Source organism: Lynx canadensis, chromosome C2 (genome assembly GCF_007474595.2).
Source record: "Lynx canadensis isolate LIC74 chromosome C2, mLynCan4.pri.v2, whole genome shotgun sequence".
Taxonomy (NCBI): Eukaryota; Metazoa; Chordata; class Mammalia; order Carnivora; family Felidae; genus Lynx; species Lynx canadensis.
Genome location: NC_044311.2, coordinates 43,509,494 through 43,566,713, shown reverse-complemented (window position 1 = coordinate 43,566,713; position 57,220 = coordinate 43,509,494). Strand labels below are relative to the sequence as shown.

General features: G+C 37.6%; 1 protein-coding gene across 2 annotated transcripts; it reads right to left on the bottom strand.

Annotated features, from left to right (window-relative positions):
• Positions 1 to 640: 640 nt before the first annotated feature.
• Positions 641 to 34,142, bottom strand: CPB1 (carboxypeptidase B1). 2 transcript variants are annotated; one of them, XR_003971811.1, is made up of 12 exons: positions 34,044 to 34,142; positions 33,856 to 33,931; positions 27,362 to 27,486; positions 19,382 to 19,481; positions 19,193 to 19,294; positions 18,244 to 18,345; positions 15,292 to 15,402; positions 15,112 to 15,202; positions 14,031 to 14,233; positions 2,844 to 2,928; positions 1,213 to 1,754; positions 979 to 1,018 (listed from the first exon to the last, which is right to left on the bottom strand). XR_003971811.1 is itself a non-coding variant. In XM_030329860.1 (11 exons), the coding sequence occupies exons 1-11, from the start codon at positions 34,112 to 34,114 to the stop codon at positions 831 to 833; spliced, it is 1,254 nt and encodes a 417-aa protein (XP_030185720.1). In that variant the 5' UTR covers positions 34,115 to 34,141; the 3' UTR covers positions 641 to 830. The 2 variants fall into 2 exon arrangements, 1 of the variants encoding a protein (XP_030185720.1); XM_030329860.1 differs by lacking the exon at positions 1,213 to 1,754 and having other exon boundaries at positions 641 to 1,018; positions 34,044 to 34,141.
• Positions 34,143 to 57,220: the final 23,078 nt, after the last annotated feature.

The window sequence follows — 57,220 nt, the reverse complement described above, 5'->3', positions numbered from 1 at the left end:
AATTTGTCTAGCACTTACTTGCTTAGTGTAAATTAAATCATGAACTATTAAATAATTAGTTTAATAGGTAATTATTTCATGTCTGTCTTCCCAAATGTCCATTGAAGGCAGAAATGTCTTCCTTTTTCATTGCTCTGTCCCTGATTGCTTACCAAAGTGTTTGGCATGTAGTAGACAGTTCATAAAATAAATGAGCTGAGGGAAACCTGGGTCGCTCGGTTGGTTAAGCGTCTGACTCTTGGTTTTGACTCAGGTCATGATCTCACGGTTCGTGAGATTGAGCCCCGTGTTGGACTCCATGCTGGCAGTGTGGAACCTGCTTGGGATTCCTCTCTCTCTCTCTCTCTCTCTCTTCCTCTCTTTCTCAAAATAAATAAACTTAGAAAAAAATAAATGAACTGAGATGAAATCTAAACCAAGATGGGGTCTTTCACCAAACTGAGTTTTCTTAAATTTCCCCTTATATTTCTCCTTCCTTAAATGCCCTCATTATAACCTGTGCATGTCTGCAGTCTTCCAGAGTTGGCAAATACCCTGAGGACTTTTAACTCCTATATGGCTGATCCTCATCAACACCCTGTGTGGCTTGCTTAGTCATTTGTTCACATCATTTCTTTTTTCTAAAGAAGTAGGCAATTTGTCAGGTTTTATAATTACAATAGATTCACTTTTATTATTACAAGTATTAAAAGATCCAAGTAGTTTAATAGACCGATAGTGTAAAAGAAAGATTAGGATCTGGAAAATTTACAGGGAAACAAAAATAAGAGCTCAGGATTGAAAATAAATGAAGAGTGAGCACTTGGAAATAAGGCTGTCAGCATTTTCTACTAGTATGGATGTTCCATGACGTATCTGGCAAGATACTTGATGGCTAGCATCGTTTCTTCACAGGTTGGCCGAATCTGGGATTCAGGGAGGACAAAGCCATATCTGCCTTTATCCCGGAGTTCGAAGGTAAAAGAATATTTGATTCCTTGGTCATAAGCCCAGTCATCAGAGCCCCCAGCAGCAGGATCTGCAATGTGCAAACAGCAGAAAAACAGAAAAACAAAAAAACAAAAAACTTAAAATCCAGGAAGAAAATTAAAAAAACAAAAAAACACACACCATCTTTCATTTGTAATTACAACTGTTTTACAGGGCAAAATATTCTAGAAAACTGGATTATAAAGGCTATGGGGGTGTTTTAAAAACTCAGGACAATCTTACCTTTACGCTTGATTATAGTGGGAATGACATGTTTCATACTCCAGGAAGTATGTAATTTATAATATAATATAAACTTCCCACTGTGCTTGTATGCTATAGTAGACTATAACATATGTAATTTGTTGACAAAATATATATAGTTTCTGGAAAAAGAGTATTTGTGTCCTGGGAAAATAAGGTAAGCTTCTTGATGACTGGTGATAGGCGAGAACTCCAAATCCCGAGGAAACAGGGCTGAATGATGAAATTGGAGCATCTTGAGGGCAGTGCTGTGCCTTTATATTGGTTTCCTCAGGGCCTAGCATATGGCCTGGCATAGGTTGGGCATTTATTCAGCTATTCATTCAATAACAGTTATGATGTTACTGCCACGTGGATTTTATCTTTATTCAGTCATTAGCTCATTTGTTCATTCATCCATTGATTAATTCATTAATTCATTCTTTGATCTGTTTATTCCGTCAACAGTTGTACAGCCCTCACTGGGCAGCAGGCCACGGGCTGTACTCTGGAGGTGCCAGGATAGAGGCAAGATGTGACTTCTGCCCTCCGAGGTTTATGGTATAATGGAAAAAGAACCTTCATTGAATTAGTCTGAATAAAACATGCAAGAAATTCACAATATATGACTAAGTGGGCTATTTCTGTTGGAACCCTGTAAGAAAACAGTATGCCCCATATGATTCAGAGCAGTTGAAAAAAGTCCAAGAGTACAGAGAACTGTATTCAACATAAAACCTAAAAGAAAACAACAACCCAGGATTGGAGCTTCTCCAGCTGCACAGGAGGCCCTGTGATGACAGGACTGGCCCTTTTCCCTTGTATTTTTAGTCCTTTCAGATCTGGGGCAAAAAGAAATCATGCACAGGCAAAGGAAAATAGAAGTAGAAGTGGAAAGTGGGGCCTGCAGGATGTACCTTCCCAGTGACACTCAAACTCTGTAGCATCTAAGTGAAATCTGAACTCTGGGGTCCAGCCCCTACCGAACCCTCTTGCTGTGTGTCTCTTGACATTTGCTCTAACACACCGAGTGACTGGTCAGAGGGGCTCACATCTATCCCTGGAAAGTGGCTTGAGCCCGAATTAGCCCTCACACCTGCAGTCTGTTTAGTCAGGGAAACACTCCTTCTTATGCTTGTCATCAGCAGTTGTCTTTCCAGGTAAAGCTTCTCAGTCATTCTCCTGGGCAGTCATCCCTGATACCATGGGATGGGCTATTTGGTCCTAGGTGGTGCTCCTTCTTTGCTCATCCTCTGTCCTAGCACTTAGCATCCCTATATTTAGTTTTCCTGCTTCCCTACTGTGGGTTCTCAGAAGACTGTGCTGGTCCCCCCCCCCCTTCCCTTTCTCCTTCTCTCTTGCCTTCTCTCCATCCTTCCTTTCTTCTCTAGCACCTAGTGTGGGCCTGGCACATAGTAGTGGGAGCTCAATGGATGTTTATAGAGAGCAAATGTTTTTATGGGTTGAAAGGGATATTTTTTCCGAACAGAAAACTGACGACACGTTGTATAAAAAATTCACTGTCAGGCAAAAGCCACATGCTTCAGATGATCTAAGGAAAGTCTCTGGGAACCATTTGTCGCCCTTTTAGGCATGCGGTCTCTTTGCACAGTTCTGAAGCCAAGACTCACAGATTGTTGTAGCTCCTGGGCCATATGTGTACTTGGTGCCATACAGTGTGGCAAGTTCTTTTACGGTAGCTTTAGCCAGGGCATTCTGCAAAAGAACCAGCAGTTAGTCAGTAAATAAGTGAAAGCACACACTGACAAACAAACAAGTATCTGTACATTATTTTTAAGACATTGAAGAGACACAAGACACAGTTTGGGTTCGTTTTCTACTTACTCAGGGACCATTCTGAGTTTTTAGCTGACCTAGTCACGTGATCCAAGTCATTCTTGGGTGAGGATGTCTTACCTCATGCCCTCTCCAGGCACTCACTCTGAGCTTCCCTCTGTTCCACACAGAACGTGTTGTGTTGTGGCAACACCATTTGCTGGCCTCTGAGTTCTCAGTGATTTTTTTCTGTCTTTTATCTCCATGTCTTCAGGGTCCAGGCCAAGGCTTACCACTTAGTGGTTGTCCAGGAACTAATTGTTGGAACTCTGAGGACAATTAGCACTCTTGCCCTCTTATTTAAGAATTAGGTCCTTACATTTATTTCAAATCATTGTTGCAGTAACCGGCAATAAGTTCTATTTTAGTCGGAGGACAATCTTTTACTTTCTTTTCTTTTTCATTTACATAGAACTTAGTGTGTCTTTTCCCCCAGGTATTCTTATTTAGACTTGTTAAACTTTTTTTTTTTAAACCTTAGTTCAGACTAGAGAAATGAAGCTACAGTAATCTGTAACTGTCCCAGATATCACATTCATTGATACAGTAAAATGTCACTGTGTATGAAGAATTAGACTATGTCTGAGGATTAGTGTGGCAAATCTGTATTGTCTCTGGTGCTTGTACAAAGAGAAAAGCTGGAGACAAGGAGGTCTTTGTGGTTGTGCAAAGAGGTTGTCTACCTAATGCAGGCAAACAAACAAATCAAATACGTACAAAGTAACCCCAAACAAAACAAAACAAAACAAAAACTACCTGGAAATGTGGTAGGTTATAAAGTCAAGATAAAATAGTATTATATGAGCTGGGGTATGAGTATTAAAAACTACACATATGAACGATTGGATATTCAATATAGTGTTTGCTGCCAGCATAGAGATTCTTAGGAATTGGCAGTTCCAGGGATGAGGGTGGTTCTGGCTTTGAAGATTTTTAGACTGAAGAATTAGACAACATCTATTTCAAAACGAAGAACATTCGAATTCCAGAATTTAAAAAAGTGGCAAGTATTAACGTGTGTGTGTGTGTGTGTGTGTGTGTGTGTGTGTGTTTTAGAAGCAGCATCGTTCTCTTCAAGGATCCACTGCTTTTCTGTTCCCCTGCACCCAACTACTCAAGGGCAAGGGCTCTATACCCCCAATCCTCCCTAACTCCCTAACATCCACTGACATACTGCATATTTAAATGAATCACTTGAAAAGGAAGGCCTGACTTGGCTGTCTTGGGAATAGATTTGAGAATCTGATTGTTTACTACAGAATTAGCCATAATTCATTCTGGTTATGAAACTAGCCATATTTCATACTTTGGCATCATGATTATGTCTCGTACATATGCTTGGAAAGCTGTGAGGTTGGTGATGAAATCAAAATACTCCGGGTATTGCAAAGTAGGAACTTCCCTTTGTCCTTGTTCTAATATCAAAACCAGTTTAGTGGTATCTTATGTCAAATTGACCAGGGCATGGCTATAAAACTTGAAGGTTCCAGCTCCTAAATTGCTAATGCTTTATCAACCAAGTGGTAAATTGGAAAATTTAAAAAGAATTATAAAATAGAATAATTCTATTTTTTTAGATTTTCTGGTTTGGTCCACTGAAATGGGGTAATCAGTTTCTTGGAACTAATTTATTGTTCTCAGAGTTTGGGGACAGTGACTTGAAACTTGTAGGGTTTCACTTCACTTTTTTTCCCCACCTGGTAAACGAATATATGCTTTCTCTTACTGCATGGAATCTTTCACTGTTGTGGTCTAAATGTGTAGCCCTGTTGTTTGAATCTTATTCTGACCAACATACTAGAGCCAGGTCTCGTCTCTACCCTCTAGTACAGGGCCTACTGCAGACTGAAATGAGAATAATCTATTCACAACTGCATAATGCTCAGAATAGATTTGAAACCATCTTTTACAGATGTGAAACATGGTGAGGTACTAATTATTTTTGGTAAGTAAATTGTATATTTTCTCCTCTTCTGTAATTTCATTAACTTGCATTCATCTGAGGATATCTGTAGTTATTTTTCTATAACGCAGAACCTTGGATCCTAAAGAACTCTTATTCCTTCCCTACTTACCTTTCTTAGGCTTTTCATCTGTTCTGGGTTTTTTTTCCCTGTCTTTAAGCCTTGAATTATTACTTTTAGCTAGAGATACAATTCTAATAAGTTCTGAGGGTCTCAGGTTCAGCATTATGACTATGATTAACAGTACCGTATTGTACTTGAAGGTTGCTATGAGAATAGAGCTTTAATGTTCTCACCATAACAACAAAGCAACAAAATAGCAACAGCAACAAAATGATAATTATGTGAAGTAAAGGATGTATTAGCTAATGTGGTGTCCATTTCCCAATGTATATGTATCAAATCAACACACTGTACCCCTTAAACCAATACAATGTTATATGTCAATTATATCTCAATAAAGCTGGAGAAATAAAGAAGTGTGATTCTTCGGGATTAGTTACAAACATGAACAGTTATGAAGACTAGAGGAGATTTAAGACAAGAAGGTCACTGTCATTATCTATTAAACTCCTGAGTGCCTGTTGACCTTCAAGTCTCTTAATAAGGTTATTGGTATGACATAATATTTGAGTTATCTGACAAAACCGAAGGGGCCTACTTGTGATCTGTTCTCTCTTTTGACTTATCAACTTACCATTGTAGTCATAACTACCATTAGGGCCATACAAAAATGTGCAGTTTGCCTTTCCTCAAAGTGATAATAACCAAGTGCTTTCTAAGACTTCGTTAGCATCTTCTGGAAGCGGTTGTTCTGCCTTTGTTGCAGACCCCAATATCTCAGATTGATGTTAGTTTAAAAAGGATGTTAATTTGTTCCTGCCACTGGTGCACATTGCAGGAACCTTTAGTTTGTGTCAGCCTTTGCTCTCCTTGTCCTCAGTTGCTCTAACCTCTTGATACCTACTCATCACTCATCTTCTGAGTGTCACCTCATCACCACATCTCTCAGTGGCTTTCTCACCTTCTGTTGAAGTCCGGCCTCCTTTTGGGCATAGAGTGCAAGCTAGGCCCTCCCTCCTCTCCCAGTCTGCACCCCTTGCTGTGCATTCCTCTTCCTTCCGAGCTAGGTTTCCCTGAGCTACTTCTTACCCGTGCCTGCCTCTTCTTACCCCCATCACATTGGGTATCCTTCTCCCTTTGTTGAGGTTCTCTTCTCATCTTTGTTGATTTGGAGAATTACTGTTGTCCTTCCAGATTCAGTTTTAGTGTCACCTTCTCTGTCAAGTTGCCCCTGACTCTCTTAGAGAGCATTGGTTCACCCCTCTTTTGTGAAAGCTCATACCACTATCAGAGTTCCTGTCACTCTATTCTATAATGAATTGTTTTTTTGCATCTATTTGCCCCACCCCTCAGGCAAGCCCCCCTGTGGAAAGGGATTCTTGGCTATTTACTTTGTATCTGCAGCAGATTGTATAGCATCTAGCACATGGTTGGTTGATTGAGTCTTATCCTAGGACTTTGGGGTGTTACAGATGGGCCTGATTTGGGTGGGTGTGCAGGATGCTGAGCTCTGTAAAGGCTGGGACATGTGTGAGTGGAGATTGGGGATGTTTGTGGGGAGGGTGGTGTACCATGTAGTGATAGTTGATGGGTTGCCACAATTACACGATACGTCTGCTGTGCATTTTACTTACTTCCAGTAATTAAAAAAAAATGAAGTCTGTGGACCCTTTCTCTCAGCCTCTCCAAAGCTAAGAGACAAAAAAAAAAAACCCAGAACAGACATTAATTGACCAAAATATCATATTTTAAATTCCAATGATCTTAACAAAAATCCCTGGAATCAGTGTGGGTCTTTTCTTTTGAAGAGTTCAAATACTTTCACAAATGTTACTCATTTATCTTTCCAACACTATCTGTCCACATTTCATCAGCATAGAATTTTCTAGCAAAATGGAATGCCACGTGGGGCAGCACGCTCAGTGGGAATGTTCCAACCAAGCTGGGTGACTGACCCCAGCCAGGAATGGTAAAAGAGAGATAATTCCTGCATTCGCTAAAATGTTAGAGTGGTAACTCCTTTCCCTTGTACATTTCTGTAAAAAGGGACTAAGACAGCTGACGAAAGACCCGCAGAAGCAATAGCACATCAGAAAGCATGATCCACATCTTGAAACTCCAATTAAAGACTCTTTCTATACAACCTGTTATTTGAGGGACATCTTACATCCTTGCTCAATGGGTTCAAAATAAGAACTAACATTTACATAAAACCTTAGACTTTACAAAGAGCTCTTGATAAGAGCTAGATATTTTTATCCCCATTTTACAGATAAAAGAACTGAAACTCAGAGAGGATAAAAGAACTTTCCCAAGGGCATGCAGCCCCATAAGTGGCTGACTTGAGCTAGGTTCTTCTTGCTTTAAATCCTGTGCTCTTTTTCACTTCTCCTTGTGGCCTTCGAATACTTCAAAAGAAGTGTTGCTGGAGCTGGTTTTACCAATTGTAAAGAACAGAAGGAAGCTAAATATAAATCAGCCTCAGAGAAAACTTTGCTTTCAGTCAAGGCCAAACATGGCCAGCCTTTATTAATCCTTAGATATGAGTTTCCTACCATGTCTTATGCATGTTCTCTTTTGTCACCTGTTTTCTTAAAAAGAGGCCTTGGTCATAGAGCAAAAGACAGAGAGAATCTAAAGTGTCACATCTAACTCAAAGCCCAAGAGACAAAAGACCAACTAGTGTAATGTTTCTCAGGCTCTGAGCTCCAGGGGGCTGGTAAGATGAATAAGGCGAGGGTGTTCTTTTCCACTGACCTGCGTTCCCAGATAACATGTGATCAGGAAGCCCCTGTCTCATGGCTGTGCCCATGGTCTTCACTGCAAGCCAGAGTCATGGGAGGCGGGGGGCTGCCTCTTCGGGTCTTCCGCTGGTCCATTATTCCAGTACAAGGAAACAAAAGTTCCAAACTGACTATGGGGTATAAGCCAATTCGAAGGAAATTTTCTCCAGAACTTTGTTTCTAACTGGAAGTTCTGAGTTTAATTATTCCTCTGGGTGAATACATGTGATAATGGAAGCATCAAAATGATCTTTAACTGCCGTTTCCTTCCTTCTGTTCTGTGATAATGGGTAACTTACACCAAGGGACCAATGAGGAATTTAACTTTTATAATTTTAATGCAAGAGGAGAAGCCTGCAAGGCCCACAGGCAGGCACTGAGGAGAAGGCCTTTGGGACTTGAAAAGACAAACATGTTTCTGAGAAAAACAGGAGGGTAAACAAGTGCAGGCTCTGGTTGCGAAGCCCGAGATTAGAGAAAGGCAAGGAGTTAGGGGAAAGGCTTGGCTTGGGAGAGCTGGGCCTGCCCGTCTTGGCAGAGCTCACGGGGAGAGTGGGAATGCTTGCACTGATGTAAAGCAGTTTTTTCTTTGGCTGATCTACATACATACTTTTCAGCTCTTTAAAATCAAGGAAAATGTGAAGGGTGAGTCAGCTGAAGTTGCAAAGTCTAGAGTATTTGTGTGTGTGTGTGTGTGTGTGTGTGTGTGTGTGTGTGTAGGTGGTACTTCTTCCAAATAAATATTAAAAAATAAATGCTGTATAATGAGAATGTACTGTATCTTTTGCACTTCAGATTTGCAGAACACTATAAACTATTTGTGAGGAGGGTGAAAGCCAGGGGCCTTGAGCCAGGAATGTGACTTTGTTCTTATCTTAGTTTTAAAGCAGGGTTTCTCAACCTCAGCACTCTTGACATGTGGGCTGGATAATTCTTTGTTGTGGGGGCTGTCCTGTGCATTGTAGAATGTTTATCTGCATCCTCTGGCCTCTACCCACGAGATGCCTATAGCACTCCTACAGTTATGACAACCAAAAAATGCCTCTCCAACATTGCCAAATGTCTCCTAGGGGGTCGGCCACGGGGGGGGGGGGGGGCAAAACTAGTTTACAGGAAAGTCAGATAAAAGACATAATTATGGTAAACACGAGTGTATTTTAGAGACAAAATTGAAAAGGAGGACAACCATTTTGAAGGTTCTCTGAATGCCTATCTTCTTTGCTGATGATAGTATAAGTGTCTCTTAAACACTGCTGCTAGGTCAATGCTGCTGAAATATCACTTTACTAGCCAGGTTGCCAGATTTAGCAAAAAATACAGAATGCCCCATTAAATTTAAATTTCAGATAAAGAGTGAATACTTCTTCAGTATAAGTCTGCAATATTTGGAAGATATGTACACTAAAAATTGTTATTTCTCTGAAATTCAAATCTAACTGGGAGTCCTGTATTTCAGCTGGCAATCATATTTACCAGGTTACAGGCTCTAGGGCCTGCTATGACACAGGACTCATTGTGACATTTAAGTCCCTCCAAAATCTCCTTACTTCACTCCCGCTCTTCCTCCACAAGAACACTTGAAACAGGCTGATCCTTCTCCTTCCCTCTCCATTTTTCAGTGTCCTTCTTGCACATTTGTTGGCTCTTCTGTCTGCCTAAAATGCTCTCTTCAGCCCTCTGTCACCCAAACCCTGCCCATCCTTCAAGGCCCAGAATAAATTGTTTCTCCTTTCTATAACTTTCATTGAATAGCTTTATCACATATTACCATTTTCCTGCCCTGCATTCCTACTACTGTGCTTAGTTTGAAACTCCACATTCTGTACTTCTCTTGTATGGTTTCTGATATCTGAGTCTTAACATTTCAATAAGATCTGACGTTTCTGATAGCAAAAACCATGGTTTACGCTGAGCACTTGATAGGTACTCAGTGAAATTTTTGGTAATTACCTGATGAGCCATGTACTGACCAGGCCTCTGTAGGAGAACTTTAATAGGCCAAGAAGTCACTTAAAGTGTATAGTGATAAAACAACAACCAGTTTCTCTAATTAAATAAATTCTGCGGTTGTCATCTAATTTTTTTTTTTTTTTTTTTGTATTATAAGTGAAATTTAAAAGTTCTGAGAAAATACCTGAAGTGAATATTTTGTGTCTCAGGTCCTGGTCTGCCTTAGCTGCTGGTGGCCTGCCTGACAGTGGGACTATATCCTTGTCATTTTTGTTATTAGGCAGGGACGTGGGGACAGCTGTGATTGGGTATGCACATGGGCCTGCAATTATCCACCTTCTAATCACAGCATTTCTTCCCTCTGATTTTTATGTTTATCTCTAATCATGGTCTTGCTTTGTGCTCACATGCTTGGGTGGAGCAGTGGATTTCTATCTTGGTAGCTCATTAGCTAAAACTTTAATTAAGAGGTAGTGAAGTGCCATTGGACTAGAAGGTGTTAGGCTTTAGGAATGGATTCTTCTCTTTCGGTCAAGTTTAATAATTTTTCAGAAAGACTGTCATCTTTCTCCTGGTTAGAGAGTATATGCCCCTGAAAGTATGGGCTAGAGTCATAAAGACTGGGCCCTGAGGTTAGGCATCTCAGCTGACCAGTGTAAATTCTTAGCAGTATCCAGGCACAGAGGTAATAATGTGTTTGTGGGAAGAAAGGCAATTTGATGAATGTTCTGCAAAATGGCTACATGGGCTACCCAATGTGTGGGTGTCTCTGGAAATTGGGGCAGTCTAGGAAGTCCTTCAGGATCCAATAGCTCTAGGCCCAAGGCTGTCTCTACTACTGGTGTTGGCTTAGCAAAACCTTCATTATTGCAGCTGGTAAATGAGAAAGCAGAACCAGAGAAATTTCAAGATTTCCAGCTGTAAAGTTCCATGCTTCTAATGTAGAAACGTGGTGTGAGAGGTATGTCCTGGCACCTTTGTGTGGTGCATATCAGTTTCCAGTTTGGTCAGTCTAGGGAACAGGTCAAGATACTTAGTTGACCAGTTATTATTCTGGGTTCCTGCTTTTGGACTTAGAAATGGTATTATGATAATAATAATAATTATTATTAATAGTGCCACATAGGCCCTTTTGGGGGGGGGGGGAGATGGACCAAAGATTTGGAGTTTCTTCCCTGCTCAGTAAATGCAAAGATACAGTTTTGAAAACCTTTTCAATTAATTCTCCTAGTTTTTATTTACTCTGACAATAAAGAGGTCATACGATCCAGCATTTCATTACCTTTTAGAATTTTGGAAATGTAATTATATTCTTTTTGTGGGCCTTAAAACTTCCTTTGATGATAGTGATAGCTTCATATTGAATAAGTCAACACCGAGGAACTGGATAGTGTATGAAGCCATTGGAAACTCACAGTGCACTTTGTATTCTTTCTTTAAATAATGTAGTATGTGTAAAAGCAGTTAGCAAACTGGAAAGCATTATACATGTAAGATATTTTTATGATTCTTCATATTTTTTACTGATCTGTAGACATATTTTTTGGTAGCTTTCTTTGTAATTCATGCTATTACTTCTCTTGTTCTTTTACTTCATTGGTCTTGTGCATTCTCTGAAGGTTGTCTCATGATATGAATAATTGTCAGGCAATCACATGTAACATCTTTCAGAAATGAAGCCACATACATTTTTATCATGACTCAGATATCAAAGATTGCCGTGTGTCCTAAATTTGCGCTGAGAATTCTAATATAGGTGCAGGATAATTTCCTTCAGTTTACAGTCTTATTCTCCTTGAAGCATTTTTTTTTTTTTTTGCTACAAATATAATCTTGTAAGTTTTATAAATGTAAAGATAAATAAGAATCATATCCATATCTGTGCACTCAATTCTGTGTAAGACAAAGTCCACTTTAAGAAATTCTAAGTTATTTATAATGTGGTATGCCAAGAATTCATCTTGTTAATCTTTTCCTACCTTTAGTTTTCTATAGCGGGATCACATTTTTTTCTAGCTGAGAATTAATTTAAAAGCACTAGATTTGGATGGAACATTTACTGTACCCAGATCAAGACTTCTACTTTTTGTTCTTAATATCCTCATTACAAATAAAAACTGTGAAAAAGCCAACATTTTTCTTTATGAGAGACTCAGATTCTTTTTTGGCTATGTGTATTTACTCATTAACACTACAGTTATGAGTTGCTCTAGCAGAATGTACTTAAGAAGTTAGTGAATTGGAATTATGCAAAATAAGAAAATGATGGAAAGGATCTCTAGTTATTCAAAAGATTTAAGTTATTTTGGGGTGCTGGATTAAATTCAGATTCCCAATGAATCAAATAATCAAATTAACATTCACTTTAGATTTTACTAGTGACGCTTAAGTATTTCTTTTAAGACGCTAGGCAAAAGCTTAATCATAGAAAAAAATGATTGGAAATTAAAGTAACTTTTAAATCAATTACTGTGATATAAGTACAATTAAATTTGCAGTTCAGCCACCTATCTTGCCATGCTCAGAAAGGGTAAGAAGTAGCATATACTTTTTCTTGAATTTATTGGTTTTGTGAATATAAAAGTAAACATCCAACATAAGATTATTTTATGGTTTGTATTTTTTGTATTATGGTTTGTATTTTTGTATCCAGATTATGAATATTTTACTGGATATAATTCTGTTTATTCCAATTCTTTGTTAATTAGAATTAACTTATTCCCCAATAAGAAAAAGTATTGATGATTTGTGAAGCAGCTCATTTCCAAAGAACACTTTAAAATTTTTCTGTTAGCATTAGTCTTTTAGAATTTGGGTTTAAAACTGGATATATTAAGCAAACTGGATATATTGATTATTGTTACACTTAATATGGCTTTGTCTTTTTCTTTTCTGATGTGGCACAGTTTAAGCATATTCACATGAATAAAGCAAACAACATAGCCCCACCTTCTTTCCTCAGGGACTGAAATCTGGGATTGAAATGAGGATCTGACCACACCCATCTCTGGGATAGCAGGACTGTGAGTGCCCACTGGGAACACTTAACAGATGGAGCATAATTGGAAAATTGAAATAGTTAATGGTTCCAGCTAATGATGTTTTCCTTTGTTTTTTTGGCTGTGGACAGGGAAAATGGGAAGCTTTTTGAAAAATAGATTTTTTTTTTTAATGAAAAGGACCTAGTTTTCTAAGAGCCTGAGTTATTTTCCCGTTTTGCTCTTCACAAAATATTTATAGTATTACATACTTTATTTGGTCTCTGAAAGACTGAAAGTACAAAACAACAGTTTCCAGTTGTTAAAGTCACTGGCTCTTCAAATTTATGCATTTAGGTAAGCCAAATATCTATGTCATTGTCTAAGTGGGAACCCCCCCCCCCTTTATTTTTTGGCATAACTCAAATGCTTTAAATCTTACACTTGTTCTTAAGGTCATTGGTCCCAACTTATGGCAACCAGATGTTTCATAAACTAGAAAATATTGTTTGAAGGATTCAAACCTGCTGACTTTAAAAAATTATGCATTGATATGTGATATTTGTTAATGTGAATGTTATAAAATTCTTATATTATTTGACGTTTCATGTGGTTATATCATGATTTTCTAACAAGATTGCGTTTTTTTGTGTCATAGACACTTAAATATTTTTTTGCATTATTTCCTGTATCTAGGAAGTACCCATTCATACTATTCATTCATTGATTGCTTTACTACTGTGTCTCATGTAATCAAACAGTGGAATAAGCAATTTTAAGATCTTATCACTTAACCCAGTATCAACCAAATATGCCAAATTCCTAATGACATCTGCCATGCTCTGCCTATGTCAGATCCAGTTCAAGGCAACTTGACAGAATTGACTTTCTGTTTGTGTGTGAGATGAAGCAACCTTGTTGATTATCCCAGATGCATCTGAAATCATCATGTAGTTAGTATTGTGGTGAAGCAGGAGTAAGTGTAGCTATTGTCATTTTGACAATTAGTGACTAAACTGGTTTAAATGTTGGGAACTGTTTCCCCCCATTAAAATCATATCTCTTTTAGCCAATTTATCAGCCAATTCCAGATTCCTTATAAATCTGTACTAAGTTTTTTCTTTGCTTCTACTGCCAAAAATTAATGGAACTTTTAGAAATTGTTTTTATAATTTTTTTTCTCAGGAATAGGATTTAAAAATTTTCAACAGTGAAATACCATATTTACTACCACAACTACTTACCAACTCAGCATTGTTCTCTGTGAGTTTATAATCATAGGAGTAAGGATAGAGCATCATTTGGGAGTATGAGTGGATTGTCACATATGCTTTGATGGAAGAGAGGTTGCTGCGGATGAAATTAGCCAGGGCCTTGGTCTCTCTTTCGGACTCTGCAGCGGGTCCACAGTAAGTGTCATCACAGGGCTTTCGAGAGGCTCCGACTTCTACAAAAACATATGTCATTAATGGAATGGCCACCTACTAAAGTTCTTACAAAGCATGTTTCAAACTTCCAATTTAGAGAGTTAAAAATAAGCTGTTTTTGGGGCTCCTGGGTGGCTCAGTTGGTTGAGTGCCTGACTCTCGATTTTGGCCCAGGTCATGATCTCGTTGTTTCAGTTTGTGAGATCAAGCCCCACATTGGGCTCAGCGCTGACAATGTGAAGCCTGCTTGGGATTCTCTCTCCTCTCTCTCTCTGTCCCTCCCCCTGCTCACCCTCTTTCTCAAAATAAATAAATAAACTTGAAAAGAAAAGCTGTTTTTATAGGCGCCCTCGTGATCATGTAGGTATATAAGGCATGCACATACATTTAGTCATGAGATTAGGGTCTTATGTTTTTAAGCTAATGGGGTAAAAAGTTGCATGTGAAATTATCAGTGTGTCTTTGTGTAGTATTATACAATGAAATCTCAATATAGTGCAAGAAAATTAATAAGGGAGAAACTAACATCCATGAGAAATTTTCTTATTACTTGTAATCATTTTCTGAGAGTTGAATCACAAAATTGTAATTATATCACATTTTAATTTAAATAATTATTTAACGACTGTCTCCTCTAGATGATACATTTCAAAGTAGTAGAATTCTGTCTGGATTACTCAGTCTTGTGTTTCCAGCATCTAGCACAGCTGGGAACACTATACAGCACACACTATATTTTTTTGAGTGAATAAATAAACTGTGCTTTCAGAAAGCTAGAATTCTAAAATGTAAACCTTGACATTTTTTCTTATTTTAGACACTGTTTTGTTTTCCTATGTTGTTTGTCCTCCCAGGCTTTTCAACAGATGCATGGCAAAATGGTCAGCTAGATACTTACTGCACCAACCAGCATCAAAATTTCTGTTGGGGTCTGTGCCAATGCAGGTGGTTCCAATCTGGGTGGAGCGAGTCTTTCTCCACATTCGGTTCTGAAAGTGGATTGTGTGGTTAGGTCAAGTATAATAGAAAGTGGGTTGGTTTTAATTTCATCAGCCCCTCTCAGTATTGGTTCATATACCTTGGTCCAGGTGTAGATATAGCCATCAATATTGACCACAGGCAAGACATAAAAGTCTAACATGTTGAGAAGTTCTGTCATGTGGGTCTCATGTCCATAGGTGCGAATAGCCTGTGTATGAATTAGGAAGAGAATTTCATGGAAAAATGGAATGTGTGAAATTTACATAGACTGTATGAATATTGACTTTGGTAATAATATCTACCTATTGAGGTAGCTATTTAATATTTAAAAAGCAGCAAAATTTTACCCATAGTTTTGATTAAAATAGTTTTTAATTCTTCTCTGTTTCCAGGACATTCTATTACATCCATATATATAACTCGAATAATTATTTATTTAACTTTTCACTTTAACGTTTATTTATTTTTGGGACAGAGAGAGACAGAGCATGAACGGGGGAGGGGCAGAGAGAGAGAGGGAGACACAGAATCGGAAACAGGCTCCAGGCTCTGAGCCATCAGCCCAGAGCCTGACGCGGGGCTTGAACTCACGCACCGCGAGATCGTGACCTGGCTGAAGTCAGACGCTTAACCGACTGCGCCACCCAGGCGCCCCTTAACTTTTCACTTTAAAGATGAGCAAAGATTTAATAAAACTAGACTATTAAAAACATATTCATTTTCTAATAGTAACTGCAGTAAATTTTTTTCAAAGTGAGTAGGATATGAAGTTAAGACCTGTTTTTAGTAAGTAAGGAATGTCTATGGGTGGCTATGGGTGTTTCTGCTATCATCTAGAAATTTATTTAAGTTTTGTGAAACCTCCTGTAGATAGTCTCACTAGAGAGAATGTCCAATAAGGAAGAGGAATGAAGAAGCCCCCCTTTATGAAGTGAGCTCACACTGGTAGATTTTGGGTGGCTCTCACCAAAGCCTGCATAAAGATGAAAGTCTCCTTCTTACTCCTCTGTATTGAGAAGGGAACCCTGTTAAGGGACTGGCTACCCCTGCTAAGTAATGTGGACATTCCTCTATGAATGAAGGACCTCATACTCATTTATTATGTTCTTTTAGTCATAGTTCCTCAGCCCCAGTATCATGTTAAACTTCAATTCAACTCTTCCCTAGGCTTTTTTGAGTAGACTTTAAAATAGTTAAGGCTTCTATGTATTAATAGTTTTAATATACTTTTTATGACTCTACACATGTATATTCATTATAAAAACACATGATAAAATATGTGATGTTTAGTTTGGAGGAGCTACAGAACCGTGTTCTTTTTAGTGGTCTAATCTTAGAGATAACCAAAGTAATAATAAAAGTTTTTCCCTTCCAGAGGGCAGATGGCGAGATACCCATTGAAGTTAAATGGTGATAATTGGATACATAACATGTCTAGAAACCAAGACCATGACAAATATATACACAAGTGTTTCACACAAAAGACCGTATATTGTATATAATAATATTCTTAATTTTAAAAGTACTTCAATATTTTAAACTTTTAATTCTGAAATAATTTTAGACTTAGAGAAGAGTTGCTAATGCAAAGGGTTCCCGTATGCCCTTTACTCAGCTTCTCCTAATGTTATCATCTAACTCAATCATGGTACAGCGATCAAAGTGAAGGAATTAACATTGACACAGTAATATAAGTTAAACCATAGGTTTCATTTAGAGTTAGCCAGTTTTTGCACTATTATTTTCTGCTCTAGGATCCAATATACAATCCCACACTATGCTGGTTGTCATGTTTCCTTTGTCTCCTCTTCTCTGTGAGAGTTCCTCAGTCTTTGTTTTTTATGACTTTGACACTGTTGAAGAGTACTAGTCTGGTTACTTTGCAGAAGCCCCCTCAATTTGGATTTGTCTCAATTTTTCTTTATGATTAGAGGAAGGTTATGCATTTTTAGGAAGAATACCATAAAGACATTGTGTCTTTTCCGTACATAATACCCAGTGGTACATGATACTGATTTTGTCTTATGCTGATGATGTTACCAGTGATGTTAACCTTGATCACTATTTGGTTAAATAGTTTCTGCTGTTTCTCTACTGTAAACTTTGTCTTTGTAATTTAATACATATTTTTGGGGAGATACTTTGAAACTGCAAATGTCCTATTTGTCTTTAAACTTTTACTCACTAATTTTTGCATCCATACGTAGATTTTCATGAAATGATTATTACTGTGGTGTTCTAATGGTAATTTTCTCTTTTGTCCATCCTTTGTATATCCATTAGTTATAATTCTTCTTTAAGAAAGATTGTTCCTTCTTTCCCTTTTATATATTTATTGAATAATTTGTTTATATCAATATGGACTCATGGATATTTAAAAAATTTCAGTTAAAGGGATTTCACATATATCTTATTACAATTACAAGGAGTGAAAAACAGTATCATTTAGAGTAGGGACCACTATTCATTGTTGTTGTTGTTTTTTTGTGAAGTATACGACAGTTATTGTCCAAAAGATAATGATGAAGCTAGTGGTTTATCCACATTTACTTTTAAATGACCTCTCCATTATACTACCAGTTAGTCTCTCCACCAAAGGTGGGTGAGAAAGTTCTGATGAGTCCAATTTAAATAAATCAAATTTGATAACTGTTTTAAAATCTTACAGGGGTTCCTGGGTGGCTGAGTCAGTTAAATGTCCGACTTTGGCTTAGATCATGATCTCACGGTTCGTTCGTGATTTGGAGCCCCGCATTGGGCTCTGTGCTGACAGTGCAGAGCCTGCTTGGGATTCTTTCTCTCTCCCTCTCTTCTCTCTGCCCTTCCTCTGTGCACTCTCTCTCAAAATAAATAAAGTTAAAAAAGTTTAAAAAAGCTTAAAATTTTACCTTATAAGTGTTCCCTAAAATTGGGAACTTGTAATTATGATTTTTTTTTTCTGTGTTACTACTCTTATTATAGCCTGGTTATAAGAAATTGAAGTTTTTTGTTAAATAAAAAAAAAAACACTTTCTACTTCCCTCCGCCCAAAATCATTCTATATACTGACCTCTCTCACAAACCATTGGCAGAATGCAGGGGAAATCCACTCTCTGGCATGGAAACCACAGTCCATGAAAATGGCAGGCTTATGTGGTCTAGCTTTGCCAACCTATTGCAAGCAAAGAAAAAGGGAAACGGTGATTCATCACATTCAGGGGTTAACATTCACTACCCGTCTGGGCTTTGGATTCAACAGGTGAAACTTGACAGCAGCAAGAGATATATCCTGTGATTAAATTAAAACACAATACTAGCACAGTATGTTCTTGCCTCTAGACACTCACAGTGTTTGAACTGAAGGCTTACATGGCTGTTTATTATTTTTATTAAGCTTGACAAGCTCATATTTTTCAGAAGATGCTGATTACACTGCTTAATTGTACTCACATGGAGGTTATTTTCAGCTGCTATTATTAGGTGACATGACCAAGACAACTGGATGAGTAATTAGAAGTAATCATGATTGTTGCTAATCTTGTAAGAATTTTCTTTTCTCTCCCACTTACTCCTTGTCTTTTTATTTTCTTCATTAGAATTACATGACAAAAATGGCATTAGAGGACGACAGAAACAAATTGTTGCTACGCTTTGTAATGTTGCCTGATAGACGTGAAGTTTATGAACCTCTTTAGCAAATGGATTTGCAAACAACATCTGGGAGAGAAGAATTTCATCAAGGTAGGTGATCATTTACATTGCTTACAGGAATGTGGTTAAATTTATAGGACTTCTCTTATTTTATTGCATTTTCCTTTCGAATAAATCAAAATAATGATTTAAAAATCCACATATGATAAAAGAAGCTAGGGAATCTGTTTGATTCCCTGGGGCATATAGACAGGGAAAGAGTTATAACAATGCTGGGATGAGCATGTCTGTGTAACAGATGTTAATGTGTTAGAACTCGTTGATTTAAAGCCCTCAGACATGGCAAGGTCATGGTTAAAAATGATTACCTTGAGGAGATACATAGTGCGTCCTTCAAATGTGGTTCCGATGGCTCTGCGAGAGATGAGGCCTGGATTCTCAGTGGCGACTTGTTGAGTCCAAGCCTCTATCTACCAATGCAACCATTTGTGGATTAATGTGCCATTCTTAGTTCAGTTCTCAAAACAATGTCTGTCAAAATCATGTGCACATCATACCGTTTCCCATTTGTTGTACTTCTCATAACTGTGTCCAGTGGCACGGACCTGGCTGTCAAACTGGCCTTCTAACACAGATCTCAGGTTGCTTATCAATACCCTGCAATAAACCAAAGGGGAGGCTCCTGTGAACATACGAGTATTTCCCAGTGAACATGTGCAAAAACTTAGAGTCACTGTGTTAGTAAATGGTGCAGTACATTCTCCACGGAGTCGCATGTGTCCTCTGATCATTCCTGATGCCCTTCAACAGAGCTGCTCATCACAAAGAGTGAACATATCGTTGGAGAGTGCAGGTAAGGCAGGCTCTTTTCTCAGGCCAAACTTGAGATATTTACATTTCCTTGGACTCTAAACTCAGAAAATGGTTTCCCCTGGTACCTGGGGCATTCTGGATCAGGGCCTTGGGCAGCCACACCAAAGTATGCATTTGAGCCCTATCTATGGTCTTTCTTCCCCAGGACTTCCCTGGTTTTAGCACTAAAAGTCACATGTCCCAGGAACCAGTCAGTCCCAGGTGAACTGAGACAGTTGGTCACTTGAGGGCCTTTCTCTAGGTTTTGAGAAAAATGTCTTGATGGGTGGAAATTCAGAAATATTAATAAACTAAAAATTTATTATTAGGCAAAAAAATTCTGGGGTTAAAGAACTAGTTTCTGCTTGCCTATTTTTGGTTGGTTTAAAGTAATCAAAGAATGGCTCTGTAGCAAAGTATTATGAAAATTGGTGACAGACCTTTGAGGCCTGCTTATTTCCATAAATGATTGTTCAGGTGAAAGTTCCTATTATAAAAGGCAGGCTGGAAGGTGTGGATTATGTGTGCCTTCATTTTTCTTTGCTACTTACTGTTGAATGTAAAAAGTATGTTCTGAAAGGACAAAATTTTATGAGCATTAATGTCCTTGATCACAGCACTGTGAATATTATGGACAGAAGCTAGTTTGCAGAAACTTGTATCATCCACAGTGAAGCCTTGAAATGTTTTTATCTGACATGCAGAGAATTGCAGCCACATATCAGAAGTCTACTTCTCCTGTGGCTGCTCCAAGGGCTTTCTGATGAAGTATGTCAGGGACATCCTCTGAACCTCCCTCCTCGTCTCTTCTTCGTTTGGTTAACTTGGGAACAAACTTGTGTCTGTTTATGGAAAATGCAATAAATTAATACTAAATAATATTTGCTCCCTAGCAAGAGGCAAATACTGTCATTTAAAATGTTTTCAAATGTTTATTTGTATATTTATTTTTGAGAGAGAGAGAGTGTGAATGGAGGAGGGACAGAGAGAGAGACACAGAATCCTAAGCAGGCTCCAGGCTCTGAGCTGTCAGCACAGAGCCCAAGCCAGGCTCAAACTCACAAACCTGAACCAAAGTCAGATGCTTAAGGCCTGAGCCACCCAGGTGCCCCCAGGCAAATACTATCTTAAGGTCTTAACTGTCTTAAGGTGGTATTGAAAAGAAAAGGGAAAAGGAGCAGACTTAAAAATTTAGCTTGCAGAAAGAAAGTTTCTCTTTGAGCAGCCCTCAGTACTTTGTTAGTATACTCATTTTTACGGCTGCTGTAAATTACCACAAATGTAGTATGGTATAAAACAACATGAATTTATTATTTTACAGTGCTGTAAGTTAGAAGTCCAACACCGGTCTCAATGGGCTAAAATCAAGGTGTCAACAAATCAAGGTGCTTCTTTCTAGAAGTTGTATGGGAGAATCTGATTCCTTGCCCCTTCCAGCTCCTAGAGGCTGCCCACATTCCTTGGCTCTTTGCCCTTGTCTTTGAACTTTGAAGCCAGCAACAGCAGCTCAAGTCCTCTGCATGTCACATCACTCTGACCTCCTCTTCTGCCTCCCTTTAACACTTGTAAGGACCTTGTGATCATGTTGGGCCTATCTGGACAATCTAGGATAATCTACCTATTTTAAGTTTAGCTGTTTAGCAACTTTAACGGCATCTACAACTCTAACTCCTCTTGCCATGTAATGTGACATATTCAGGTCTTCTGGGGATTAAGATGTAGACATTTTCGGGGTGGGGGGGCCATCATTTTGCCTGCTACAGTTAAGAATAATGTTTATAGTATGTTCTATAATTATATTCAACACCCAAATTGGATTGTTAAGGGATAGGGCAGAAGTAGGAAGAATCCAGAATTAGGAATCAAAAGGTCAGGGGTCATAGTTCTGACTAACTTGTAAGTTGACTTCAGAAAAATTATTTAATATCTGGGCCTAATTTCATAATTTTGAGAAGGGGACATTTGATTAGCCGGTATTAATGTCCTTTTCAGTTGTAAAATGCAGTGACTGGACTCATAGGCCTTGGTCATAGATGTCTTTCAAGGTTTATGAAAAAAAAAAAAAATTAAGCTAAAAGTGCCAGTTACCACCTTCATAACTCCAGGAAAACACTTAAAGTGGATAGTTTAGGAAAGTGATTTTCAAATATAATATTTATAAAAACCAAAAACAAACAAAACCAGAGCAAAGCAAGCAAAACAAAAACTTGAAAACAAAAAATAAAATGGCCAAAACCTTTAAGAAAACATCTATATTCCATTCTAAGATCATCCATTGAAAGGAACACATCCTGTGTAACAAAGATGAACTTCTCTGACTGAATGGCAAAGCTAAAACTCCACGAGGAAACCGTAAACGGCATCTACTTTCACTGTAACAAGGTTTTTCATCGTCAGTGAGTGAGTACAATATCATCTAGGTCACATGGCTTGTTAGTGGGTGCCCAGAGAAAAGAAATCATCACTGAAATGCTCCCAGGCATTCCACAGCCTCAAGACCTTCAAGAGACAATTGTGTCTAAGACCTTAACTGTGGCCAGCTCTGATCTATCAGCAACTAGCTCTGAATAGAGGGACAAGAGACCTTCCCCTGCTTATGGCTATCCTTTCTCTGTACCTAATCCAAAAATTCACATTATTTAGAAGACTTAGTGACTATGTATGGATTAGTGTTTTGTTTGGTAGTTAGATGAGACATTCTGGTAGAGTTATTACTATGTTAACTGTTAAACGTTTTCATCAATATTAAGGACAAAGGAGCATTAAAAAACTGTTAAATTTAAGATGACACCCAAGAGTAAAAGTACCCTCTAGTAAGTTGCAAAAGAGCATCAGAATGAGGTTAATGTGGTGCTGACTTTTGCCTGAAGGCAAGGGATTGACCTGAAATGATCCTATCCAGCCTTGTGATTATTTGATTTTATTAGATTTAGGACAAAGCACTACTTTAGCTGTATTACAAATATTATTACCAAATAATGAGCTTCTATTCTAGGAGATTAAAATAATGCCTCTTAATGTAATAGGGACTACATTACAGCTCCAAAATACAGGGGCATGTACACTATTTTATACTTTTCTATGTTCCTTTTATAGTGCCACCCAACTTCTTCTATACAAACATGCAAGCAAATTAGATTACAGGGACTCCCAACAAAACAAGGAACGGAATGTCTGAGAAGGAGAGACACGACTAACTTTTTTCCCCTTATAGATTCTTGAAAAAGGAGTATTTGGTTAGTTCCCATACTACATGCCCATTGCTCTTGAAGAACACTGTTAAGTACCCATTGCTATCCAAGGACGTTCCTGTCTTAATCTGAAATACGCAGAAAAATAGCAGTATAGGTAGGTAGTAACAATCAGTTTCTTCCTAGGTTGGATAGGGGAAAGACAACCATCCTGCAGTTTGTAGGAAGGTATTCTGTGAAGGGCTGCCCACCAAAAGGTCTGTCAGCCTGGCTTCAGAACAAAAAGTTGGAGATTTGCACCATCTAATTCCTGGTTTTTCTGTACCTAAGTGTACAGCATAGGCATAAAAATAGTGATTTTTCTTGGTGTACACATTGTGAATTTTTTCCCATGGCAACTCAGAAACTGATTAAAGCTGCCAAAGTGATAGGAGTCTTGGTGAAGAGGGTTTGGAACCATGGAAAAAATCTGCAAAGCTTTTTTGTTGGAAGTTGTGCAGTAGCTGGTTCCTGTCGCATGTAAACACAGCTACAAATTCTTGCCGACAGGAAACTGTCTAAACACAAATTAGTTACCATATGAGGTAATAATGGGATGCACAGGGACTGCTTGCAGCCCCAGCAAGGATATTGCTGGTGTGCTTCTCCAGGATTTCTAGGGACTTATTATTATTTAATATTTAGACAATTATATGCTACAAATGTGCTAAGCAGCAAACAGAAACAAAAATTAACAAGAGCTTAGCTCTTGGGAATATCCTGTGTTCTAGATGAGACAACATTTACATCCAGTTCCCAAAAAGTTTACCCACTAAAAAAGGATTGAGCTTTCTGTCTGATAAAAGGAATGCGATTAGAAGCCATTTTACTGCTTTGGGATATAGGTAGAATTAGGACATGATTCAGGTAGCTAGGGTTAGCTTATGGTCTCTGTTTTTCTTAAGGAATTATAAAGAATCTGTCACTTAAAAAATATTACTGAGGACTACTAAAGGTTAGGATTTTTGACGTTCTTCCTAGTGTAATAAGAAGAGCAAAAAGTCACAAACATGAATCTTAATCAAATTTTGTAACTTAACTGTGTTATATCTTTTTTTTTTTTGAAGAGTCAATTCTTAAGGTCACATTTTGACACTTCCCTCAGGCAGAAGCAGATAGCTAAGCTATATGAGCCATGATAATGGGGTTAAGCAAAACAGTTTCTGTTGACCTTTAAACAATGTATCATCTCCCTCTTTGTACAATAGTAAACCATAGCAACCGTCACAGCAATAGTAGTATCAGTTGCAACTTATTTGTGTATTGTTTTGTTCATCTTCACAGATTTTTGAGAGAGGCATAATATCTTCACATTATGGATTAGGAAACTGAAATTCACAAACATGAAGCGCATTATCTAAGGTCACAACCAGGAAGGTACAGACCCAGGATTTGGATCTGGTCTGTGTTTTACTGGAACACTTGCTTGTTGTGTTAGGCCGCACCACTTCTGATGACATACAGACCTCATAGGTAACAATTCTTACGTCTTCACTAGCATAAATACTATTCTATATTTTTAAGATGTCAAAACAAGAGAAGATTTTTTGTGAAATTCTTTAAGGTATATTTACCCAAAATATAATGAGGACTTGAGCTTGTGGTAGGCTGCTCTTGGATAAACATTTGAATGTTCAGGACTGGAGCTTGACAAACTCCCTGTTTGCTTCTCACTGACCCACTCCCTGGAGGAATAACTGTTTGGGATAAAAGTCCTCATTTCTTTCTTCCCTCTAGTGCAAATGCCTTCGGGTCAGAGTCTCTCCCAGTTATAAGGTTACATATAGGTTATATAATCTGTTCTCTGCCTAGAGTATGATTTTTTCTTTTCTTTGGCTAACGCTGGCTCATCTTTAAGTTCTCAGCTGAAGCCTCATTTCCTCCAGTGGCCTTCCCTGACCCTAGAGTTGGTCATTTCCCCCCTATATATCCAGCTCTTTTCTCTTCTTGACAGCTGTTACACAATTTTGCAATTCTTTGTTTAAAGTCTGTTTTCCTCTGAAGGGAGGAGGGCCATATCTGTCCTTTTTTGGACTTGGTATATATAGGCATTTACTATCTATTTGTTGTATTGACAGTGGACAACTGCTTCTACTTAGGAAGACATTCTCATCTGGAGAGGCTTAGATGGACCAGTGTGGTATTTGGAGACAGGAGATAGGGTCATCAGCTTAGCCAACTCTGTATTAGGCCTTTGAGGAATCACTTTTCTTTCTTTTAGTCCTTATCTTCACGACTTCTACCGTTATAGATAGTGGTGGGGCCTTGAGGTTGCACAGAAGAACCATTCAGTCTGACCCTAGTCTGGTCCTTAATCTTAAAGGAGCATGAGGAGGAAAAAAAAAAAAAAACCTGGAGATATCACAATTCCAGATTTTAAGATATATTACAAAACAGTAGTAATTAAAACAGTATGGCACTGGCATAAAAATAGACACATAGCTTAATGGGTTAGAACAGAAAACCTAGAAATAAACCCACAATTACATGGCCAATTAATCTCTGACAAAAGAGGAATGAATATACAATGGGAAAAAGACAGTGTCTTCAACAAATAATGTTTGGGAAACTGGGGAGCTGCATGCAAAAGAATGAAACTGGACCACTTTCTTTGACCATACACAAAAATGAACTCAAAATGGATTAAAGATGTAATGTGAGACCTGAATCCATAAAAATCCTTAAAGTGAGTACGGGCCGTAATCTCTCTGATACCGGCCATAGCAGCATTTTTCTAGATGTCTCCTGAGGCAAGGGAGATAAAAGCAAAAATAAACTATTGGGACTATATCAAAATTCTTTCTGCACAATGAGGGAAATAATCAACAAAAGTAAAATACAACATATGGAGTGGGAGAAGATACCTGAAAATGACATATTCGATAAAGGGTTATTATCCAAAGTATATAAAGGACTGGTACAAATCAATACCCTGAAATGAATAATGCAATTAAAAGATGGGCAGAAGACATGAAGAGACATTTCTCCAAAGAAGACATCCAGATGGACAAAAGACACATGAAAAGATGCTCAATGGCACCCATATCAGGGAAGTGCACATCAAAACTACAATGAGATATCACCTCACACCTGTCAGAATGGCTAAAATAAAAAAAAAAAAAAAACACAAGAAACAAGTGCTCACAGAGCATGTGGAGAAAAAGGAACCCTTTGCATTGTTGGTGGGAATGCAAATTGGTGCAGCCATTGTGGAAAACAGTATAGAGTTTTCTCAAAGAGTTAAAAATAGGACTACCCTATGATCCAGGAATCACACTACTGGCTCTTTACCCTTCAAACACAAAAACACTAATTCAAATGGATACATGCACCTCTTTTTTTTTTTTTTTTCTATTGCAGCATTATTTACAATATCCAAATTATAGAAGCAGCCTAAGTGTCCATACACTTCGATATAATGGATAAAGAAGGTGTGGTGTATGTATACAATGGAATATTGTTCAGTCATAAAAAAGAATGAAATCTTGCCACTTGCAACAACATGGACAGAGCTAGAGAGTATAATGCTAAGTGAAATAAGTCAGTCAGAAAAAGACAAATACTATATGATCTCACTCATATCTGGAATTTAAGAAACAAAACAAACGAGCAAAGAAAAGAGAGAGACAAACCAAGAAACAGATTCTTTTTTAAAAAATTTGTTAATGTTTATTTATTTTTGAGAGACAGAGACAGAGCACGAGCAAGGAAAGGGCAGAGAGACAGGAAGACACAGAACCCAAAGCAGGCTCCAGGCTCTGAGCTGTCAGCGCAGAGCCTGATGTGGGGCTTGAACCCATGGACCATGAGATCATGGCCTGAGCCAAAGTCAGTTGCTTATCCAAATGAGCCACCCAGGTGACCCAAGAAACAGACTCTTAAAGAGAAAAAAAACCGATGGTTACCAGAGGGGATATGGGTGGGGGAATGGGGAAGAAAGAGGATGGGGATTAAGAAGTACACTTTTCATGGTGAAGAAATTTAAAATGATAATAAAATGGGAATAATTGGTTAACTTGAAATAAGTATTTATTGAGTCCAGTGTGCGTACACAAAAAGTCAGGAGCATGAGAGTCCTAATTCATAAGGACTTCTCACTTGGAAAGAAGGCTTGGTGTAATTTAGGTCTAAAACTGTCTAGCTGATTGATAATAGAGTGTTCATGATTTGACCTGTAGTCTGTGTATCATTTGTAAACCAGTAGCAGGTCAGGTATCTTGCTGAATTGGAGTTCAAAAGTGAAAGCCATTTTTATTAGAACAGTAACTAAAAAAAAATCTACTGGGCTTAAAGTCTTAAGATTTGGGATGTAGGGCCAGTTTTGCCATGATCTATTTTTTGGAGCCCTAGGGAAGCCTGTTCTTGGTCTTAGTTTTGCCTTCCCAGGGTTATTCACAGGCTAGGATGAGAACATACATGGGAGAGAATTTTAATAGTTATAAAACATAAACTTACTCATATTGTAGTTCATGTTGCTTCAGAAAATCTTCCACAGTAAAAATATCTTCTGCTTTAACACGGAAGTCAACTGTACTGTGAGGTTTAATCTGTGTGACAGAATCTGGTTTCCAGAAGTCAATCTGAATAAAGAGTAAGATATATTGTATTTGACACCTATAATTCAATGAGTGAATTATCATCAAGCACGCTAGTACTCTTCTCCATTGAGTTATTTTTAAATTCAAATCATCCATGAAATCTCTTAAAAACATTTCCTTTGAGTGAACAAGTTGGAACCAAAAGTTAGATCTTAATAACAATGTTTACACATACATACATGGCCTTAACTGATTATCATCAAGCATGAAGAACATGTAATTGTTTCCCATAATGCTAGTTAGTTGCAATATTTTCTATAATGGTCCTTTTCTATTTATTGATTTTCTGGAGCAGTTGCTTATTGAGATAGTGGTGTTTGTGGTAATGGATACATGTGCTGGAATGAATGATGATGAATTAACTAGAACCACAAAATTTAATAGAACGAGATTGAGCTTTCCTTTTTACTTTTGAATTGATGTATTTTGTTCATTTGTACTTGGAACTCAGCACTGTTCTTGCCACTGTAATGTGCTGCCTGAAACTAGGAATATATTAGTGAGCGAATCAAACATAGCTTCTGTCTTTACCGGGAAGGTTTTAGAGACATTTATGCACAAAAATAACAGGATGACATATTTGAGAATTCTAATGTTTTCCCTTTTGGATGTATGGTTTCAAATCTCCTTTTTTTTTTCCCCATGGAAAAACATTAACTAAGGATGTGTTGCCTCCCTCAGGTGTCTGTTTTCCTGTTTCTTCCTTGAGCTGAGAAAAGACCTTGAAGCTTGAGGTGATCCTGACAGTGGGTCTTTCTCTGCCCCTGAGTCTCACCCAGTCCCTGTTTATATGTTTACGAGCCAGTCTCCAGCCTGAGACAGGTGATATTTAGGATCACTGCTTGGAAACTTAGAAGGGAGTTTGGGCAAGACTTAGAGGTTGTTCAATTGAAACTAATTAGGTAAGATATTAACATGACTCAGTTTCAGGTACACTTGCCTATGGAGAATCCAATAACCTATATCCTGTCCTGGTAATCTTGAGACCATTGTAGATGTCTAGTGGGTGCTGAGTCATGAGTCAGGACCACAGGGAGTGTCAGGGTAGTAGGAGGCAGAGACATTAGGACAATATCAGAAGGGATTCCAGAAGAAAAGTGTGATTGTCAGTAAGGTGTTGAAGGGAGACAGTACTGATGATTTGATAAGGATTAGCTACAGAATGTGATCTAGTGAGTCATAGATGAGAAAATAAAGATGAAAGTTAAAAGATAGTGGGGGAAGGTATAAAGGCATGCCATGATAAGAACAGAGAAAACAAGGGTCTGGTGATGAATTCTAGTTAGCCAACATGGTAAAGAGAAGGGCAATGAAGACAAGCACATTATAGGAAAAATTATATTTTTAAAAGTTAACTCTGAATTTGTGTTCCTAAGAATGCTTGTCATTCCAAGGTGGGATGGGAGAGGGATGTGTATCTTTATTATAGATACAGAGGTTTTGAATTGGTAAAGCACACAAAGTCTTCCAGACATCAGTAGGGAACTTGACAGTGCCCCACCCACACATAACGCTGGGACCTTTTAGTGTACTCAGGGGACCCCTTACCGCCCCGAGCTTCATCTCTGTGAGGGCTCTTTCCCCTGGAACTGGAAAAAGCCAGGCTAACAGGTTGCAGCAGCCAGGAGGTGGCAAAGTAATAACTCTTTACAGAGAAGCACTCAACCAGTGAGCCTGGGAATTGGATGTGTAAATATTCCAATTCTCTCATTTCTTAGGTGGGATAATTCTGAGGTGGGCGATTTTACCCTTTCTTGGAGTTTCTCTGTAGGAGTAAGCTCTAATCATCGTCTATGGTCGTTGTCTTAATAGTATCCCCTTTGTTGTCTGCTTTCCATTCTCTGCATCACTCCTCACTTCTTTACCAGTGTTCCTTGTACTTCCCAAACAAAATCTTGGCCCCCAAATCTTTGTCTAAGATTCTACTTTGAGGAACCTATATTAAGACACTAGCTTTTCACTTAGAGCAGCATGTACCTGTATGATATCTTGGTGATGGTTCTGATACAATCTTCAATACATTCAGTGCCAATTCAGAATAGCCTAATTGCTTTATGAGTGGGTTTTTTTTTTTTGTGATATTAAGTTGAAAGCTGCCTTTCCTAATCTCTTACTTCTTACTCATTGGTCTTGGCTCTCCGAAATATTGGGAGATCTCTCTCTCTCTCTATCTGCCTATCTACACACATATCTGTATTTATGTGTCTATATTTATATCTCTATATCTATCTGTCTGTCTGTCTATCGAGACTGAGAGAGACTGAGAGAGATAGAGACTTTTAAGATTCTGCAGTGACAATGATAGATTCTTTAAAATGGAGGTAGAGAAATCTCATGAATATGTTTTTACAGAAAACTTGAAGACCTAACCTGAGGTACTATAAATTTCAGCCTGACATGGGGAAAATTTGTCAGCAAATATACCAGCATCCAACGCTATGAAGTTCTCCAGCTGTGATGCAGACTTACTATACTGGAGTTAGTTGCTAGTGCTTCTTAGGAGAAATGGAACCAAAAATCAGGAAGAACTCTATAGCCTCATAGATGTTTACCAATGTATCAAGTATGGATAAAATTAATAAACTCAAAATATTATCACAAGGAGATAAATATACATTTCAGTAATCACCAAGACCATGTGAGCGAGATCTATGTCTGAAATATGGAAATAGAGTAAAATATATGATGTGAGATATGGGGAATTGAATTATATGTTAAGAAATTGTAAAACTGAGGTTATAAAATTATAAATCCAGGAAGCTGAGTTAAAAAAAACTGTAAAGAGCATTTGTTGGAGGATAAAGGAATATCTTTAACTGATAGCACAGTGGGAATGTTAACTTAATAAGCCAGCTAGCTAATAACTGAAGAGTCTTTCTTAAAATATCTTATAGAACCAGCACAAAAGCAAGATTAAGTATGTCCACTGTAAATTCTTTTAGGCTTTTAAAAGAATAAATAGTGGTGTTGGAGATCTTTGGTTCTTTACAAATTTACGCAGTTTGTTTCTTCACGTTGCATTTGACTATAAGTTGAACATCTGATAGACTATTTTATCTTGATGGAATTTTCCTTTCCTGTTTGGAGGGTTGACTTCTAATCCAGGCATAGTTCCAGACAGTAGGGAGCAACTTAGTAGTATAGTGGGAGTGATGAGAACACTGGAAGACTGTAACCATGTTACTCTGGGCATATAGACGAACATGGACCTCATCATAGAGAAACAGAGTTCAAGAAAGCACAGAGCAAAGAGGATAGGTTTTATGGTTAGTGCCTGCAGTAAAGGAAAAAGCGCAATTCTGATTACAAGGAGATAAAATAAACCCCTTAGTATATAATTACAGATGAAAAGGGGAGGCTGCTAGAGTCCTATGTCATCACAGATCTCTCTAGTGTATTCAACTTGTGAGAAGATATGTTTAAAAGCTGGGAGGAAGGACACATAGCCAAGGATGAATACAAAGACTAGATGCCCTTGTAATGATCTTATCAGGAAGGCTATAGTACAGAATATGCTGCACTTGCAAGATTGCTAAGGAGAAAAAAATATCTCCTTTTCATTCATGTGGGAAACAAAATGAATAAAGAAGAAATGTGCAGTCCCATTGCTTAGAGATAAAGCATGATGCTTGCAGCAGGAAGAAAAGAAAGTTTTCCCGTTTAACTGTTGTTTGGCTGTTGACTTTTCCGAGGCGGTATACCATTTCTTGTTTCTTCTACTTCCACTGAGAGATGAAATTGCCATAAGTAAAGAATTTTTCACATGTTACAATTTTTAGTAGAAATGCCTTCTTTGGAAAGAGAACATAGAAGCCCAAGATAGATGAGGAGACAGGGGATTATACTGGCCATGTAAATTGCATTTATATTCCAGTTGTAGTGATGATAATAATAACAAATACTTAAATAGTTATCACTATTTCCAAGTGCTTCACTGATATCAAGTCTTTTAAATCTCATAACAATCCTATAAGGTAAATACTGTTATTCATCTCATTTGGCAAATGAGAAAGTTGAGATCCAGAGAGATGTCTAAAGTCCAGCTAGCAAGTGGTAGAACCAGGAATTGAATCTAGGAGTCTGAGTCCAGATTCTCTGCTCTTGACTATTGTAAAATCTGAATTTTAGGTAACTAAAATAATAAAGCACATGTGATTGCAGAACTTCTTCAGCAATCTTGGAGGAATCAGAGCTTGAAGGAATCACTGAGGAGTGGAGGGGGTAAATCTTGGATTTCATAAGGAGGAAAACAGGTGAATTCCAGAAGCAGGAGCGCTTGGGGTTTAGCATGGATTCTGGCAAAGCTGTGGAGTAAACTGGAAACAGATGGATTGTGAATGCTCAGAAAAGGAAGCTGTGATCCGTGGGAGCCAGCATAGTTTAAAGCAAGAGTAAGTCAGGCCTAATTAACTTCATCTTCTTATTGAAAGAGACCACTAGCCTGGTATAATGCTGAATCTAGATCTTAGCAAAGCATTTGTAAAGTCTCTGCATTTATATTCTTCTTCACAAGCTGGAAAGCATAGTGTTAGCTGGAGCTGACACCCCAGTAATGTGGGTAATTGAGCAAACATCTGAGGATAGTTGGTTAATGAATCACTTTCAATACTTAACATATTGGAGGCTCTTGATAAATATGTATTGAATGAATGAACCATGAAGGAGGCCTCTAATTCTGTGCTGACCCCTGATTGACTTAATATTTATCTTTATTAATGACAAAGATAAAAGTTGGGAAGGAGTGCTTGTCAAACTTGCTGGTGATGCAAAGCTAGGGGGAAGAATTATTTCCATGGATGACTGAATTAGTTTTTTAAATGATCTCATCATGCTGCAAATAAACTATAAAGATAAATTTTAACACAGTAAATCTAAAATCCTGCATTTAGGTAAAAAATAAATTAGGCAAGAAGAAATAATACCTTGTCTAAGAATGATTCATGTGAAAAAAGAATAACCTACTGGTTTCTATTGGCCATAGGCTTATTATAAACTAAGAGTACTCTTTAACTGTTGAAGATGTTTAAAAGAATCTCAGGCCCCATTAACAATTGTCTGTTTTACAGATGAAGACAGGCAATTGTCCTGTAGACTGTATTAATCAGAGCATACCTAGAAGTCTAGTGCCAATTCTGAAAGCTACATTTTAAAAAAGAAATACAGACAGATTGAGCTATATCCAAAGGTGACCAGGAATGATCAGTGTAAACCAGTGCTAAGAGAAATGATAGAAGGCCTGGAAAAGGTAAATCTTAGAGGTAAGACAATATTTGGCTCAACTAAGTCCAATGGGCCAAAGTTAGAGAAGGTAGCTTTCAGCTTCATGTAACAATTGACTTGTGAGTCAAATGGGCTACACTGAAAAGCAGCATTCCTTCCATCCTTAAAAGTTCTCAAACAGTTTTTATTAAGGCTAGCACCCAGGGATGGTATTTCTATGGAGGAAATTCCAGTTTGAGTGGAAGGCCGGAATACATGACTACTTATTTTCTTTCAATTCTAAAACTTTTGAATCTATTTCAGATTATGACACTGTACCTTCTTTTTTTTTTTTTTTTTGGTCCATACCTTAAAAGCCAAAAGAAAAAAAAAACCCTATAAAAAGATAGATAGATAGATAGATAGATAGGTAGATAGATATTTAGGGGTCTAGCAAATTATTTTGGTTTATATTTCGTGAAGACACAACTTTGGCCCAAGTGAGCTATTTGTGGTCAACAATAGTTTCCTACTACACTACATATATAATTAAAAATATCAGTTCTCATCCCATATTCAGTGGATTTATTTTAAGTAGCATAGAGATTTTGGTTTCTTGAAAGTAAAAGAGAAGTATGGAAATCATTCATGGCTTTTTACCTTCTTTGCCCCCAACTCCTTCATGTCATATCATTAAGAGGACCTGAAGCAAGGTCATGAAAACTCAAGCTGTTTGATTTGGAATGAAAGAAAATCAAAGGGAACAGATGATACATGGGATGTGGAAATGAATTTCAAGTTGGACAGAAGCCCAGTTTTTCAGTAATATCCAAGTTGATCATTTTTCACTTTTGCCTTAGAAGGGAAGTGACTGTACATTAGATGTTCTGTGACCTTTGCGACTGTTCCAACTCATCCAGTTGTCATGTCCTGTCAGCTCCTTCAAAAGTTACCATGGATTTATAATACTATAGGGCTATGGCAATCTAATTTAGGCAGGGGAAAAAAAAGGTATTGTGGCATTAAATGTTTTTCAGGTTATTTCTTGCTATAGTTAATATTTCAGTCATTCTTCCTTTGATGGAATCACAGTGCAGTCTAAGATTTTAAAGTAATTGTGAAGCAAACCTATAGTATTGGATCATTACTTACCTGGGTGGTGCTGGCCAACTCGTGGAGTAAGCTGATGTGATTTTCATCTTCAACATTGACACGGAAAACCTTCTCACTGAATGGCAAGGTAGCAGAAAAAGAAGACAAAATGTAAAATTTGGTAATGCATTCAAATTTGGGGGATAGCAAGGAAGAGGACTTGCTCATATAAGGAGTTGCTTACTTACCCTTCAAAGTGCTCACCAGAATGGTGAGCAGATGCTAGGGCCACAGTCACAAGAAGTAAGAGCGCCAACATTGTGACTTACTTGGTCCTTTGCGTGTGTTTCACCTGCATTTATAATCCAAAGTGTTGTTTGTTTTCTTCTTCTGACTGCAGATAGGCACTATCAAATCTTGATTAATGGTTTTCCTGGCATTGTTGCCTTGGTAGGTGTGTAAAGTCTGAGAGGATATCTCTCTTAACACCTGTGGATACAGAGCAAATAATCTCAAGTTCAACCTATTTAATTTGGATGTTAGGCCTTGAATAGTTTGGAGGTAAATGAGTTTTAAATAAAATCTATTTTATAATTTAAATTCTTCGTTGCCAATTTGTATGCCTTTTATTTCTTTTGTTGTCTGATTGCTGAGGCTAGGACTTCTAGTACTATGTTGAACGACAGTGGTGAGAGTGGACATCCCTGTCATGTAAGAAGTCAAACTTTCACTCTTCACAGATGACATGAATGTGTGGAAAACCCGAAAAACTCCACCAAAAAACCTGTTAGAACTGATATACATGGATTCAGCAAAGTTGTAGGATATCAATTCAACGTATAGAAATCAGTTGCATTTCTATACACTAATAATGAAGCAGCAGAAAGAGAAATCAAGGAATTTATCCCACTTACAATTGCAGCAAAGCCTATAAGATACCTAGGGACAAACCTAACCAAAGACGTAAAAAATCAATACACTGAAAACTATAGAAAGCTTATGAAAAAAAAATGAAGAAGACACAAAGAAATGGAGAAACAGCCATGATCATGGATTGGTAGAACAAATATTATTTATGTGTCGATACTACCCAAAGCAATCTACGCATTCAGTGCGATCCCTATCAGAATAACAAAAACATTCTTCACAGAGCTAGAACAAACAATCCTAAAATTTGTATGGAACCAGAAAAAAAACCCAAATAGCCAAAGCAATCCTGAAAAAGAAACCAAAGCTGGAGGTATCACGATTCTGTACTTCAAGCTGTATTACAAAGCTGTAATAGCAAGACATAGGTGCTGGCACAAAAACAGACACATGGATCAATGGAACAGAGTAAAGAACCCAGAAATGGACCCAAAGATGTATGTGCAACTAAACTTAGACAAAGTAGGAAAGAGTATCCAATGGGAAAAAGTCTCTTCAGCAAATGGTGTTGGGAAAACTGGACAGGTACATGCAGAAGAATGAAACTGGACCACTTTCATACACCATACACAAAAATGAATTCAAAATGGATGAAAGACCTGAATATGAGACAGGAAGCCATCAAAATCTTAGAGGAGAAACGGGCAGCAACTACTTTGCCCTCGGCCACAGCAACTTCTTACTCAACATCTCTGGAGGCAAGAGAAATACAAACAAAAATGAACTATTGGGACCTCAGCAAGATAAAAAGCTTCTGCACAGCAAAGGAAACAATCAACAAAACTAAAGGACAACTGATGGAATGGGAGAAGATATTTGCAAATGACATATTGGATAAAGGGTTAGTATCCAAAATCTATATAGAACTTTCCAAACCAAACAAACAAAAAATAAATAACCCAATGGATAAGTGGGCAGAAGACATGAATAGACACTTTTCCAAAGAAGACATCCAGATGGCTAATGGACACATGCAAAGATGCTCAACATTACCCATCATCAGAGAAATACAAATCAAAACTACAATGAGGTGCCACCTGCCACCTGTCAGAATGGCTAAAATGAATAACTCAGGAAACAATAGATGTTGGCGAGGATATGGAGAAAGGGGGATCCTTTTGCACTGCTTGTGGGAATGCAAACTGGTGTAGCCACTCTGGAAAACAGTATGGAGATTCCTCAAAAAATTAAAAATAGAACTGCCCTATAACTCAGCAGTTGTACTACTAGTGGGTATTTATCCAAAGGATACAAAAAATGCTTATTTTAAGGGGCAGGGAACATGCACCCTAATGTTTATAGCAGAGCTATCAACAGTAGCCAACTTATGGAAAGAGCCCATATGTCCATCAACTGATGAATGGATAAAAAAGACACACACACACACACACACACACACACACACACACACACACACACACAAGACTATTACTCAGTGATCAAAAAGAATGAAATATTGCTATTTGCAACAATGTGGATGGAGCTGGAGTGTATTGTGATTAGTGAAATAAGTCAGAGAAAGACAGATATCGTAGGATTTCACTTGTGTGGAATTTAAGAAACACAGTAGATAAACATAAGGGAAGGGAAGGAAAAATAAGATAAAAATGGAAAGGAAGGCAAACCATAAGAGGCTCATTTTTTTTAAAGTTTATTTATTTATTTTGAGAGAGGCAGAGAGAGAGCCCAAGTGGGGGAGGGGCAGAGAGAGAGGGGGACAGAGGATCTGAAGCAGGCTCTATGCTGAGAGCAGAGAGAGCCCAATGTGTGGCTCAAACACACGAATTGTGAGATCATAACCTGAGCTGAGGTCAGACACTTAACAGACTGAGTCATTCAGGTGTCCCAAGAGACCCTTAAATACAGAAAGCGAATGGAGGGTTGCTGGAGGGAAAGTGGATGGCGTGGGGGGGAATGGTCTAAATGGTTGATGGGCATTAAGGAGGGCACTTGGGCTGAGCACTCGGTGTTTTATGTAAGTGATGAATCATTGGATTCTACTCCTGAAACAAATGCTACACTGTATGTTAACTAAATTGAATTTAAATTAAAAAATATATTTTATAATTTTTGTAGTATATTCATTTTGAATTGAGAATTATATGTAATAAATTATATAGATATAAGTGTAACATTTGATGAGTTTTGACAAATGTATATATACTCATGTAACAAACATCTCAATCAAAGTTTAGAGCATTTTCATCAGAACTCTCAAAATAACTAAGAAGTTCTTTTGAGAACTTTCTAGTATTTCTGTATTCCCCTCAGGCAACCACTATTTGGATTTTTAGCTTCATACATTGGTTTTGCCTGTACTAAAACTTCATATAAATGCAAACATACCATAAATATTCCTTTGTGTCTGGCTTCTTTCATTGAAGATAATGTTTTTGAGATATATTAGTATTTTTGTTTGCATTATTAGCTTGTTATTCTTTAATAACAAGTAATATTTCATTGTGTGAATATACGACAATTTGTTTATTCATTTTCTTGTTGATGGATACTTGTGTTTCCAATTTTGTGTTATTATGAATAGAGCTGCTGTAAAAATTTTTGTACAGACCTTTTTGTTGACATAGGTTTTCACCTTGGGGGAGGAAATATCTAAGAGTGGAATTGCTAAATAATAATGTAGGTGAAGGTTTAACCTAAGATTCTGCCAAAATTTTTCCCACAGTAGTTGTACCATTTTAAGCTTGTACCAGTATCCAGTTGCTCGAGTGAGTGTGCACTGGTATCTAATTGTGCTCTTAATTTGTATTTATTTCCCTGAAACTTATGATGTTGCATATCTTTTCATATATGTATTGACCATTTATAATTCTTTGTTGTCAAGCATCTATTGAGGTCAGTTGCCTTTTTGAAAAAATTTGGTTATTTGGCTTTTTATTTTTGCTTTGTAGTGGTTCTTTATATATTCTGCATAGAAGTCCTTTGTTAGAAATATGTATGACAAGTATTTCTTCTCAGTAGGTGGCTTTCGTTTTCATTTTCTCAGTTTTATCTTTTTATGAGCAGAAGTTTTAAATTTTGATGAAGCTTCAGTTTATATATGTTTTCCTTTTAAAGTTCATGCCTTTTACATTCTTTCCAAAAAATCTTTGCCTATCCCAAGGTCTCAAACATATTTGCCTATGTTTCTTAAAAGAGCTTTGTCATTTGGGTTTTATGGTGTGAAGTATGGATCAATAAACTTAAAATATGGATTTCCAGTATATCTATTACTGTATGTTAAGAAGACTTCTTCCCCCATTTAATTACTTTGGTTTCTCTGTCAAAATTCATTTGACCATATATGTGGAGTGTAATTTTGGACTTTCTATTATATTCCATTGATCTTGTCTAGTTTTATACCACTATTACAATGTCTTGATTATTATACTTTATAGTAAGTCTTAACATGAAATAAGTCCTCCAACTTTATTCTTTTCTAAGTTTTATTCCAAATACTTCACGTTTCCATTTATATTTTGGTACCAACTTGTCAATTTCTATGAAAAATCTTGCTGGGATTTTGATTGGGATTGCATTGAATCTATAGATCAATTTGGGGAGAACTGATATAATTACAATATTTGGACTTTGAACTTATATGCATGCTATCTCTGTATATTAATCTGGGTCTTTGTCAAAAAATGGAAGGGTCTGAAATTTTATCCTACTTATAAGATGATAAGCTGTCCTTCCACAGTTTCATAGAGGCTGGCAGAAGACATGAAATTCCTGGGTCAGAATCAAAGGGCATTATTATGCGTGACATAGCAGACGGCATAGACTTTATGGTTGTACCGTCTTTTAATTTTCCAGTCCCATAGGGAAATGTGAAGGTGTCCCAGTTGGATGCTGGGTACAGAGGTTTGTGTCACAGTTGAGGAATATTGAGTTTAGGAAACTCTCAACCTCATGAGGGGCCTGCTAGCAAATCTGTTCAACTTTTGCCTTTGACGTTTGCTTTATTATCCTGGAAGGCAAACAGAACTTTCCTTTGCCACAAAGGGAGATGTCACTTCTGTCTTCCAAGCTGTTTGCTATTTAAACATCTTTGAAAAGATAGTCCAGAATAAGAGCTGTCCTGGGATGTATAGAAACAGAGGGATCCATGGAGAATTGTCTCTCAATACCTACCCTTTTCTATACCCTCTTGATTTCTGGTGAATTTCCTCATGAGTATGCTACTCTGTTGGTCACTCTGATCAATCTGACTGACAGGGGCTAGGACCAAATCCATTCAATTTATCTAATGTGGCATTTAATTAAGGTTAATATCCACAGGACTCTAAGCAGCATGATGAAACCAATCTGTAACATTGACCTCAGCCATTCCTCCCCAGGGTATGAGACCCAACCAGCTGAAAAAATTCCATAAGCCATCAATGTCTGCTTTAGAAAGCCAGGTGGCTTTCTTCTTCAATTTCAGTATTGACTGTTTCGCTTCACCTGAGGCAATAATACAGTGACAACAGATAACTACTGAACGAACTCTATCATGGCCTGCAAGGAGGGAGTCTATGGGAATTCTATCATGCATAACAACCCTGGTCTAAACAATAAACTAGCTAAATGCAAGAGAAAACTCATTCATGCAAGTGAAGTGTTTAGCAATAGTGCTGGCTTCACAAGTTCAGTTGATGATTTACACGTCTCTCTTTTTGGTGAATTCTGCCATGTGATAATAGGCCACTGTTAGGTTCAGTTTTACATCCTACTGAATTGGCAGTTCTATTGGAAAGGTAGTTTCTTCTCAAAAATCTAACCCAGATTTTCAGATTGAATCTTAGTGGACTTACTTGGCACATGCATCTGCCTATATTTGAAGCAATTCTGTGGTCAGGATGATGGGATGTGCTGATTGGCCAGGGATAAGTCATTTGACCCCTCCTAGAACCTTGGCATACACCCCATGCAAAATTTCTAATACAGCTATTACTGCTGCTATTGCCACCCTTCCCAGGATGAATCTTGAGCAGTCCTCACTTGTATCTGTCACCAGTTCCCAAGCCAAAGTCAAGATCTTAGGTCAGTGTCCCAGTTTCAAGAGAGGCTGGGAAAGTGGGATTCTGAATTTTAACTTTCATAGTGGGAGCCTTGTATGGCTCTTTAGCTAGAGTATTCTACAAACTTAGAGAAGCAGTTCAGATCTGGACATTAAAAAGAATTACAGATATACACTAAAGGAGGGCATAATCATTTGTGGATGACTTGTGGTGTTGTACTTGGAACTTTAAACATACTAGAGAATTTATTTCAGTTGATGCTTTGTGAATGCAAGTAGAGGGCAATTAGGATTTCCAGTTAGTTAGTAATTAAAAATTTTTTTGTTAGTTGTAATAGTTTGTCCATAGATATTGAGATTTCTGCTTCCTATCTCATGTTTATACATTTAAATTCTTATTTTTTATTCACAGCTTGGTGACTAATAAGTCCCAAAGCACCTTTGTGTCTGTGTTTCATGTAACGGTGTGAGATTTTGGGAGAGTGTGTAAACTGCCCCATGGTGTTACAATTCATCCTATATGAGGTCTCAGTTTCTGGAAAAGCGTTTCTCCAAACATATTCCATGGTGTTAAATAGGAAGGGGTTCTGAGGTCAGATGTGTTTGCTTTACGCTAAAAGAAACAAGCTCCTTTAGTGTAGGGTTCTTAGAGTCTTTAATGTGTATGGTAAATCATCAAAAAGGGGGCTCTGACAGCATTTCCCCGAGTATCTCACAGTAGAGCACTGGGTTGGTTAAGTCTGGTTGAAATTGGAAGACTTAAGACGTTTGCTGCATTCTGGTATGTTTGGTTGTGGTACATTTTCTTCAAAAGCATCACTTAGGACCAGTGATTTTGGGAACACATTTTGGGAAACTTTAGACTGAGATCACAAATGGAATCACATTAACTAAAGAGTTTGGTTTTGTGGATTCTTAGTCTGTTTTGTTCAAGGACAAAGAGTTTATTGTGACTTCAGCATTAAGGTCACTAGGCTAAGTGCTATGGAGCATTCAGAGATGAAAGGGACTTAATTTCTGCTCTTCAAGCCTTGTTGTGCCAGGCATGCAAGTGGTTAGGCACAAATATTAAAGGAGTAGTTTTCTTGACATCTTCCTTCTTTGTTTTAGAGTGTGGATTTAACAATTGGGTAAATGGATGATTCTGGGTAAACTGTTCTCTCAACTTGTGTGCTACATAGAACTAGTGGGTGAGGGCTCTTCTTCACTGTTAAGGACAAAATGATATAAGGGAAGAGAGATAAATTAGGGAATGTGTAATTTCTGTTTAATCAGAGAAAATAGTTCTAATGACTTGGACGGGTTCAAGTATTTTGTACATGTATTTGTGTCTGTTGATATCGAACAAGAGGAATTTAATTTAATTTAATTTAATTTAATTTAATTTAATTTTTTATTTATTAAAAAAATTTTTTAAACATTTATTTATTTTTGAGACAGAGAGAGACAGAGCATGAACAGGGGAGGGTCAGAGAGAGAGGGAGCACAGAATCTGAAACAGGCTCCAGGCTCTGAGCTGTCAGGACAGAGCCCGACGCGGGGCTTGAACTCATGGACCGCGAGATCATGACCTGAGCTGAAGTCGGACGCTCAACTGACTGAGCCACCCAGGCGCCCCCAGAACAAGAGGAATTTTATATAAAAATTATTTGTTCATAAATCTTGTATCATCATCATCATCATTATCATCATATTCTATCATCAATTGCTAGACCATTTACTATGAAAGGAGAACTTTGGTGCTTTGATTCTGATATTAAAAACACAATAGGATTTCAGATGATAGAGGCGAAGCTCCTAAATGGAGAATTGTTTCTGAAAAGTTAGCTTTTTTTTTGTTTCCATCTAGCAAAAGAAATGATTAGTTCAGTCAAAATTCTGCTCAAATCCTTACCTTAACTGAATTGTCCAGTTGTTTGTGAGGCAGCCAGAATTTCCCTATAACTTGATGGGTGTAACTGATTGATGACCCAATCTGTTGGTATTGCTCCAAGGAGGGCAAAAACAACCAGAAGATGTTATCCAGGTGCACCAATGGCCTGTTAGCTTTGTGTAATTATATTTAATATGCAAATAAGCTGGTTTTTTTTTTTTTATGGATGTGAAGAAGGACGCTTGTAAACATTTTCTTGGCTGGTTTTTCTCTCTGGCATTTACTGATGTTGATGTATGTTTATACATATGTTTTTAAACATGATTATCATCATTAATGGATGTGGTCTGCATATCTCTGGGGGAATGTTGTTTACTACTGAATTGTAGACCAGTATTTTTGAAAGCTGGAAGATAAACAGGACAACTTCACCCCATAAATCTTACCACCTGACTCATCAATTTGAGGTTCCTTGTTGAAACAAGGAAAACATCTTTAATCGAGCAAATATTTGGAAACTGCAAACATATCTCTATTTGGAATTTGGGAGATAATTAAAATGGACAAGTTGTGATTGATTAACTCTTGAAGAATGGGTTAGTTTGAAGGCAGTTGGTTCTCCTTCTATCCTTGTATCAACACTCCATCAACCGGAATTAAGAAAACAGCATAACTAGGCTCCAGCTCCTTGCTGAGGGCAATTAATCAGGACAGAAGAGTAGGGAGGTAGATTGGAATGGTGCCAAATAAATCAACCTGTTTTTGTACCTACATTTATCTTTGTTAATTCTTATAGGCCATCTATCTTAATATTTTGATACTTGATTTGTGTGTTAGATTATGGATTTTAGGAAAAAAATCCAAGGTATTTTGAATTATTAATAAATTAAATGTTATATTTCCATATTAACATCTTTACTTTATTGGAAACAAACTTGTAAGAAGACGTACATTTATATCTTTAATTCAAATATGAGAAATGTTTGTTTTTTGCTAGTTTGTAAGGCAGTGGGGAATTATCTTTATTCTTAAAATGCCGTAACAAAACATCAAATTGCTTAAAACCTTTTGAGGAAAGGGCAGGTTTTAATAAATAAATGTTAATTAAAATTCTGTATGGGTAGAGAAGTAAAAGCATAAAATCAATTCCAAAAAACAAAATGCCGGTATTTTCTGACAACCTGTTTAATATTTACCTGATATGAATCTTCAAAAAGGTCTGTGTTCTACTTTGTATGGCTCCAGTTCAATTTCAATTTATTCTTAAAATTAGCTTGGAAGGGCAACCTCCAGGCGCACAGATAATACAGCTGATGCTGTCATTTGGCAGTTTACTTCTAACCACCAGATTGTTTTTTCGGTCCTCAGATTCTGACTCATTGAGACTCTTGTGCTTTTTATTATATTACTATGAGGTCATTTGATTGGCTAACCTATGATGGCCAGTCTGGTTGACATGGTTGAGGGTAACAGGTTGACCACAGATTCTCCTCGAGTCATTTGAAAAAGTTGACATTTAAGTGCTTGAAAGATGATGAGTACAATGGATGTTAGCACTTGGATGTTCACCCTTTGGGAGGGATATATTTTAACACTGGAATGTTTTACAGTCCCTTTGAAGAACTAGATATTTTATCACCATACTTTAAAATAATAAGATCCTTCAAAAGACTTTTGAGAATTAAATAGCTAAATTGACACCTTGATTGAGATTTAAAAGAAGATTCAGAATCTTTGATTGTTCAGTTTCCTTTTACCTTGGAAGTTTTGGTCTCCAAACGCAAGGAGGGTTGAAGTTGCTTCACAATTAATGACCTAATTTTGCAGCACTGCATGCTGTTCCCCAACATTGATCTGACTTGGAGGCAAGTCTGTTAAACATGATGTCAGCAGGAATTATTTTGACAGCTGCCAGAAGCAGTAACATAAGGCTCAAGAAGTTTTCATTTTAGAATGTGGTAGCCCAGAATATTCATCTGTATCTATACTAATGGGCAAAGATGGTAGCAAAGTGTTCAAGAGAAGAAGCCACAAGGAAAGGTAATCCCATTAATCAATCCAAGAAAACATCAGTTTTCTCAGGAAACATTGGGAGGTAAGGCTGAAACACATGACAATATCCTTCCTAATTTCAAATCAGAACAGCAGTATCAAAGGCACATTCTTCCTTCTGATGGTGTCTGGTATTGCTTTATTGCCATGAGTGGTGATTACAAACTGCATGAAATGCCATCCCCGATACATGGAATATTGGCTGTTGACAGGTCCCTCTTCATCTGAGAAGAGTGCCTCTGTGGATGGGCTACAGTTTTCATTTTCAGGATTGATGATCCAGCATCAGATTATATGATAAACTTGCTCAAAGCATGATCTTGTGTTTTCTAACGGTGTTAGAAAACATTCAGTGTCTGCATTTCAGAATGGTAACGCAAGGATAAATCAAATAGCAAATTAAATTTAGGTATGCCATCTGCTGCCTTTGTTTTATGAATTCTAGCCCATAGGACATTGACTGGGCATGAATGTATAAGCCATTGTCTTTTATTGTTGGACATACTACAAATATTGGACGAATGCTCATCCATGCTGTCAGTCTTCTTGGAAAGAGTAAAATTCAGCAAAAGTGAAAAATTCTTTTAGTTGTTGTAGGTTTCTTGTTTTAATAAAAATGAACCACAACAGAAGAAAAAACAGCATGTATTCGTTTCTCCAAGTGCAACATCTCAGCAGGCTTTAGGAACTCATCCACAAGGGGTAAATTGTCTAATGCGTAATTGTAAGCAGAACTGTAAAAAGCCATATTAGGCTTCCATGATTTTATTCTCTTCTTCTGGTAAAAGGTCATTACTTCTCCCTGGGCCCCTAATGGTTAAGCCTTTTACAACTTTTTCATTTCCAAGAAAGTTCTTGATTTCTTCTGATGGTGACTCTTATGCCATGTCTTTACTTCACAGTGTTTTCTGTAAGCCATTATGTTTTTTCCAGAGTTTCTGAGGAAATTTTCTTAATACTCCTTAAAAACTTAAATTTTGAAAAGTCTCCACTTTCTTTGAGCACTTTAATGTAAAGTATGAATTTATAGCCAATGAAATTACCTTTTGGTATTATCATTTACATGCATTTTAAACTTTTGATGTCTATGGCTAGTCTGGCTCTCTAGCAGCATTGGCTGAAATTCAGTGGTTACCAGGACCAGTAAGAGCTGCTTTTCAAGGACTTTCGTAGATTTTTAGCTAACACCATAAAATGAGTTCTCTATTTCTGAGGCTAATAAAAGTCTTAATGATATGTGCATCCAACAGATGGGACAGAGGGCTATTTTGGCAGTGGGCAGTTGAAATCTGCCCTCAGTTTGTATAAGGCTCTCACTAAAGTCAATAAAAGGTAATTTTCACACACAATTTAATTCAGAGTATAAAATGTGGGAAGAGTAGCTGGTTTAAGTCCAATGGGCATAAGGGTAGCATTTGGTAAAAGTTTTGTTTGATGGCAAATTTTAACTGACAGACAAGCTGATCAAAAATATAGGATCAGGTCACAAATTGTGGACAATGGAAGGGCCTCAGAGGCAGAGGAAGGACACAGCTGAAATAATCATCCCCAACATCTCTGGCATAAGCAGTGATGATTGGGGGGGGGGGAAGCTCTTTCTCTCTCTTTTTTATTCCTAGTATTTTTTTTTCCTTTTCGAAACCCTGCATTTGCTCATGTTTCTACTTAGCATGTTAACCAACAAACAAAATGTTCACATAAACCAGTAGCATGGTGTGGGAGCATCATAATGGGCATCAGGGAGATCCAGAATATATACTCCAGCCATGTAGGGTCAGGTCTGTGGCTCAGATCGCCTGATGTAAAAGAGAGACTCCATACATTCTTTCTGGTTATGGTGAGGGGATATCATGTTTAACGCAGGTATCATGTTTAATGCAGATAAATGAAAATTATGCATAGGAACCATTAGTGACTGCTTTTTCATGAATTTATTAAATGACTTATTAATGATTTATTCACATTAATAGCTTACATGTGTTTTGGGAATAATAAAAAAAGTCAGTGTGTTTTTAACATGCATTATTTTATCTGATGGCTGGTGATCTCTGAACGTGGTTAAATGTATGCATGGTAGGTATGAAGAACAGGCATTCTGGCTCATTCATTGTTAAATCTTTGAAGGCAGATACTGTAACTCTATATACCAAGAATACATGTCAAATGAAAAATGACTTTATAGTCATGGAATTGGTAACATTTTGTAGACTACTGTAGGTTTTCTCAATATTACCACTGTTGACATGTTGGGCTGGATAACTGTCTCTTGTGCAGCCTGTCCTGTGCCTTGTAGGATGTTTAGCACTTTCCCCTGACAGTGCTGATTAGATGCCAGTAGTAATCTCCCTTACTGCCTCTGACAACCAAACATGTCTTCAGACATTGGGTAATGTCGCCTCAGGGCTAAGTTTCTCCTGTTTGGTCCACTGATGGGATTAGCTTGCTTTCAAATCTAGCTATGGCTTACTTGAACTTTAGTAAGGCTGTAGATGGAGAGGCAAATCAGGAAAAAAGCATATGTGTAGTAGGTTTAGATTAGACATTGGTTTTGGCTTTTTGATGTCTATGTCGGCATACGTAAGAGCCAATAAAGCATTAAATAACAAGATGGTGTCAGCGACAATAAGGTACTTACATGATGCTAGCATGAAAACGATGCTTCCTCCAGTAGATTATTCTTTGGAACTGTGCAGAACAGAGAGATTGGCAGCTTCGTAGGCGGCTGCAGTTTTGTGAGATGAAGTGGGACAACTTTACCCAGGACAAAAGAAATTTTAAGCATGGCTTGAGGAGTGGAAGCTGAGATGTGACAAGTGGCCTACAAAGAGGGCAGCAGTTATGAAGTGGAGGGGGGAGAGGCTTTTCTTGAACAGAAGTAATTTGATTTCTTTACTGTTCCATGCATTTGTTCCTTGTGAACATATACAAGGGCTTTCAGGCCCTTAGGGAAACTGAATTCCCTGCACAGTCCAGCTGAGCATAGAGGCTGTGACCATAGTAAATGGGCTGGATGCTTCTTATTGTTCCTCATAGTTCCTGAGCTCGAGTCCCTCTATGTTTTCCAGGTGAAGACAACCTAGAACAGGAGGAACTAGGCCTTGTGTATTTATGTCTCCTTTTTTTTTCTTTCGTTATTTAGTGATGATACTATCTCCCAAAAGTGAAGTGAGGAAGAGGGACTCATTTCTTGCTAATTCTTGTCACTTTATGATCCAGGTAAATTATTTTTGTTATCCTTGACATTTTCCCATTGACTGTAGCACATTCTGGACTTTGGCCTGCCTGTGCAAGTACTAGACATTCTTCCTTATTGATGTGCTTTTTTTCTTTCATTCTTAACACATGTTTTTAAAAGAAAACTCTTTATTTAGAATTTATATTTATTCATTTTGAGAGAGAGAGAAAGAGAGAGAGAAAGAGAGCGAGTGAGCACAAGCGCACAAGTGGGGGAGGGACAGAGAGAGAGAGAGACAGAGAGAGAATCCCAAGCAGGCTCTGCGCTGTCAGCAGAGAGCCCATTGTGGGGCTCGAATTCACCAACCCTGAGATCATGACATGAGCCAAAATGAGGAGTTGGATGCTTAACTGACTGAGCCACCCAGGTGCCCCTCTTTATTTAGGATTTTTAAAAAAGTAGAAACAATCTTAAAAAGCTAATGTAATTTGCTAATTTCTGAGTTACAGAATTCTTAAAATGTGTAACTCCTTACTAGGTGATTTTAAAAGAGGGTAGTTTCAGGAATGAAGTGAATGGTGCATTTTCATTTAGAACAAGACTGTGCTTTGGTGAGAGTTTGAGTGTGGATGCTGAAGTGCATTTCAGGGTTAGGAGATTATGATAATTGTTGGGAGCCTGCTTAAGTGTTCATATCTTTTTGATAATAGATCTGTTTCAAGTTGTCTTTCGTCATTCCAGATGCCATAGTTGTCCAAACATCCGTGCCTTTGTTCAAGCTCTGCCAGCTGCTTGAAATATCTTCCTTTCTGAATTCCAGCTGAAACAATCCTTTACCTCCTTACTAGAGTTCATTGAACCCAGGACACAGTGTTCCCTGCAAACCAGCGCCTCGCCCCCCGCCCCCCCCCCCCCCTTTTCATATGTCTCAATTAACTGGGGTTCTTACAATGAATAGAATGTCATCAAATTGGTGACTTTTTTCTTGTATACAAAATAATGGTTTATTTTATAAATGATGGTGATTTAGATGTGATGAAATACATTATGAATGTAAATGCCAATGTGTTATCCAAGTAGAAATGTGCAGTAGGCAGTTGGAATTGATGGGGCCTTTGGAGAGGTGAAGGTGCAAAATCTATTCACCCGTTCCAATGACTCCCCAAATCTCAATGCATTATAGCATCAACCCTAAGGCCTCAACTGCTGAGAGGTCATGTAAACTAAGGATTGATGAGGAAGTAAATTTACAAAGTTGTGTAACTGTAACCAGAATTCAATTTTAGAACCTTTCTGTTACCCTAGATAGATCCTTAGGTTCCTTTGCAGGCAATCCTTGCTCCCACCCCTAGTTCCAGGTAGTCACTGATCTGCTTTCTATCTCTTAGGTTTTTGTTCTCTAGATATTTCAAATAAGTGGAATAATAGAATATGAGTCTTTTGCACCTGGCTTATTTCATTTAGCATAATGGTTTTGAGGTTCATCTATAATGTATCATCTATGACTAGTTCATATCTTTTTATTCCTGAGTAATATTTTATTGTCTGGATGGGCCACCTGTTGTTTATACCTTCACTAGTTAATGGGCAGTTGGATTGTTTCTGCTTTTTGGTAATTATGAGTAATGCTGCTAAGAACATTCATATTTAATTCTTTATGTGGATATGTGTTTTCATTTCTCTTGGGTACCAACACAATAATTTCTTTTTTTTTTTTTTTAATTTTTTTTTTTAATGTTTATTTATTTTTGAGACAGAGAGAGACAGAGCATGAACGGGGGAGGGTCAGAGAGAGGCAGACACAGAATCGGAAACAGGCTCCAGGCTCTGAGCAGGCAGCACAGAGCCCGATGCGGGGCTCGAACTCACAGACCGCGAGATCGTGACCTGAGCCGAAGTCGGACGCTTAACCGACTGCGCCACCCAGGCGCCCCAATAATTTCTTGATCAAACTATGGATTTTTGTCTCAAGAGCGGGATGTTATTCTATAGACATCTTTGAAAATTTCTTTTTACATGGGGTTGTATTGAGACCTTGAGTTATATACCTAAAAATTAAAATACTAATGAGTATGTGAATATGAGAAGTGCAGCTAAAAGGCTGTTAAAATTTACTTGGCATCTGGTACAATTTACTGTCATTCACTGGTAACTACCTCCAGTCTTCCTGTCTGGAATAAAAATGACATATACATTATATTTACTACTCTGCTAATACCATCAAAAAGCCTAGCAATTGTCATTTCCAGACTGTCTGCTGTGAGGTGATGTAGCAATCTAATTCTTTAAAACTGTGTCCTTGAGTGTATCATTTCATCCCTTCTCTTTTTGTCCTTTTATGGTTGAAGGGCATTTCACATTTGAAAACTGGGATGTAGGTTGATTCTTAAAGGGGCCAAGAAGAAAAAAGTAATTTGTTTTAAAACCTTTCTAAATTCAGAACAACATTCAGGGTAGTTTATTAATTTACCAGAGAAGTTAAGAGATTGGAAAATTTTCCCCATCTTGATTTGCTCTGTTTCCTGACTTCATACACTGCAGAGCAATGTAGAGCATAATTCCACATTTGCACATTTTTGACAGTATGAATAGGGAAAATGTTAGGATGACAAATGTTAAAATAACATTAAGAACAACAATACTTCTCAGGACATTTCTACTAAATAGGTAGTGAGTGATTTAAGATTTAGGATATGGTATTCATTCATTCATTCATTCATTCATCCATCACTAAACTAGCCTTTTCTTATTTCTAAAGATATTTATGTAGCATTTACCAGTGTTCTGGGCACTGAGCTAGGCACCTAGATGACAAATGTGAACAGGTTTATATTGTACATGGTAAAGAAAGAAGCTATTTAGCAGATGATTTTCACAACTAATTAAAAAAAAAAACTTAATTTGCTTTAGGAGAAGAAATGGCAACTTTTGGTTAATTGATTTAAAGATCTTTGGGACTTCCCTTTGCTTGTTTGTTGGAATAAGTTGGTGGGTATTTTTCTTGAATCACCTGTGGGTTTGGTATTTAGCAGCTTCTAAAACTAGGAAAAAAATGACCAAGAACTAGAAGAATCATTCTCTAAGGTGAAAGTTCCAAGACCTCCAAGAGGAGCTCTTTTGAACACTATGTCTCTTGTTAAAACCCAAGTAGAAAGGTGTAAATATTGTTCAAAATAAAAATATTAGATTAATTATAAGCACTTTATATGGAATAAAAAGTATGTGCTGTGTCCTACACATTTAAAATTCTTGCACATTTTCTAACACTATTGATATAGTACAAGATGCTTAATGTTTGCTTTAGTTGAATGGGATATGATAATTACTTAGTTAAAAATGGCTACTTGCTTGGGTACCAGATTCCCAGATGAGGCATGATTTAATTTTTAAATTCAGACTTTCCTGAATCACAATGAGCACTCATCACATGACAAGTATGGAATGAAATTTCTTATAAATTAGAGAAAATGCTAGTTTAAGTATTGAGAAGAAAGTCTAGAAACTAATGATCCTATCATCTAAGAGAAAAGCCATTTTCAACATAGGTATTTATCAAGTTATACTTCAGACTTACAAATTCTAATTCAAAGGGGTATGGAGTTGTCCAGTGACCTTGCAAAAACAGTCTTACCATAGTACAATATATGTATTTCCAAAGTGTTGACATACATAATCATGGTTGAGCCATGATTGGTATTTAGCAGCTTACTTTTTTTTTCTAGATTTTTCTTGTATAAAATTAACAAACATCAAGTTCCAGTAATGTGATACTGTGATTTATAATAAGAAATATATATTTGGTCTTTGTCCCTGTTCCTGGCACAGAACTCCTAAACCGTTGGAATTGCCTAAGATAAGGGTGATAAATATGTCTTGATACTCAAAACAAGCCCCTTTCAATCTGAATTTAAGTTAATGAGGTGGCTTTTGGAATGCACCTAAGGATGGGGGCTGGTTGCCAGGGGGTTCACTAGAGGGTTGGAACTTTCAGTCCCATCTCCCTGACCTTTTTTGGAGGGAAGAGAGGGTGGAGGTTGAATCAGTCTCCAATGGACAAAGATTTAATCAGTTGTGCCTTTATAATGAAACCTTCATAAAACCCCAAAGGGTTGAGGTTTGGAGCACATGTGGAGATTCAGGGAGAATGGCCTGACCAGAGAGCTTGGAAGTTCTGATCCCTTTCCCACATACCTTGCCCTATGTATGTCTTCCATCTGGCTGTTCCTGAGTTATATCCTTTTATAACAAACCAGTAATCTAGTATGTACAGTGTTTCTCTGAGTCCTGTGAGCCATTTTAGCAAATTAATGGAGCCCAAGGAGAGGGGCATAGGAACCTCCGATCTATAGCCAGTTGGCCAGAAGCACAGGTGAGAGCCTGGACTTAGAATTGGTGTGGGGCTGAGCCCCTAACCTAGCCTTGGTTCTAGCCCCCTAGGACCACAGTGGGATCTGATGTTATCTCCAAGTAGATAGTGTCAGAATTGAGTTAAATTGTAGGACACCCAGCTGGTGTCACAGAAAATTGCTTGGTGGTATTAGCAACACACACACCCCAGAAATGTCAACCAGTGCCAAACTAGTAATTGCGCTTTAAAGATTCCTTATTTGTCAGTATAGCTTTTAAATAGAAAAAAGTTGCATTTGGTACTGAAATATTAGAATAGAGATACAGCTATGTTCATCGTCTTCTGGGATTAGGATCAGAGAGATCGGAGTTCCATAAATACGCCTCTACAACCACAGGCCCATTGGAGAAAGTGGGGGTTTTGAATACCAAAGGAAACAGGCCCTAAGGAACACTCAGCCTCCTGTTTTCTCCTGGTGCTGTGCATATGCTGATGGTGGCCAGGTGGAGGATTTGGCTAGCCCAACTAATTGCTTCTGTCTGGAGGAATAAGCAAATAGTGCAGTCATAGTGTGCTACCCCTAGATACAAATTAAACAGCACTAAAGTGCACTTAGAAGAAATTAACAAAGCTCCAGAATGGAAAGTGACTTTAAAAAATTCATTCTCTTTTTATTTCAATGTTACGATTAATGGGAAATGAATAAATGAAAAGACCAAGGAGAGAGAGGAAATAGTAAGGGATTATTACCACAACACAAAGCTTTTATAGATATCATATTTGAATGGGCTAAATAAAGGAGATGGGAATTTAAACATTTTTGCAGTTTTAAAGATTACTATTACTTTAAAAAATATTGTTTTGGAAATCCTCAAGCTAAGCCAATATGCTTAGGATTTCAAATTACAGAAATTACAAAATTTAACTTATTCTCTAATAGAAACAATGCTATAGCTGTTTTCCCTCTACGTGGATGTGATTTTTCTTTCTGTGTATCAAGGCAGATGCTACAGTCCTAGGCACAATAAGAGCTGCTTACACTTGAAGTTAAAATCATACTTCTGCTAACTTTGATGTATGAAAAATAGCACAGCATTGGCACACCATTGGTATGTATTTCACTAAGTATAAGGAGAACAAAATAGATTTCGATACAGGTAAACAGCATTCCATATTATATCAAATTCAGCTCTGCTTCCTTTTCATAGTTTGAAAATATGATCTTGTCAGTTGAGTGGGTGAGATACAAACTCTCATCGTATTATTTATTGAGAATTTCTTCTATGCCAGGCTCAGTATTAACAACTTAATGTGGATTGCTTATATTGATTTTCATAATTGCTCTTTGAATAACTCTATATTTGAAGAAACTGGGGCTTAGGAAAAGTAACTGCTTAAGGTCACACAATTGGTCAGGAGAGCCAAGATTTGAATCAGAGACATCATGTTTATTTGAACTTGAAACAACAAGCAGGGAGACTTTATGTTGTCTGGGAAGGGATGAGTCATATGAGAAGGAAGTGTGCAAAATTAGGTGTGACTTTGACACAGATGCTTCTTTCTACCTGCCTCCTGATTGATTGGCTCTTCTTCATGGGGAATTATGAACAAAATAATGCAGAATGCTTCATGTCAGAACACTGAAGTAATTGGAATAGTTCTCTCTCTCTCTCTCTCTCTCTTTTTTTTGGCTAGACGGCATAGTATTAAGTGCCTTTTCCCAATTGGCATTCCTATAAATTATTGTTATTTTTTCAGTTTTCTACCCAGGTGGCTGATTTTTTTGTTGCAAAATTAGTTCAGATGGTCTTATACAAAATTACAGGAAATGTTGTTACACGTGCTTTATTGAAGTGAAATATTTAACATTTAATGAATTCCCTTGCCTCATTGGTAACTCTATTCAGTACAATTTAAAAATAAATTTCATTTATGAGTCTCTTGTTTTCCTATTGTTTCTGTGTTTATTCAGTATTTTAATTTAGCTACTTATTGGAGGACTTAATGGTTTTCTAGATTACTCAGCAGTGGTCCAGAACACTGACCAGATAATTCAGTGGCCTCTAAGAGAATAGTCATATAAGATGCTTCTAGAATATTATTTGAGGAGGAGGGTGGCAAGTATGTATGTGAAATATGATTACATTTTTGAGTGCCAGTGTATGGTTGTGTATTTGAGGTATATGGATGATAGTTTTAAGTGTTTGAGCTTCCTTACAGTCTTTTTGACTGTCCAGAAATGTTTTTAGGTTTGCTAATACCACTTTCTATAATGACATGGGATTAACTAACTAATGCAACCTCAGTTTTCATAGGAAGAACTTGATATTTAAGTGATAAAACTTATGCCTGTAAATAGTCTACTTTGGAGATTGGATAACTTTGCTGGTTGTATACTGAGCAAAGTGAGCAAATGATTGCTGATTTTATTCTGAACTGTGTGCTGCTTTCTTTCTTTCACTTATGACGAGGAGGCCTGGCCTGGAGCAAGCTGTATCCATCTCCTACTTTGGCTGCAGGTCATGGTGCATTTCCCTCTTTGCCCAAACTTCCACTGTTTGCTATGAGCAGAGCAATTCAAGAGCCTGTTCCTGGGGAGTCTGATCATATGCTGAGTGTACCGAGAGTGGATTGTGGAAAGTGAGAAAAGAAAGTGAAGTGCAGTTTTTAACAAAAACAAACTGAGGGTTGATGGGGGGTGGGAGGGAGGGGAGGGTGGGTGATGGGTATTGAGGAGGGCACCTTTTGGGATGAGCACTGGGTGTTGTATGGAAACCAATTTGTCAATAAATTTCATAAAAAAAAAATAAACTTTGTAGAAAGAAGACTGAGAAAAAAAAAAAAGAGAGAGGGACATCTTGGAAATGGAAATGCATGCTTTGCTTTTAGGCAGAGGGAAGTTGACTAGAGCTTTTCCTGTATCTGCCTTTTCTCAGCTGCTTTCAACTTAAAATAAGCTTTATGTCAAAGTGGCATTTTACCTTTTGTATGGACTACAAATAAAACATGGAGCAATTTGCAGTTTGGAAAAAAAAAAAAAAAAGAAAGTGAAGTGCAGGAAGAGAATGGGAGGAGATAGTAAGGAAAGACAGGCTAAGAAAAAATAGAAACTGTAGGAAAAGGGGACAGAGAAGGGGATTAAGAGATTCAGAATAAGTCTGGAGAAAGGGAGGAATAGAAAGAAACAGAGAAGATTCATTTTTTTGTACCTTTCTTCTTCTAAATGAGGATTCTCAACCTCGGAACCATGGAGAAATTTCAAGGGGTTCATGAGTTGGGATTTGAAAAAATTACAGGGCGCCTGGGTGGCGCAGTCGGTTAAGCGTCCGACTTCAGCCAGGTCACGATCTCGCGGTCCGTGAGTTCGAGCCCCGCGTCGGGCTCTGGGCTGATGGCTCAGAGCCTGGAGCCTGTTTCCGATTCTGTGTCTCCCTCTCTCTCTGTCCCTCCCCCGTTCATGCTCTGTCTCTTTCTGTCCCAAAAAATAAATAAACGTTGAAAAAAAAAATTAAAAAAAAAATAAATAAAAAAAATTACATCCTTGTTTTCTCTCACTTCCCACTGAAATTTGGCATTTTCCTCAACTGTGACTATACGCCAGAAATCATTGTACTTTTAGCAACATGTTATTTCTTTAATAGAAATAACAAATATTTTCATATCACAATGGAATTATTATAGATATCTTGAAATACTACTTACATTCTCAACTACTTTGAAATTACAGTATTTACTAGAATTGCCTAGATCTTCTTTTTTTAATGCTTTAATAAAAAGCACATATACTATATCATACATTAGGTTTTTAAATATTTTATAACTGTATTTCAATATAATCAGTTTCCTTTTCAATCATTTTCAATTTTATTTTATGTACTTAAAAATATTATTCTGAGTCTATAGACATCACTGGATACTAAAAGGGTCTATGGCCCAAAAAAGGTTAACAATCTCTGCTGTACAGGAAAACTTCACACGTGAATAGTTCATAGCGTGCCTGGGATGTTTATGCTCTCAGTCTCCAGGGTGGCAGGGCCTCAAACAGCCTTGTCTGTACAAACATTAACTTTATGTATACTATGACATAAGAAAGGTTGGGGAACACTGATCTAAATTACTAAAGAGTGATTTCACTCTTTTAAGACTCTGGTCGTCTGAAGACATCTCAACTCAATTATAGCAGACATGGTGCTCGTGTGGGTGACTGTTGAGGACAGATGGCTGGTTATCCATGTAATCTGTATATCTCATAGAGCATAATGCTACTAGTCTCTGTAAACATAGGTAGTTACAAAAGGGGTAATTTCTTATTAATGCACAAAACTTTTTGTGAGAGGTTTGGTGACTTTCTCTTCATGTAGTCCCCCCCCCCCTTTTTAGGTAATATGTAAGGTTGAATTTTAATCCAGAGTCATACTCCAGATGTCACTTAGTTGTCTCTAGTCTAGAAAATGTTTGCAGCCAATGTCTCCTCAATTTTTGAACAATGAAATTATTAGAAAAAAGGACATTCTAGTTGATTAGATCGTTGGGTCCTTTTATGGGCTCCTGAATTTTTCTCTGTGCCACTTGGTGTCTGAGTCCCCAACTTTGCCAGTGAAAGGCTTTAAATAAAATGGAATTTTTTTTCTCTTTAAACCGTAACCAACAACGATAGTCCAAGGACTGTACCGAAGGTGTCATGCTCAGATGAGCAGTACTGAAGTGTAGAACAAGATCACTAACTGGCCATCGATGACATATCTTGTTTCTTGGTATCTAGGAGACTGAAAATCATTTGGTTTGCTTTATCTAGGCCACAGCTGTCTTGGGCCTGATTCCAATCATTTTGATCTGGTGAGGATTCTTGTTGGCAACATAAATGCAGTTGAAGAGGGGCTGTAATGACACGGTAGTGACAGCTGAAATGCATTTCCTCATTTTGATCTACGTGAATGTTCTCAGTAGTATTGCTGGAGACCATATGCTTATTCCTCTCACACGTCTAGGAGAAGATTTTTTTTAAAGGAACCAAAAGGTGTTTTTTTTTTCTTCATTTAAACTCTGGACAAAGAGCAGTTGTGAGCCAGTGTTGGTTAATCCATCATATTATAAAGTATGAAAATCAATAAATAGAGAACTTCAAATGCCCCTCTGTGTCTCCCCTTCCCCATCTCCAAGGATTTCATTCATCAGGAGAGGCAGCATCACAGCAGATTTGTTAGCCTAATTATGATGTATTTTCTTTTAACCAGTTTGTATGCAATAATTGATCAAAAGTCTTCATAAGAGGCTTCCCAGAGCAATTCATTAGTTCAGTAAAACAATGTGAGGAATAGTTGGAACATGCTTGCTTCATAATCATTTTGTTAGGGGGAAAAAAAACCCACAGCAGCTGTAGTTCAGTGTAGATGGCCATCAGAAACAGTTGATTTATCAAAATGAATTGATCTTGGCAGTTTCCATTCTGGGGCTTAGATAGAACAACACAATTAGAGTTCAGTGCCGTTCACATAGCCAGAACAAAGTAATGTTGGCTCATTTTCCACTACTAACATTATGGGTTACACCATAGATTGAAAATTCAGAATTTATCCAGCTGTACAGATTAATCCACAGAGCTAAGTGATCAATAAATGGAGTAAAAGCATTCCATGCTCACCTTCCTTTGGAAAATGGCAGGTCAATATCTTCTTTTAAACCTGGACCTGCTGTCTTATCCCAAAGCACAGAGCATCAATAGTGATGTAACATACCCTGGCATACCAGGAAAACGATGGATTGAGACAGTTGAAGCTAAACTTGCAAAATGACTCCCCACAACATTCCCCCAGCCTCTGCCCTGGAAATGGATTATTGCTCTGACCCTCCATAAGATAGGGTTGCCCTTTGGGAAACCCTCAATTAATTAGTGCATATAATCCTGATTTTTAACCATAAATCATAGCCTTGTACAGTTGCATGCATCCATAACTTCTGTCCTTTTCCAATACATATACTCTCTCTTCTTAAGAACTATGGTTTGATTGATTTGGTTTAGCAGCTGCCTCCTTACAGCACTTGCCTCCCAGA

Coding starts and splice junctions, on each gene's coding strand:
- CPB1 (XM_030329860.1), bottom strand. CDS start 34,114: ATGTTGGCGCTCTTACTTCTTGTGACTGTGGCCCTAGCATCTGCTCAC. Junction 14,234..15,111: donor TTTTGATGCTGGTTGGTGCA/GTAAGTATCTAG, acceptor ATGTTTTTGTAG/AAGTCGGAGCCTCTCGAAAG. Junction 1,019..2,843: donor CCCAGGAGCTACAACAATCT/GTGAGTCTTGGC, acceptor TGCACATTGCAG/ATCCTGCTGCTGGGGGCTCT.